Source organism: Myodes glareolus, chromosome 2 (genome assembly GCF_982192425.1).
Source record: "Myodes glareolus chromosome 2, mMyoGla1.1, whole genome shotgun sequence".
In the NCBI taxonomy this organism is placed as follows: domain Eukaryota; kingdom Metazoa; phylum Chordata; class Mammalia; order Rodentia; family Cricetidae; genus Myodes; species Myodes glareolus.
This window is the reverse complement of record NC_142027.1, coordinates 100562275-100634207: the sequence shown is the minus strand read 5'-3', so window position 1 is coordinate 100634207 and position 71933 is coordinate 100562275. Positions and strand designations below refer to the sequence as shown.

General features: G+C 47.7%; 1 protein-coding gene across 1 annotated transcript; it reads left to right on the top strand.

Annotated features, from left to right (window-relative positions):
• Positions 1-40810: 40810 nt before the first annotated feature.
• On the top strand, positions 40811-52457 carry Nptx2 (neuronal pentraxin 2). The gene is made up of 5 exons (XM_087903297.1): positions 40811-41406; positions 43004-43220; positions 48407-48651; positions 50249-50428; positions 51084-52457. Exons 1-5 carry the CDS (start codon positions 40978-40980, stop codon positions 51309-51311), a joined length of 1299 nt encoding a protein of 432 aa, XP_087759423.1. The 5' UTR covers positions 40811-40977; the 3' UTR covers positions 51312-52457.
• Positions 52458-71933: the final 19476 nt, after the last annotated feature.

Below are 71933 nucleotides of genomic sequence, written 5' to 3'. Positions count from 1 at the left end.
GACTGGAGAGGTGGCTCTGGGGTAAAAGGGCTTACAATGCAAGCTTGAAGACTTGAGTTCAGGTCCCTAGTGGTCATACTAGAAGGGGGTTGGGGCGAAGTTGGTAGTATACCTCCAGTGATCTCAGGATGGCGGGGCAGAGGCCAGAGGATCCCTGTGCCTTAGAAAGCTCCAGGTTCAGTGAGGGACCACGTCCACTGAGAGTCTCAACCTGAGCTCCAGATTCAGTGAGGGACCACGTCCACTGAGAGTCTCAACCTGAGCTCCAGGTTCAGTGAGGGACCACGTCCACTGAGAGTCTCAACCTGAGCTCCAGGTTCAGTGAGGGACCACGTCCACTGAGAGTCTCAACCCAAGCTCCAGGTTCAGAGAGAGTCTCCAAAACTAAGGTGGAGAGCAACTGAGAGAGTGCCGTGTGCATGCATGCACACACACACAGATACACACATGCATGTGCACACCCAAAGAAAGAAACTTGACTCTCCCTGACCATTTAAACACCTTTTCTGCAGTCTCAGGCTGTTCGGAAGCTAGTTTCAGAACTGCTTGCTCAAGTCAGAGAAAAGAGCGACTAATTAAAATTCAATATTTACTTGGAACGCTTTTTGGTTTGAGCCTGGGGGTATACAGGCCAAATACTGTTTTCAAAAGTTAATTGAGTTTGTTCTTTTTTCATACATTTCAGTGTGGTGATTGACTTTAATTGTGGTTCAGGTTAGTTTTGTTTGTATCCAGTTTTATTTTTCTCCAATCCGTTCTTCCTTCCTGGTTTTTCTTTTTTTAATTTATTTATTGCTAGATTATGTGTGTATGTGTGTGGTGTCTATGGTGTAGTGGGCATATATATATATATATATGTTTAGTGTAGTGTGTATGTATGTATGTGTGCATGGTGTAGTGTGTGTGTGTGTGTGTGTGTGTGTGTGTGTGTGTGTGTGTATGGTGCATGTATATGGGTGTATGTACCCCTGTGCAAGCATATGGTACCAGATCAAGTCATTGCGTGTCCTCTTTTGCTGCTCTCAGCGTGTTGCCTTGGGGCAGGCTCCCTCTGTACACTGAAGTTCATTGTCAGGCTAGACTGGCTAGCCAGCAGGATCACGGGATCTGCCTGGCTCTGACTACGTCTGACTTTTCATGTGTGTGCTGGGGATTTGCATTCAAATCCTCACATTCTCAGGGAAAGCCCCCTTATCCACCTCCTAACCACTCTTCTTTCCCTCTTTCCCCTCCCTCCTCCTCCACCCCCATGGCCTTCTTTTCTTCTTCTTTGTGACAAGGTCTCACATAGCCCAGACTGGCCTCAAAAGCACTCTGAAGCCACAGACGACTCTGAGTTGCAATCCTCCTGCCTCCACCTCCTGAGTGTTGGGATTGGGCTGTGATTACAGGCATGCACCATTACCTCCAGCTTACTTTCTTTTGCCCTAATAGAACATTCTAGGAATCGGTCCCAGCCAGTTTATAGGATGCACTAGCTTTGTTTTGCTGGATACTTCATTGAGCAGATGTCTCCTGGTTGCTTCAGTCTCTCTGCTGTGCATTTGCATTTAAAATGTTTCCAGGATTTCAGCTGTTATTTTAAGTCTTCAGGGAAATTCCTACAAGTGGAACGCTCGTCGAAAAACTAAAGCACGTGTCCACTTGTGAAATATGCAAGTTTCCTCTGTAAAAGTAATTGTTTCCATTCTTCCCAATAAACTGTATGGATACCCCTTTCCCTGCAACAGAGTGCGGGTGTCATAGATGAGAGGCAGCATCTAGGGGTAGTCTTAATTTGTATATATCTTATTATGAGTGAGGAGGGGCATGCTTTCACACAAGGACCATTGATGTCTTTTCTGTGAGTTATTTTCCCCATTTTTCTTTCGCATCGAAAATTCCTTCCCCCTTATTTTCTTGGTACTTGGGATGGAGCCTAAGGCCTACATGTACTAGGCAAGCACTACCCTGCTGAGCTATGCCTGAAGGTCCTCACTGGCCTGCCCAGAATCCCCCAGTGAGGGACTGGGGTGTGGCTCAGTGGTAGAGTCCCTGCCTAGAGTCCCTCAGTGAGGGGGTGGGGTGTGGCTCAGTGGTAGAGTCCCTGCCTAGAGTCCCCCAGTGAGAGGGTGGGGTGTGGCTTAGTGGTAGAGCCCCTGCCTAGAATCCCCAGTGAGAGACTGGGGTTTACCAACAGTAGAATGGTTGTTTTGTGTGTGTGAGGCTCTGCAACTGGAAGTATACGGGAGCAAATTGCCTGGGAGCATCCATGTCACTTGGAGCCACTAGCCTTGTTAGGAGTAGGAGACACACAGAAAGCAAGCAAACTCTACAGCTCTGCCGAACATGAGCCGTCTTCTAATATTCATAGAGGCCATTATTTACAACTCTTGGGTCACTGGAGAACTGACTGGCATCTTTGTCACTTGAGTGGGTGACCATAAAGCCAATGGGTGAAGAATGTGATTTTTCACTTAGCATGTTTTCCTCCCAGAAGGCAAGACCCAGGGAAGGGGGTATGAAGGAAAAGACGGAGTGATTTTTACCACCCATCCTTTTAAGCATAAACTATTTTTTGGGTCATTGAAATCTTCCTCAAGGCAGAAAAATATCTTGAGCAAAGAAAGGAATGATAGCATTTTCAGACAGAAAAAAACAAAAAACAAAAAACCCTCAAAGCAGAGTAGCTGGTTCCCTTCCCCGGACCATGGTGTAGCCTCCCAGAGAACAGAGTCCAGACTTCTTTCATCACCCAGCACTTAGCAGGTATCTGCTGCCAGCTCTGTGCTGAGCACGATGGTTCCCCCGACCCTCTGTCAGAATGGCAGATGGGTATTGCTATGTTCTGAACTTGTTGGTGCAGGCTGCTGTAACAAAGCAGACACTTAGAACTGAAGAGATGGCTCAGAGGCTAAGTGAGTTTGCCGCTCATCCAGAAGACCTGGGTTTGGATCCCAGCACCTACTTCAGATATCTCATAGCTGCTTGTAACTTCAGTTTCAGAGGATCTGGCACCCTCTTCTGGTCTCCAAAAGTAACTGCATGCACATGGTGCATATAAACTCATGCAGGAGCACACACACATAATTTAAAACGTAATTTAACAATACATTCATTCACATGGGATATGCTCAGAGTGCTTTCACTTATACCCAGAACATAGTAGTATTATATCCACCATGCGTGATTTACATACAAACATGGCTTACAGTCAGTCTGAGAACAAATATGGTTGTGGTTTGAATATGAAATGTCTCGCACAGCCTCATGTGTTGGGAGCTTCCTATCTAGGGTGGGAGGCTATGAAACCCTTAGAGAATCTAATTGGCTTGGAAGTGAGTCACTTAGGTGGTTCTTTGAAGGTTACGGATTGGTCATGGCTTCTGGCCATACTCTCTGCCTCATGGTCCATTGTGATGGGAAGAGTGTGCACTACACGCTCCTGCTGCCTCCCGTGATGAGCAAAGCCCCAGGAAACCTTGAGCCAAAGCAAGTCTTCCTGCCTTCTATCTTATATTTTGGTCATAGTGATAGAATAATAATATTCTCATTCTTTCTTTCCTTTTCCCCTCTTTCTCCCCCTCCCCTTCCCTTCTTCCCAAGGTGAATACGGTAAGCAATTCTGCCTCAGTATACTCTCTCAACCATGATGCTTTGAGTTTCCAGAAACAGCAGAGTCAGGCTGCCAGGGACTGGACTGGACCCTTTGATACCGTAGAAAATAAATCTTCCCTCCTTTTAAGTCGATTGTGTCAGGATTTTTGCCACAGTGATGAAAAGTTAACACTAGAGAGGTCCCTCAGTTGGTGCAGTGCCCCTGCCTCAACCACAAGGACCAGAGTTTGATCCCCTAAAGCAGTTGTTCAAGGACAGAGGACCAGGGAAGCAGGAGCCAGGTGGTAAATTTCAAGGACCATATCCATCCTTTAAAATTGTGAGTGCTTGTGTGTGTGTGTGTGTGTGTGTGTGTGTGTGTTTGCAGAGGAAGCTGGATGTCCTCTCTCACTCTTTTCCCTTTGAGACATGGTGTCTCACTGACTTTGGAGTGAGACTGGCAGCCTGCAACCCCCAGAGATAATGTTTCCACCCCCACCAGCACCCGTAACCTGCGGGAGTGTGTGGTCAAGCCTTTTTACATGGGTGCTGGAGATCTGAACTCGGGTCCTTATGCTTGAATAGCAAACACTTTACCTGCTGAGTCATCTCGAGCCCGAGAGCCGCAGGTGTCCCTGACGGGAGACTCACCCCGCCCTCCTGCTGTCTGTCATTTGGATGATGTTGGCTTTGAATGTCAGCATCTCATTTTTCAGTTCTGGGTTTCTTTGGCTTCCTGTCGTTTAGGAAGGGCAGCGCTTCCTCCGAGGCTGTGAGGCGAGCCTTAGATAAACCGTGGAGGTGTGAAAAGCACCTGTCTAACAAGATTTGCAGAAAGGCGGTTCCAGAAGGTCTTTAATCTGGTCCCTCCGGAGCGTGTGGCATTGCAGGTTCACACCAGTTCAATCAGGTGCAGACAAGTGGGAATGGGTTTCCGCTTCACACAGCTAGCTACTTGGTGACTTTTTCTTTCTTTTTTCTTTTTTTTGCTTTGCACACTGTTCACAAACTTATTTTGAGCTCTGTCTGAGACGTGCATCTGGGGCGGTGAAGGATCAGACAAATGCCGCTTGATAATTAAGGAGCTGGCTTTTTAAAAAAAATCTGTCTGAGGATTCTGCCGGTCTGATTTTTCCACGGCACGTGAGTGGCAGTGGGTAAGGGAAATGATCAGCCCAGGTCTGTTTCACTGTGGCATACGCTGACTGACAGTGTGTTTTATGTTTTTGAGCCATCTGAGAAAGGTTAAGTAAATTAAGTCTACCCTATAGGGGTCTAGGGAGAGGGCTTGGTAGGGAAAGTGCTTGCCTTGCAAACACGAGGACCTGTGTTTGAGTCCCAGCATCTACTTATAAAGATGAGTACTGGCTGGGCGTGGTAGCGCACATTTTAATCCCAGCACTCGGGAGGCAGAGGCAGGCGGATCTCTGTGAGTTGGAGGCCAGCCTGGTCTACAGAATGAGCTGTCCTAGAGAGGACCTGGAGAAGCCCTGTCTTGAAAAACAAACAAAAGAACAAAACAAAACAAAAACAACCCACAGCTGAGTGTAGGGCTAGAGCGCTGGCTCCCCGGGTTATGAGTAGCCACTGCTCTTGCAGAAGACTCAAGGTCAGTTCCCAGCACCCACGCAGGCTGCTCTCGACTTCCTGAAACTTCTGACACCCTTTATTGGTCTCTGTGGATACCCACACGCATGTATCTTTTTAAATATTTAAAAACAAAAGAAATATCACCTCCATGATTTTTTTAAAGCTGGGTATGGTGGCACACATATATAACCCCAGCACTGGTGGAAGAACACAGGAGGAACCCTGAGGTCTGTTGACTAACCAGCCTAGCCAAAACTGGCGAGCCCCAGATCTCATTGAAAGAGATCCTGTCTTAAAAATAAGCAAGGTAGATGTTTCCTGAGGAGTATGACAACTGATGTTGGCTTCTAGCCACATGTATATGCATGTGTGCGCACGCATGCACACACACACACACACACACACACACACACACACACACACACACACACAATCTACCCTGCAAGCTTGAATTGCTATAAAGTTATCCGTGTAACACTGCTGCTCTGCTAAGTTGTACAATCAAATGTAGAAGATTTAATAAGTACTTGATACACTCAAATCAGCTCACAGTTCCTGGGTGTCTTTTCTGTGTGTATGAGACACAAACCTCCATGCTACAAAGAAAGGAGCAGGCAGACCACCAAAGGAGTCTTGCCTTCTTAGATCTTTTAGGTTGCAATAATGTACAAACAGGGGCTGGGTAGATGACTCGGTCAGCCAAGGGCTTGCTGAGCAGACATGAGGACTTGCGATCCCCTGTGTCCTCTTAAGAAGCCAGGCAAACCTGAACACTCCAGCACAAGGATGATCCCTTGGACTTGCTGGCCAGCCAGTCTAGCCAATTACGTGAGCTTCAGGTTCAGTGAGAGACCCTGTCTCAAAAAAAAAGGTAGAGGGCAGGTGAGATGGCTCATTGGGTAAAGGGGCTTGCTGCCAAACCTGATGACCCGAGTTCAAGCCCTAGGAGCTACATGGCAGGAGAGAAATAACTCCAACAAGTTGTCCTCTGGGTTCTCCATGTACGTCATAGTGCTAATGAACACACACACACACACACACACACACAAATACATGCACGCACACACACTGCATAAAAATAAAATGTTTTTAAAAATAAGGTATAAATTGATACTGGAAGATACCTGATGTTGACCTCAACATGCATGCACAGACATGTGTGTGCACCTTGCCATACACAGGCACACATACATATAAACATGCTCACACACTGTATAAAAACATATGATGTCTCCTAAAATATTCCACGTATGTGTTGTGCATCTAAGGATTTACCCAGCCTCACTTAGAAAATTTATGAGAAGAGTTTGGTGGGAAAGATCAATTTAAGTGGTCAGGCCTTAAGGATAACTTGTACCGTGCTGGTAGGACTTAGCTAATGCTGTTAAAGGATTCGCTTAGACAAGGTGCTGCGCTGGCACCAAAACAAAGGACCAGAACTCATTCACAAGCTGTTTAGGCCAGGCGTATGCGTGTTCGCTGTCGTTTGCAGATCTAATTCTACCGTGTGCCTGAGATGTTGTCCCTGAGCTCACATGAAGAAACCCACGGGAGGAGAATGGGCACTGAGAGCCGACAGCTCACGCTGGCTCCTCTCAGAAGGCCCTTGATGCTGATGGATTCTCTTCACCGCCCTGGTTCCTGCACTTACTAAAGGCTCCATAGAGACTCTGTGATTTGTCCTTTTGTGTTTCCAGTCAGGGCCTGAGAGGAGCCCTATCGAGTTTCCTCGGATATTATCTCGCCCACCTGATGCCTGGGTGTTATAAGATGCCTTGTTGCTGGAGAGATAATACCCTGGCCTGATGATGTCTGTCACCTAGCTGGGCAAAGGGCGAGCCCGTGGAAAGGACTCTGGAAAAAGAAGCCCTCGCCTGCTCTGTGGAGTGGGTGGCTCGGGACAAGTGTCTGCTGTTCCAGAACACCGGGACTAGGCAGGGCCATCCCCAAAAAGCACTCCTGTCGGGCTGGAGAGAGAGCATAGTCAAAAAGTGCTTGCCACGCAGGCATGAGGGCCTGAGTCCAATCCCCTACACCCCGTAAACAGAAGCTAGGCTGGTGAGACATCTCTGGGTAAAGCGGGGCAATGTGAATCCGAATCCCAGGGTGCACACAGTGGAAGGAGGGAATTGATTCCTACAAGTTGTCCTCTGACCTCTGTGTCTGGGCAGTGGTCTGTGCACCTGTGCGTGTGCACAAGCTAAAATAAACACATAAATGTAACCAAGGGAAAAAAACTTAAAGCCAAACACGGTAGTGAACATGATAACCCCAGCACTGTGAAGGTAGGGACAGGAGGATCCCTTGGGCTTGCTGGCTAGCCTGGCCTCTTCAGTAAGCTTCAGGTTCCAGTGGGAGACCCTGCTCCAAAATACAAGGTGAATGGCTCCTGAGTAATAACCCCCAAGTTGACCTCTGATCAGTGCAAGTGTCTGTCATTCCAGGACACACATGCTCACAGCCCCTCTCCACCGTGTCCTTGCATAAATAGGAACATGTGAACACATCTGCATGCCATAGCAACTCTAGCAAACTGTCCTCTGACTTCTACATGGACGCCAACTGCACATGAACACACACACACACACACACACACACACACACTCATGCACGCCCACACAACCTCCTATATCCTCACCTACCTTGCCTTCATAGGTTCTGTACCCCGCTAGTCAGGGAGAAAGGGTAGGAGTCAGGTGGGGAATAAACATAACTGACCTTGGCCTCAGAGATAATTTAATCCCAAATCTGCAATTTTGGAAGGCTAGAGGGACCAGGCAAGTGTGTAAACATTGGTGCCTGACTTATCCAAGTCTGACTGCTTTTAGGAAAGAATTAAGATTCAAAACACGTGTCTTCTAATAAGTAGCCAGCTAAGCAAAACCCATCATGGGCATGAACTTGCCCTCAAATCACTAACACATAATTACTGATCTAGTCCATGCCCTCATTTACAGACCCAAGTCCCTCTGTGAGAAGTGGCTTCTTTCTGGGGCATAGCTGGAATCCAGGTTACCTAAATCCCCTTCCATGGCTGGCGACTCCTCAAAGTCTACCATGTTAGGTGGTGTTGGGAGGGCTCCATCCCTCAAGAGGAAACAAAAGACTCTCCCTCCTCCTTGTAAAGACCCAAGGACAAACCAAAGAGCCCATGGAGAAGTGTGGGGGCTCGCTGGTCTTACAGCGCTTGGGGGAGGGGCATTTACAGGACTATGGGAGACCCCAAGGCAGTCTCTCTAGACATTCTTCAGCCAGCTCGGGTGATGACTTCCCCACAGCACAGAGATAGAAGTCTCTCCCAGTTAACCTCCTCCAGCCCATGGACTCTAACCCCGCCCCAAGACCAATCGCCATGTGCCATCAGGACAGAGAATGGCACCCACTTGACTTAGAGGAGCAGCTGGAATCCAGGTGAGGGTTCAGTGACCTTTCCGCCCCGATTTGAGGGAACATCAACCATCGGCGAGTTCCATCATCACCAACTCTTGCAGACAGCAAACAGCTGGCCCGATGAAGGTGGACGAGGGCTATTTTGCTCTGAGGCACAACACCTTCTCTATAGAACACATTTCGGGGGCAGGAAATGAAATCGTTGGTCTTTGAGTGCCAGACTTCCAGATCTGCTGATGCTAAGCTCTCTTGACCATGGCTTCTTGGGAAGGTCTGAATTATCCTTCGAGGAAGGTCTTAGACATAGACCGGATGACCTCTGGCCTCATTTCTACATCTGCCACTGGGAAGTGAAGCTCCTAAGTTGTTGGACCTTAAGTCTATGAGTGACCCCTGGTGTGAACAAAGACTTGGGAAGTGTTGTCATTGTGTTGTCTTACTGGGATAGCTTACATCATTATTTGGCACGACGTCAAAACACCGTTGGTTGACTGAGGGTGTAGGCTTAGTTGGTACTGCCTTTTTCTAGCATGCTTAAGACTTTGAGATCAATCTCTAGCACCATACACACACACACACACACACACACACACACACACACACACACAAAGACAATACAATATTGGGGAGCTAAAGGGATAGTTTAGTCAGCAAAGCTTGCAAGCATGGGGACCTCAGTTCAAATCCCCAGAACCCATGTAAAATTAGCTTGATATGGCAGTGCATTCTTATGATTCCAGTGTAAACAGAGGCTGCTAATTCATTTCCCAGCCGCCCGGACTTGAATAATCACACAGAAATTTTATTAATTACAACATTGTTTGACCAATAGCTTAGGTGTATTTCTACCTAGCTTTTACATATTAAATTAACCCATTTATATTATTTTGTATTTTACCACAAGGTTCATGGTTTGTTATCTCTTGATTCTTGGGCAGCTATGTGGTGTCTCCCTGATCCTGCTCACTCTCTCTCTCTCTATCTCTTCCAGCCTGGCTCTATTCTGCCCTGCCATAGGCCCAAACAGCTTTATTCATTAACCAATAAAAGCAACACATATACAGAGGGACATCCTACATCATTCCAGGGCTGAGAAGGCGGCTGGGGCCCATGACAAGCTAGTCTAGTCTAACAGGCAAGTTTCAGGCCAGCCCTGCCTCAAAAACCAGGTTGGATGGTGCCTGAGGAATGGCACCCGAGGTTAACCTCTGAAATCTACTGATATGCTTGTACACACTCACACACTCACTCACACACACACACACACACACACACACACACACAGCATCAGTGAAATAAAATAAGTTATTCGGAAACCTAACTAAAAGACAATGACTAAAACTAGGCTTCGTGTGTGATTCACACCGAATACTAGGAAAACTTACAGGAAGGGAGACCTCACAGCCCAGCCGGGGAAACACTGAATCACAAACTCCAGGCAGTAAAGCCATCCGAGGTGAATCCCAGCAGCCAGGACAGTAAGAATTTGTTCCTGAGAAAGATACGGCACAGAGCTTTCTTCTGAAAATGAAAAATAAAAAAAAATATTGGACAATCTGCTTACTAAAAACCTCCAAGGAAAGAACATCTTCCCATCATAAATACTTTATATTCAAACTGTCGAGAGACTGAGAAGGAGGGAGGGCATTTTTCCCCTCAAGTGAACTGAGATCCTTTCTAATAAACTAAAATTTTCCAAAGGATGAGGTATAAAAAGTGGAGCGAGGGCTGGAGAGAGAGCCTGCCACCAAGTCTGACGGTCTCTGTCCACACCCACTGGATGGAAGGGTGGAGCTTACTCTTGAGTTGCCCTCTGACCTCCTTGTGTGTGCAGTGGCATGCGTGTGTGTGTGTGTGTGTGCGCGCACACACACACACCGAATAAAATTTAAAAAATAATTGTAAAAGCATTCTTAGGTGGAGTGAGTTATTCCTATGCTATTAAAGTGAATTACATCTTCTTAGCTATTTAAAAGTTGTTGGGACTGGACTGGAGAGGCAGCTCAGCAGTGAAGAGCACTGACTTCTCTTCCAGAGGGTGCAGGTTCATTTCCCAGCACCCACATGGCCGCTCACAACTGTCTGTAATTCCAGTTCCAGGGGAGCTGGTACTCTCACACAGACATACATGCAGACAAAATACAATGCAATAAAATAAATAAATCTTTAAAAAAGTTGCTGTTGTCCAGCTGATGGCTCAGCAGTTAAGAGCACTGGCTGCTTTTGCAGAGGACCTGGGGTTGGCTCCTAGCACCCACCTGGCAGCTCACAACACTGTGTAATTCCAATTCTAGGGAATCTAACACCTTCTGGCTGTAATGGGAATACACAGAGTGTATTTACAGGCAAAATTCATTCAAATAAAATGAATTTGTATATGTTGATGTTGTCAGTTGGGTTTCTCCATGCTGGAAGTTTGTCAGAGAGTTTCCACTTCTGAGCTTTTGATTCTTCTTTCTACAATTTATTTTTATTTTACTTGTGTGTCTGTGTGTGATATGTACATATATGTATGCAGTTGGCCGTGGAGGCCAAAAGGGGGTGTCAGATCCCTCGTGGCTGGAGTTCCAGGCATTTGTGGGCTGCCTGATGTGGGTGGGTACTGGGATCTGAACTCAGACCCTCTGATAGAGCAGTAAGTGCTCTTAACTGTTGAGCCATCTCCAGCCCTGGCTTTGGTTCTCCCACAGCTGGTACAGTGGTGCTGACATTTCTGTCTCACGTCATGGATGTGGCTGCTTTCTCCAAGCCTTTGATTCCCATCCCAGTGCTCACAATTCCTCCAGCGTTCAATGCAGCACGCGCTTACGGGAACGCATTTCGACAAGAACCTCTGGAATAAAGACTTACATACCGCCCCCAACACCCGCATCAGGCGCTCGTATCCAGCACCCCAGGATATAGCCTGTATTCGTTGCCTTTTCCCATTGCTAAGACCAAATCCTGGAAAGATTTAAGTACAGAAGGATTCATTCTGGCTTATAGTTAGAGGGGGACCCATGGCAGTCGGCAGGAAAGGCATGACAACGGGGGTCGGTCAGGCCGGACACATTAAAGCGGCGGCGAGAAAGTAGAGGATGAGCAGCAAAGGGACCAGACTACAAAATCCTAAGGACCAGACCGGGGAGATGCTTCAGAGGGTAAAAGCACTGAGCAGGCAAGCCCAGTGTCTGAGCCCCAGGACCTGTGCAAAAGCGGGATGTAGTGACCTATCTGTGATACCAGCACAAGATGGAGGGAGGATGGAGGCAGGAGAGAGGTCAGAAGTTCGCAGGATCGATAGCCTGGGGCTTCATGGAACACAGCAGAAAAAACAAGACAGACCCTTCCTTGAAGTTGTGGCAGGTGGGCTAGTGAGATGGCTCAGCAGGCATCTGTTGCTAAGCCTGATAATCTGAGTTCAATCCCCGGGACCTACATAATAGAAATAAAACAGCACTTCACACAGACTGCCCTCCGACCACCACATACATCCATACGTGTGTGCATGCACACAGGTTCTAAAACATATTAAAATGTAATTTTAAAAGAGATGGAAGGATTAAAGGGACCGACCTCTGACCTACACAGGTGTATTATGGGACACTTGCACTCACACACGTGCCCAGAATAAAACAATTGAAAAACAATTAAAAAAAAAAAACCCTAAACCTTACGGCCCATCCCCAGTGACCTACTTCTTCCAGAGAGGCTCTGCCTTTTACATTTCTCCAACCTTCCTAAACAACGCCATCAGCCTGAGAGAAAGTGCTCTCTCTCTCTCTCTCTCTCTCTCTCTCTCTCTCTCTCTCTCTCTCTCTCTCACACACACACACACACACACACACACACACACGAGCCTGTGGGGACACTTGGAATTCAGAGCCCAGCACTGCCCCCACCCTCACGGTCCTTCGGACAGCAATCACTTTGGACCTCTGCCTGCTTCGGGTGTGTCATGACTGAGCCCCTGATGCCAGGCAGGGACTAGGGAAGGAGGGGGAGACAGCTCTTGGTGCTATTCTATAATCTTCAGTTAGTCCCTTAGTGGGGCGGAAGGTTTGGTCTTCCAGAGGACATTGGCCCTGGTGACCCCATCTCCATCCTCAGGATTTCTTCCCTGCTTATGCCTGGAGGAACAGACTGGCGGGGCTGTGACAGAGAGTCAATTGACTGGGGAGGACCTGGCTTACTCTAACAATGAAGGCCAGGCCCTGACTTTTCCTCTCTTCTGCCTGCAGGAGATAAGAGTCTCTTTATTTGCTGCAGAGGGGGCTCTCTTGAGTTTCATGTGTTGACTTTTACGGTCTTTCCCCAGAGGCATTCGTGGCTGGCTCATTAAAGAGCATCTCACTCCATTGATATCTCTCATTTCATTCTAGTACACTTTAACCCCTCTAGAACCAGAGAGACTGGAAGAGAGGGCGGATAACGGGTTTCAAAAGACAACTAGATAAGAGAAATAAATCCCAGTGCTTTACAGCACGGTAGGGACGTTACAATTTACAACAATTTATTTTAAATCTAAGAATCATTAAAAGACAGGAGTTCAAAGTTCTCCAGCAGCTGGGGAGACAGAGCAGTTGGTAAAAGTATTTGCCACGTTAGCTTGAGGACCCGAGTTTGATCACCCCTGTAACAAGCTAGACGTGGTGGTAAGCACTTGTAATCCCAGTGCTGGGGAGGCAGAGGCGGGCAGAAGCCTGGCCTTGGAGATCATCAGCTTAGGCAGTGAGCTCCGGGTCCCAGTGAGAGATCCCACCTCTAAGAACAAAGTCGGTGGCTCCTGAGGAAAGATGCCCAAGGTTCACCTCTGGTTCCAACACACGTGTACACTTGAGCACACAGGAATAGGCGCTGTTTGGAGCAAGAGCATGCACACTCGTGAACTCGTGAACACACACACACACACACACACACACACACACACACAGGTTCCCACTATAGGACGGGGGGAGGAAAGAAAGAAGTTTCTACAGTTACGAGTCACAGAAGACATATAAATCTGCCATCAGCACTGCTTGGAGGAGCGCACGGGATAAGGCGAAAAGGAAGGCCCCCAAAACGCTGCATAAAGAAGATGGTGGAACGTTGGGTATGACAATAACACAAGCATCTAGGACTGCCCAGGATAGGAGCAACTGGAGAACCACCATAAACGGGCCACACATGCGTGCTTAGCATTGTCGGGGCATAAATGATGATGATGATGGTGAGGATGATGAGAAATATAAAACTTCCTTGGCTAGGCTTTTCCTCTCTTCTCTCTCTCTTTTTTTGTTTGTTTTGTTGTTTGTTTGTCTTTTGAGGACAGGGTTTCTCTAGCCCTGACTGTCCTAGAATCACTCTGTAGGCCAGGCTGACTTTGAACTCGGAGATCCACACGCCTCTGCTTCCCAAGTACTAGGATTAAAGGCATGTGCCCCACCACCGCCTGGTTTCTCTCCTTTCTTTTTAAAGTCAGGGTCCCATATAGCCCAGGCTGGCCTCAAACCTACTATATCCAATCAAATGCAGTGCTTCCTGCATGCTAGGTAAGCACTCTATCAACTGACCTTCTTCTCCAACCCCTGTTCTTTGTTTTGAGAGTCTCACGTATCTCAGACTGGTCTCGAACTCACTACATAGCTGAACATAATGTTGAACACCTGTTCTTTATAAACAGTTTTTACACTTTAGTGTGTGCTCACGCATGTTGTATGTGCAAGCACACATGCCACAGTGCACATGTGGAGGTCAGAGACAAACTTGCAGGAGTCAGTTCTCACCTATTTCACCTACCACAAGGCTTTAGGCTCTGACTCAGACCTGCCATTGGCTGTGGCTGTCCTAGGGAGGCGGGGCGATTTCAATGAATTCGGCAGAGGGCATGTTCTAGAGAGGGACTGAGGATGGCCACTTCCCCAGGCTTCTGGCACCTCCTCCTCCTCACATCCTTCCCCTGGGTGCCTCCCAGCTGAAGCTTGAGCAGGTGACCTTTCAAAATGTAGATCCGCTCACGTGGCCACCCTCTAGCTGGCAGATCCGCTCACGTGGCCACCCTCTGGCTGGCAGCCCTTTCACCTCCCCAGTACCCTCAGAGAGGAAGGGACTCCTGCAGTTTCTTTTCTTGTGTTTTTCCTTTATTATTTTCTTTTATTTCTTGTATTTTATTAAGATAGGGTTTCATGTAGCTCAGGTTGGCCCCAAGCTCACTATGTACTGAGGATAACCTTGAACTTCTGATTCTCTTGCTTCCATCTCCTGAGTGCTGGAATTGGGTGTGCTCCTCAACGTTCAGCTTATGCAGATCTGGGACTGAACAGAGGGCTTCATGCACCCTAGGAAAACATTTTGCCAACTGAACCACACCCTTAGCTTCACATGTGTGTGAGTGTGTTCGTACACACACACACACACACACACACACACACACACACACACTTAAAGACAGACTCTGGCCGGCTATGAGCTCTCAATCCTTCTGCTCGACCTCCCAGGCACTGAGATTACAGTTGTGCACCACCACGCCAGAGCACAAACAACCTCATTTTCTACAACCCTCTTCAAACATCAAAACATTATTTTTGCATTGCAACTCTGTGTGTGTGCGTGTGCATTGGTGACATCATCTTTTCTAATCACATACAAATCGCACATACTAATGGGTTTCATTATGACTGTCTTGTGCATATGCTCATATTCACCCTCGTCATCCTCTTGTCCCCTTCCTCTTCCCAACTAAGTCTTCCTTCTGGTTTTGAGGAGACTGGATCATTCGCAGAATCTGGAGCTCTTGGATTTGGCAAGGTTGTGGCTGGCAAACTACAAAATCCACCTGTCTCCATCATATCGTCTCCCCCAGCTCGAACATTACAGGCCTGAACAACCATGCCTGGCTTTTACATTGGTCCTTGGTCCCCATGCAGGTCCCCAGATACAGCAGGTACTTTGCCCACTGAGCCACCTCCCCAGCCTGGTGTAGTTCCCATACTTCATCAGTTTTACTTTCTTGTTGTTTGCACCTCAGTCTCCCTGACTAAACTGGCAGCTCTGGGAGGACAAGGACCCTGGCTGATTCATTGCTGTCTCTAACTCTGAGTTCTGTACTATGGAGCAGTTAGCAGAAAGGCAAGGCAGATACAGAAATCTCTAGGGGTAACGACACTTCCCCAAACGGACCTACTAAGCGAACGGGAAAACTAGTGTCCGGCAGAAATTCCCTCTAGGGGAAGTTTGGGGACATGGATCAAGCACAGAAGAAAGGTGAAGTCACCAGCAAAGACAGGAGTCCGCACTCACCTTTACAGACATGCTGCGTTTGGCCAGAGGAGCCTTAAATCCAGAGAGAATCTACAAAAGACCAATGGAATAAATGGAGGGCTGTGATGCCCGTGAAATGGAGAGGGTGAATAAGTGACCACCCTGGCTTTGAAGGTTTGGGATGGAGGATGCAGGGTGGAAGTCAAAACACGACACAGGAAGTGAGTGAGACTCCAACAGGGAAGGTGTCAAAACGGAGGGAATGGAGTCTGTTGCCAGGATGGCTTAGACGGAAGAGTTCTACACAGTGGGAAACAGATAGGTGCACTGTCTGTGTGAGAAGCAACAGAGGGGCTGGGGCTATGCTCAGCGGGGAAAGTAGTTGCCTAGCATGCTGGAATCCCTGGGTTCCATTCCCAGAACTGCAGAAGACAAGGCAAAGTGGTACACACTGTAACCCAACACTTGGGAGAGGAAAGCAGGTCGATCAGGAGTTCAGGGTCATCCTTAGCTATAGAGTTAGTTCAAGGTCAGCCTGAGCTGCGTGAGACTACAGGGGGTTGGGGGAACAAGAGGAGGCCAAGCTGGAGGCCCAGTAGGCTCACCCTCAGTTTGTGAAGTTATGGGTAGTCAGACTACAAGGCTAAGGGCTGCTAAACGCTACCTGATGAGTTCTAGGCAAGTGAGAGACGCTGCCTCAAAAAGTTGGTGGACAGTGTCTGAGGAATGTCACCAAAGGTGTCATCTGATCTCCATACACAGGTGCACACACATGCACCCCACAGGCATACACTCCAAAATACTAGTGATTAGCACACGGGGTCTCTACCCTCGTGAGTGGATTAATACCCTTCTCCAGAGACTTGGTACAGGTTCTTGAAACTGATGAAGTTTCCTTTGGAGTCACGTCTGGATTAGTTAGCGACAGAGGAGTTGTTTGGAAGCCAAGTTCCCTGGGGTTTTGGTACTCCACGTGCCACTGGCTCACCATCCACTTGTGCTCCTGTGATGTGATGTCATCAGCCACAACTGCTTCACCAGAAACTGAGCACATGCTCTTGGGAATTGTGAACTCAACAAATCTCTTTTCTTTATAAATTGCACAGTCTCCCGTGTTTTGTTATTGCAATACAAGACAGACTACGGTAGACACCTAATGATGGCTGTTATTTAAAATCATCTCCTTCATTCTTTCTTCTCTCTCTCTCTCTCTCTCTCTCTCTTTCTTTTTTCTTTTTCTTTTTTGGCGTGGCAGTGTAGTCAAGGACAGGCTCCAGAAGCATGAAGCTATTATGGAATCATCTTTTATGTCCGTCTTTTCCTCCTCCCAATGCATAGCGGTGTGGCGGACCAGACCAGTCTTTGCACTGCAATCTCTAATCTTTCCCTGGATCCCGTGAAGCATGATGTGAGTGATGGAAAGCAGATAAGAGGACCCTTTCAAACCCTGAAGCTGGGTTTCAGAAATAGTTACACATTGAGGTGTGAGCGCCTAGGCTTTCCCTGAGAGAGCGTGAGGAGGATGAAAACCCATTTCAATACAGATGAGAGGGAAAGAAAAGGTTTTATTTTAATTTCTCTGTATGGGTGTTTGGGATTGTGGACACAAATCCAGGACCTTGCAGAGGCCGGGAGAGGACTCCGAATCCCCTGCAGCTGGAGTTACAGAGGTTGTGAGTTGCCCAACATAGACGCCGGGAACTAAGCTTGTCCTCCGGAAGAACAGAGCGTGCTCTGAACCCCTGAGTCATCTCTCCAGTCATTTGTTAATTTACTTCGACAGAGCTTTGATATAATAAAGAGAAAACTGAGCTCTGAAAGTATCTGACTGTTTGACATTTATGGGTCATCAAAATTTTCATCCTTGCCCTCCCTTTATAAAGATTTCTTTTCTGCCATGTGAGTGTGTGAGTGTGTGTGAGTGTGTGTGAGTGTGTGTGAGTGTGTGTGTGTGTGTGTCCATGTGCCTGTGTGTCCATGGATCCTCTGCAGCTGGAGCTGCAGGCAGCGGTGGGCAGCTCTGCGTTGGTGCTGAAAACCCAAGCTTAGGTTCTCTGGGAGAGCAGCAAGGGCCCTTCGCTGCAGTCTCCAGCCCCGAGAAAGCAATGGCTGGGAGGCCGCTCTCCGGCGTCCGTCCCATTCCTTTCTTTTTTCTTTCTCCGGTCTCTGTTGCATTTGGGCCCCTCCATCTGCGTTTATTGTTCTGAGGTGTTATTGTTCTCATCTCTTTCGAAGTTCTCTTTATGCCTGCGGCTCGTGTCCCTGTCAGCCCCTTTGCTGTTGTTCAATATCCCATAGGAGGGCGTTTAATCTGCCAGGTTTTTCTGAAATCTCATGACGGAGATTAAGTGAATAAAGAATATTGCAGCACAAAGAAGAACGACAAAGCTATTTCCTGAATATGATAAAAGAAACGGAAAGAAGCAAAATGCGATGTCTGAGCCCAGGTGCGTACACAAGCTTGCTCACATGTGCGCATGTCCGTTCACACACGGATGGCACGCGCAGACTCTTGGCTGTATACACAATTCACCCCAGGTCTCAGAACTGTGCTGGAGTCGGGGTGAGGAGCAGAGAGAGCGAGAACTATACCATTTCTTAGCTCTCAATTGCTTGGTTTATGACAAAGAATTTATTGTGCAATTTAAAAATATTTCAAATATATGGGGTTTTTTTTTTGCACAAAATGACCCTTAAAAATGTGTGTGTGGGGGGGTTGCACACATGAGGGTGGTTGCCCACAGAGGCTAGAGCAGGTGTCAGATCCCCTTGTAGCTGAGCTATAGGTACAGGCAGTGTAAGCCACCTAATATGGGTTTTGTGAACCAAACTTGGGTCCTCTACAAAAGCAGTAAATACTCTTAACCACTGAGCCATCTCTCTCGCTCCAAAATGACACTTTAAAAAATTTACATCTGAACCTGAGTGACCTCTGTAGGCCTTGGCACTTCAGGGAAGAAATGCCACTAACCCCGGATATTGTCTCAGATGTCGACTGTGCCTATACAAGGTCAGCGAAACCCGAATATTTAAGTCTGGGACCTTTAGACTTCAGTCTGTTTTAAATCCTTGGATCTAATATAGAAGGAATGAAGGGTTCTCAGGTGTGGCTTTGTATATGAAGTGATTAGCAACAGCATCAGCAGCTACAGCAGAAGACTCCAGTGCTTTGACCTCAGATCAAATACCCAGGCAGGTCTAATATGGCGGTGGGGGGAGCTGAAGTTCATCTATGCAGTCGTGACAGTCTTTGGTTTTTGTTTGTTTTTTGGGAGCAGGGTCTCACTGTGTTATGTAGCCATGATTGGTGTGCAACACACTATGTAGATCAGACTGGCCTCAAACTAACAAAGATCCGTCTGCTTCTGCCTCCAGAGGGCTGGGACTAAAGGTGTGCACCACCACACTCAGCAAGAAATTATTTATGTGTATATATGCACCTGTGTTCATGTATGTGTGCACGTGTCTATGTGGGTGCCTAAGCAGGGACAGGGGAGGGTGGATACCCAGATCTGGTGTACAGGTGATGGTGAGCCATCTCACATGGGTGCTGGAACGTGGATTCCGAATCTTTGGAAGACCAGTTTCGGTTTTTCAAGGCAGGGTTTCTCTGTGTAATCCTGGCTGTCCTGGAACTCACTCTGTAGACCAGGCTGGCCTTGAGTGCAGAGATCCGCCGGCCTCTGCCTCCCGAGGGCAGGGATCAAAGGTGTGCGCCACCACCGCCTGGTGGTTCTTATACCTCTGAGCCACTTCTCCAGTCCCATACCTTCTCTCTCAAAAATACTCTTATTTTTTGTTGTTTTTGTTTTTGAGACAAGATCTGGTCTCAAACTTATGGACCTCCTGCCTCAATCTCCTGAGTGTGATCCCAGGGCTATGCATCATCCATGCTTGCCCGTGTGTGTGTGTGTGTATGTGTGTGTGTGTACACTCACACATCAGTGTGTTCCTTTGTGTTTGTGTGTTCGTGTGGGTATAGGCCAGTGATTAACCTTTAATGTCATTTCTCAGGTGACATCCACCTTGAGTTTTGAGACAATCACTCACAGTTTTGAGGTTCTCCAAGTAGGTTTGTCTGGGTGGCCAGGGATCCCTAGGAATTCCTCTCTACCTCTCCAGCCCTGGGATTACAAACACAGGCATTATGCCCAGCCTCTTTGAGATGGGGTTTGGGGATCAAATGCAAGTCCGCAGGCTTGCAAGGCAAGCACTTTCCCAGCACAGGCGGCTCCCCAGGTCCTGTGCCTGGCTTTTAATCAAGGTTTAGAAATCAGTTAAACTATCTGTGCGGCAGCACTGAGAACTTATAAACAGGTCGCTTTACTGGGCTTTAAAAAAATCCCTCAACTTTCTGACATCAAACAGCACAATAACTGGGAAGATTTCCGTCTGAGTCTGGAAACAGAGCCAGTTTCGGCCTGCACCCGGCGGAGCCAGCGATCAGCCGAGCAGTATATCTCCCAGCATTTCCAAGCTGGATGGTCCCCCGTGGGCCTTAGCGATCATGCCAGCTTTCATTTTACAGAGAAGGAAATGTCACCCACAGGAATTTGTTTCCAGATTTACTGTATTGGCGGGGGGTAGGGGGGAGAGACACAGGATATATATTTGTCTGTATGTGTATATGAGCAGGGGAGGGGGAGGGGAAAGGGGAAGAAGGAAGAAAGGAGGGAGGCGGGGAAAGGAAGAGGGAGGGAAAAAGGAAGCAAAAAGGACGGAGGGGATGGAAGAAAGAAAAGTATTGTAAAAGACCTGTGTGTGTGTGCGCGCACGCGTGTGCACGCGTGTGTGCATGTGTGTGTGGGGGGGTGAGTGTGCGTGCATGCCTACACAGGGAAGTCAGAAGACAACCTCAAGTGTTTGTGAGACAGGGTCAGTCTCTCATTGGCCTACAGTAGACTAGGTGGATGGCCAGTGAACCCCAGAAGTCTGCCTGCCTCCACCCCCTAGTTCTGAGATTAGGAGAATGCCCCTCGGGTCCAGGTGATTGACACGGATGTTAGGGTTTGGGCTCAGGTCCTCACACTTGAGCAGCAAGCGCTTCACCAGCACAGGCATCTCCCCAACCCCATCTGCATTATTTTATACATCTGAGAAACTGATTCATTTAGTTATATCAAAAAGGGTTTTCTTAGGATCATTTTTTGTTTTTATTTAACCTTGGGATTAAAAAAGAAAAGCAGTCAAGGTCCAAATGGATTGTTGAGAAGTGTTCATTTGCTCTTGCTTTTGAATTTTGTACCAACTCAGCTCAAGACCCGGCCTTGGCCTCTTGCAAAGAAGCAAAGAATATTCTTTTAAAGTCTGTATTGTCACTCAATGCGCTTCTCAAAGAAGCGCTGTTTTCATCTTTGCAGATTTAGTGCAAGCATTTTGTTTCAGAAAGAAATCCTCTAGGATTAACCTGAGCTTTCCCGGAACAAATGGTGTGCTCGGCGGAGGAGACCTTGGCCGAACAGCATCCAAGGCGCAGAGGTGGAAGGCTTGGCTATTGTGCTTTCCTTATTGATTCGGAAGTGGGAAATAAGACCTGGCCATTCAGAGCTGGCTGCAAGCTACTCGTCAGTGGCTGGGATTGCATGCTCCGGAAGAATGAAGTCAGCGCTGAGCGGGTGAAGAGTTCTCACTGGGGCTTTCTGTATTAAAAACCCATTGTAGGGCTGGGGAGATGACTCAGCCAGCAAAGTGCTTGTCGTCCAAGCCTTAAGAGTTGAGTTCAAGTTCCCAGAACCTAGGAAAAATGTCAGCTGGGTTGGCGTATGATTGCAATCCAGCTCTAGGGGGACGGAGACAGGTGGATCCTAGAGCTCACTGGCCCCCTCCATTTAGCCTAATTGGTGAGCCCCAGAGCAAGGAGAGACCCTGTCAAAACAAAACAAAACAAAACAAAACAAAACAAAACAAAAAAAACCCAGATGGATGGCTGGCCAGATGGCTCAGAGGGGTAAAGTTCCTTGTTGCCACGTCTGACGACCTGAGTTCTATGCACAATTCCCACAGGGTGGAAGGAGAAAACTCTAACTTGTTCTCTGACCTCACCAAATAAATGAAGAAAGAAAATAAAGATGGGTCATGCCTGAGGAATGGCATATGAGAGTGACTTCTGACCTCCACACGTGCCTGCACACACAAATGCACGTGTACACACACACATAGCCATATACACACACTTAAGACATCACATAAGAATCCTATGCTGAGCCCGGACCACTGTCATCTCCCATGTGTGCTATCTCGGATGCACACCTGTGTACAGTTGCATCAATGCCAGTATCACTTAGATGCACACAGCCACACACGTACAAAGAGTGTGGTATTGTATGTCCGATCTCATGCACAGCCACCTCTTCCTCTTACACTGCATGGACCTGGGCTAATGCTCTTGCTATCCCAGCCTACCAGCAGCCCTGGAGGCCTTGTAGTTCCAGATCCAGTGAACTCATTGGATATCAAAGCCTGTCATTTAGGGCCTGTCATTTAGTTAGCAAATCAGTTGTGAGTGTAACTTCCCAGAACCCAAGTGAGAGCCACCCATGGGTGCCCTTGTCTGTAACCGCAGCTCTCCTGTGGCAGAATGGTGGGGACAAGAGATCAGTTAGCTTGGTGCACACAGAGGCAAACAGCGAGAATAACTGTCTCAAGCAAAGGTGGAGTTCAAGGACCAACACCCAAGAGTGTCCTTGGGCCTCTACCTGAATGCTTTGCCTACAGTCATACACACAAACACACATATGCACATATACGCTATACATACAAACCCCTGAAATGTACTCAGTATACATTTCACCATTTTAAGTATATTATTTTAATTGTGCAATAAATTTACCGAATGGTTTACCCATATTCACAATCCAGTTTTGTTTTGATTTTGAAATCAGAACTCAAACATAGGCAAAGTACTGTGGGATATTTGTACACTGTGAGGAGGTGCGGCTGTGACTGGTGTATTAAAAAGCTGAATGGCAGATAGCTAGGCAGAGAGAGAGAGACGGGACTTCCGAGCAGAGAGAGGAAGAGGATAATCGTGGTGCGCAAGAGAGATGCCAAAGAGACATGGAGGGAGTCAGGCATACAGAATGAAAGAAAAGTGAAAAGCCAAGTGGTGGAACATAGATTAATAAAAATGTGGGTTAACTTAATTTATAAGAGCTAGTGGGACAAGCCTAAGCTAAAGTTGAGCTTTCATGATAATAATAAGTCTCCATGTCGTTATCTGGGAGCTGGCAGCCCAAAGGAAAGTCTGATTACAGTGGAAGCTTATCATTGACTTGAGTCCATAGGCCTTTCATGTTTCATATCTTGAGCCAGGGTCTCACTAAGCTGTCCAGGCTGCCCTTTAACTCACTCTATAACTCAGGCAGGTCTTGAAATTGTGATCCTCCTGCCTCAGCTTCCTGAGTGCCAGGGATGGTAGGCTTTCATAAGTCTAGGAAGATCCCCTTGCATATTTATATTCAACTCCTATGTTCATTCCCAACCTACACCTTTCCTTTCTGTTCCTAAACCTCTCCTTTTGCTGGGTCTTTCATGTAAATGTAAGCACCACATAGTCTTCCTTCACTTAACGTTGCTCGGTCCATCTGCTTTGTATCCACTACTGAGTGGAATGCCATTGCATGGTGTACCGCATCAGTTGGCAGACAGCGTGCTTGTTTTCACTTTCTGGCCACTGCGCATAAAGCTGTAATAAACACGCACATATGAGTCTATATAAAACAGTTTTCAAACCTTTTAAACAATGCCTTGGTGTGGAATGGCTAGATTATATGCTCGGTGGATGTTTAATGCCTTCACATTAATGGCCACAGTGGCTGAACCATTTCCCATGTTTGCAGCAGTCTCTGTGAGTTCCGGTTGCTCCCTACTCGTGAGAACATTTGGTGTCAGTCATTCTTAATTTTAGACAGTCCAGTGGGTGTGTGGTGATAACACCTTGCTTAAATTTGCATTTCCTCAATGACTAATGATGTTGAATGTCTTTTCTAGTGTTTATTAGCCATCTGTCCATTCTTATTTGCAAAGCAGCTGTTCCAATATCCTATTGCTTATTAACTGAGTTGTTGATTATTTATTCTTTAAATTAACTTGTTTATCTATCTATCTATCTATCTTTCTGTCTATCTATCTATCTATTTTTTGTGCATGTGCACGTGCACACATGTGCACATGCCGTGATACATGTGTAGAGGTCAAAGGACAGCTTGCTATAGTCCATTCTCTCCTTCTCCCAAGTGGGACCCAGAGATCACCCTCACGAGTGCCTTCACCCACTGAGCCATCTAGCTAGCCCTAATGTTGTTTATTTTCTTATAATTGAGTTTTGATAATTCTTTATGTATTTTGGATGTCCACACTTGATCAGACTTGTAATCTGAATACATTTTCTCCAAGATTGTGGCAGAATTTCTTCATAGTGTCTTTCAAATAGGAATAATTCCTAATTTTTATTAAATCTTATATATCATGCTTTAAAAATTATGTTTTAAAGTATCAAAGAAAAATCCATGTGAAGTCATAAGATACTCTTCCAAGCTTTTTCTAGACATTTTATGGTTTTATATTTGTAATGCATTTTGATTACTTATTTTATTACTTATTTATTTCTTTGATACAACAAAATGTTTGACAAAAACAGGGCCTGGAGAAATGTCTGAGCTCTGCCAGAGGACCCAAGTTCAGTTCCCAGCACCTATATGGGGTACCTCACAATGCCTAAAACTCCACCTCCAGGGTACACAATGTCTCTGGTCTCCAAGGGCACCTGCACTCACACGTGCATACACACATCCAGGCTTGTGTATGTGCACACACAAATTGAAAATATTGAAAGTAAATTATCTTTAAAATTATTTGACAAAAACAATTTAAGGGAGGAAGGGCTTGTTTTGGCTCATGGTAGGAGGGATACAGACCATCTCGGTGGGTCAGAATGGCAGCAGACGTGAGAGGCAGCCAGTCACACTGGGTCTGCAGTCAGGAAGCAGAGAGAGCTGAGTGCTGCTACTCAGATTGCCTTCTCCTTCTTATTCATTCCGGGTCCCAGGAGAGATGCCCAGAGGTTTGTCACCTGGGTAATTCTAAGTCCTGTCAGGTGACAATCAATATTGACCATTGCACTTATTAATGTGATGTGAGGAATAAATCAGTTTCATTTTTAAATTTTATTTTTGTGATTGTGTGCCTTTGCATGTAATGCCTGAAGAGACCAGAAGAGGGCGATGGATCCCTGTAGCTAGAGTTATAGGCAGTTGTGAACCCCATGACGAGGTGCTGGGAACAAAACCCACAGTATCAAGTACTTGTAACCGCCAAGCCATGTCTCTTGGCCTCTTTACGATCTTTTAAAGACTCCTTTTCTTCTCCAAATTTTGTGGATTTGTCAACAACAAATCGCTTATGCATATGGTTTCTATAACTGGGTGCACTCTTCTATTTGATTGATCTGTTTGTCCTGTCCTCATTCCACTTCAACGCCTTGATCTCTGTGTCTTTAATAACAGGGCTGAAGGCAAATGGTATAACCCATCCCTTGCCAAGAGGTGGACTCTTCCTGAACTTTGAATTTCTACATGAATGTTAGGAGTAGATAGTCTGATTTGGTAGGGCAAGCCTATAATCTCAGCACGTGGGAGGCAGAGGCAAGAGGATCATTGCCAGCTGGAAGCTAACTTGTCTTACACAGTGTGAGTTCCAGGCCAGGCAGGGCTACATAGTGAGACTTTGTTTCAAAACACCAAAAACAGGAACTGAGATAAGTAAAGGGCTTGCCTGACAAAGAGGAAGAAAACGTGGGTTCTATCAGAATCAATGCTTAAAAAAGAAAAGTCCAGGTCTGGCGGTGTGTGTTTGTAATCCCAGTCTGGGTAGGTGGGAACAGGTGGATCCCTGGGGTTGGCTGGCCAGCCTACCTACTAGGCAACCTCCGATGAGATTCTTTCATTCTCTCTCTCTCTCTCTCTCTCTCTCTCTCTCTCTCTCTCTCTCTCTCTCTCTCTCTCTCTTCTCTCTCTGTCTCTCTGTCTCTGTCTCTCTCAATAAAGTGAATGGCATCTAAGGAACAATACTCAAGGAAGACCTCTGGATAGACAGATAGACATACAGACCAAAAGACACACACATACACACCCCCTCCTAAGGGCAGACTCTAACACTGGAAAGTAGATTATTGATACATATAAACTACTTTGTTGAAGTTTTGATTGGGATTACATTGAATCCATCAGTCATTTTGACGGAGCTGGCATCCTAAACAACGCTTTCTTCCAACTCAAACATATTGGATTTGATAGTTATATTTCTAAATATATCATTTTTTTAGTTAAAGTAGGGGGCTGTAAAAAAATGGCTCAGGCTTTAAGAGGAGCATGTCTTGCAGAGGACACGAGTCTGGCTCCCAACACCTGTGTTGGATGGTTCATAACCACCTGCAGGTTTGCTACAGGGTATCTCACCCTGCCTTCGGGCTCCCTCGGGCACATAGTCTCCCATCTTCCCACATACACACAGCTAAAAATAAAATAAATCTATAGAGAGAAAACAATTCAGAAGTGGGGGGGGTCTCTCTGTGGATCGCAGGCTGGCCTTGAACTTCTAACCCTTCTGCTCAGCATGGCCAGCGTTGGGATAAAACACAACTCACATTTAAATGCTATCACTTGCTGCCACAAAAGCCACTGGCTAAAGGAAGCGAAATGCCTCCACAGGTATCATCCGTGGGTATTTGATCTTGAATCCAGACTGCATCTCAGACTCGCTTAGCAGTTTTAGTTGCTTCTTCTGTAGATCCTAGAGAACTTTCTCCATAGACGATTACACTGCAGCTTGGACAGTTCTTCTGGTGCTCACTGTCATTTGCATAGATCAATAAAGCCATCTGGTATTTTGTTCCTTTTCTTCATCTATCTATCTATCTATCTATCTATCTATCTATCTATCTATCTATCTATCTATCTATCATCTATCTATCTATCTATCTATCTATCTATCTATCTATCTATCTAGAAAGTCTCTCTACACAGCTCTGGCTGTCTGGAACTCACTATGTAGACTGGGCTAGCCTCAGACTCACAGAGATCTGCCTGCTTTTGCTTCCAAAGTGCTTGTCTTAAGGACCTGTCTGGCATATTTTTTCTTATGTCTGAAGATTTCCTTTAATAGTTCTTTGTTGTAGGTCTGCCAGTGATAAGTGTATTTTGGGGCTTTTGCAAGTCTTTATTTTGTTTTCATGGTTGAAAGATGTTTTCACTGAAATTGCATAATTCTAGACTTCTGTGCTTCCTTTCTGTAAGAATGAGCTATATATTCCTCTTCTTCTGACTTTCACTTTTTCCAGCCAGAAGTCGGCTATGATTCCTGCCTTTTTTCTCTGTATATAGTCTATCCCTTTCACTCTGCCCTCAGCTGCTTTTGAGAATTTTCTTTTTATCACCGGTTTTAAGGACTTTGCAGGCTGGAAAGATGGCTCAGTTGGTAAAGGACTTGCCATGCAGTCATGAAGACCTGTGTTTAGATCCCCAGAACCCACAGAAAGGCTGGGTGTGACAGTGCCCATCTGGAACCCCGTGTTAGAGGGTGACAGGAGGATCCCTGGAGCTTATTGGCTTGCCAGCCCTGCCAAAATTCGTGGACCCAACCTTTAATGAGACTGTCAAAAAGAGCATCTGAGTGAACAACACAACACAACACACCATCTGAAAAGGGTCTGAGGTTGTATCTCAGAGGAGAGTGTGTTTGTCTGACATGCACAAAGTCTAAGGTCCAATCCCCAGCATCACATTAACCAGGCATGCTGATGTACACTTGTAATCCCAGCAAGAATTAGGAGATGGAGCTAGGAGAAGCAGGAGATCAAGAACATCTTTGGTTACATTATGAATTCAAGGTCAGCTTCTCAATACAGACATGCATATATTATATGCGCATACAATAATATTCAAGGGACCAAGCAAGATAATAAGAAATTATTTGGAAATTATACAGAATTCTTAACCCACGTCAGCCTATCCAAAAGACTGGAATTGAATTTTATTTTATCCCTTGAAATACTTAAAGAAGGGATGTTCCCTTCAGCAGGAATTCTGTGACATCATTTTGCTTCAGCCAACAGGTGATTTTAAGAGCAGAATCCATGCCCCTGTGGAACTCCACATTTAATATGAGCTATATCCAAGCATTAGGATGTTCTGTTGGATTAAAAGCTGCCGTAACAAGGACTGTGCTGAGATTTTAGATCATTAAACCCCTTGACACGACTTCCAAGATCCTATTGCACGGCCGAAGGTCATGAGCCACATCCCTGGTCTTTTCTCCCGGTCCTGGGAAAGATGTCCATTTCACTGGGCAGACTTCCCCCTTGTTCTGCCACTTAGATTCCACGTGTCCTTTGATTCCTTCCAGCAGTAATACGCATCGTGAAATTGAGTTTCAGAATCATTTGTTTCCGATCCATCAGCTCAAGTACCGAGCACAGGGCGGGGGGAGTGTGCTAGCTTTTGCCCAAGTGTTTTCTGTTACAGGTTTATCTGAATAGGCTTCTAAAGACATGTGCTTATTATGGGGTGTGGGGACTCAACAAATCTCCAGTGGGGTCACTTCTAACTTGGGCCAAGAGGGCAAGCAAGTGTCTTGGTTGAGAGGATCAGAGGAGCAACTCTTGTTCAAGGCAAGGAGCCCCTATGTGCTGTCCATAGCTCTAGAATGCTGGCTCTGGAGACACAGGCAACACCAGAGACTCACCAATCTTTCCTCTTCTGCTTCACATTCCAACAGCCCATTCGAAGTGACAAGTGTGTGTGTGTGCATATATGTGTGCACACGTGTGTGTGTACAAGTGTGTGTGTGTGTGTGTGTGTGTGTGTGTGTGTGTGTGCTTGTCTGAGGCTCTGGTGGTGTTGGACATCCACAGGGAATGATGTAGAAAGAACAGCCGAGGTGGACTCCAGTGGAAGGCTTTATAGAGAGCCACTCTGCTTTTGACTCCTTTTCCTGGAAAGATGCCCTCTCAAGTTCTCCCCCTCCCTCCCCAGCTCTCCTACTTTCAAAAAATATGTACTTACATTGGGTTTTAGTTTTATGTGTGTGTGTGTGCACGCGCATGCGTGTGCACACGCATGTGGTGGTTTGCGCATGCATCTATGTGTATATACCTGTAGAGGCCTGAGGCTGAGGTTGGGAGTCTTCGTTGATTGCTCCCCACCTTCTTCATTGAGGCAGGGTCTGTGCATTGAACCCAGAGCTTGCTAAGGCAGGTTAGTCTAGTTCGACAACATCCTCCTCTCTGCTTTCTAAGAGCTGGGATTACAGGGGGGCAGCTACACCCACTCACGGGTTCTGAGGACCTGAACTCCAGTCCTTAACGCCTGGGAAACAAACACTATCCACTGAGCAATCGCTCCACAATCTTGTTGTTTTTGAGCCAGGGTCTCACTGTGAAGCTCAGGTTGGCTGCAAACTCACTAGCTAGTCCAGTCCGTCCTTGAACATGCAATCCTCCCACCTCAGCTTCCCAAGTGCTAGGATAGCAGGTATGAGCCACCAACACCCAGCTTAAAGGTTTTCATTCTTTAGGGCAAGGCTCAACTCTCTTATTCCTCCAAAAGCCATCAATATCGGAGGGATTTTGCTTCTGTTTTCTGTCTTGGATATACACATTTCCAACACAGAATTGCAATGCAGTAGCTTTGCTTGTTGTTCTTAGAAACAACGTTTCTCGCTGGATAGTGCTTTGTGAAGCAGGACTGGTGAGATGCTCAGCCAGTAAAAGGGCTAGGTGGCTAAGGCTGGTCACCTGGTTAGGTGGCCAAGGCTGGCGACCTGGTTAGGTGGCCAAGGCTGGCGACCTGGTTAGGTGGCCAAGGCTGGCGACCTGGTTAGGTGGCCAAGGCTGGCGACCTGAGTTTGATCCCTGGAACACATAATGGAAGGAGAGCTTCAATTCCTGAAAGTTGTCCTCTGACCTCCACATATGCACGAAGCATACACACTTTCGCAAGCCAGCTGTGGTGCGTGTGTGCATGCACACACACATACACACCATACACATATAAAATCATTTTAATGTCTCTCTCACTCTGTGTCTGTCTGTCTCTCTCTGTCTTTCTCTGTCTGTCTCTCTGTCTCTGTCTCTGTCTCTGTCTCTCTCTCTCTCTCTCTCTCTCTGTGTGTGTGTGTGTGTGTGTGTGTGTGTGTGTGTGTGTGTGTGGCCAGGGAGAAGCCTCAGCAGCTAAAAACACTTCCTGTTCTTGCAGAGAACCTGGGTTCGGTTTCCAGCACTCACTCAGGCAGCTCCCAGCAATCTTTAGCTCGAGCTCTTGGGGATCCAACACCCTCTTCTGGTCTCTTGGGAACCTGCATGTGTGCATATGTGCACACACAAAGAGAAATCATCTTTTGAAAAAATATTGTCCCTAGATCCAACAGCACATACTGTATCATTAGCATTCAAACACGCGATAACTAATTTTATGTTGTATGTAAGCCTGTTTGCCATTTTCTTAATTCATGATTGAGGAGGGATGGCCCAGTACTTTGTGGCTGGTGGTCTTGGGTTCTATAAGAAAGCAGGTTGAGCAAGTCACGAGGAGTAAACCGGTAAACAGCACCCCTCCGTGACTTCCTCATCAGTTCCTGCCTCCAGGTTCCTGCCTTGCTTGAGTTCCTGCCCTGACTGCCTTTGATGATAAACTCTGATATGGAAATGTTAAGCAAACAAAAAAAAACATAAAAAAACAAAAACAAAAACAAACAAACAAGCAAAAAACCAAAAACCATTCCCCAAGTTGCTTTTGCTCATAGTGTTTCATCAGAGGGATAGAAATCCTAACTATGACAGGCCCTATCCAGTAGAGACACAGAAGCAAACAAAAATAGTCTTTATCCCTCACAATTACCTGCTGAGATCGTATCTCTGACAGTTTATCAGTATAACCTTCAGCAGTGTGGCTTGTGTTTATGTAATAGATCAAGTGTTCAGATTGTTTTCAATTGCGAAGGGACCAGCAATCTCTACCTCACCGCTCACCCTGCCACAGCCCCCAGCAAACACACGTGTGTCTTTTACTTCCCGGCTTTGGCAGTTTTCAAACCAGGACTCCTGATATCTCTTATTGGTTTAAAAACGAAGATGAAGCATCAAAACATCAGTTTATAGCTCTGAGTAATGTACTTAATGCAAATTTATTTTGTTATTGGGGTTTCGAAATTGAGAGAGTTATTTTTAGAAGGAAGACGGCAAGGAAAAAATGGAGATACAATAAAAAGAATGGAGTCAAAGCTCTGACCTCAAACATCACACACTGACTCAGATTCTTTTGGCTTTCAGATGCCATGAGGATTTTTTATTTTTTGGCATTAAATTGACCTTATCTGTCAGACTCGGAAACTCAAGGCCACAGTACAGTATTGTGTCTTTGTTCCCTGAACCCTTTAACCACTTTATATAGTGTTCAGAAAGCTAAAAACAACCATAATACAGTATCAGTGTCCATAAAAAGGCAGGAATAGTTTGAGTTTAACAGAGATTGATTTTTGTTGGAAAGGAAAGAGAACCTTATGTGGAGGACGGATATATTTAGGGATGTTTAAATTGAAGGGAAATACCCTCCAACCCCCTTCAGCTCATAAAGTCTGTTCATTAGCTGGACAGAATCACAGAGCAGCAGAAGAAAGGAACTTGGGTGGGCTGAGCAGCCGCCTCTGCAACAAAAGCCGTGGTGCGCATGAAGGGTTTCTCTCACTTCATGTGGCCCAGGGATGAACTGGGACGGCCACGGGACATCTGAATCACAGATGAGCATGCTTTCCTGATGGAGGCTGGTAACGGTCCAGTTCCTCTCAGACGGGCAATCTGAACTATGCCCCCTCTTTGCGTTTTTCATTCAGCTGTTGCTCTGGATTCCTTTCTGCTGCTGTGATGAAACACCCAGACCAAAAGCAACTTAGAGGAGGAAGGGGCTTATTTCAGCTCCAGTCCTAGGCCTCTGTCCATCACTGAGGGAAAGCAAGGCAGGAACTTGAAAGGCGGGGCTGTTTGCTATCCCAGGCAACACTACCACTGACCAAGGAACTCACTTCACAGCCGAGGAAGTGTAGCCGAAACCATGGAGGATGCTGCTTGGTGGTTTACAGACCCAATTAACACACACACACACACACACACACACACACACACACACACCCCTACTGCCCACCATAGACTGAACCCTCCTACATCAGTTAATAGTCAAAACAATCGTCCACAGACATGTCTACAGGTCAGTTTGGTCTAGGCAATTCCCCGACTGAGACTGTTGTCATCTCAGATGACTCTTGGGCTGTGCCAAGTTGACAGTTACAGCTAACCAGGACAACCAGCAAGCGCTAAAGTGATCTTAAGTGTGAGTATCGGGATTCTAGGGGGAATAGATGATTCAGAGACGATGGAACAGTGTGAATTTTAGCTCCCGTCAACAGTCTATGGCTGCTAGTGGAGGAGGGGTAACTTCTCTTTAGGGGTGCCATCCCGGCTAAGTTTACCGTGCTCCACTGGCTAGTCCCACATCCCCGCATAGAGGGGCAGTTCTAAATGGACTTGGTGTGTTATTTTAAAAAGATTATGGAAGGTGCTGGAGAGGTGGCTTAGTAGTTAAGAGCACATACTGCTCTTCCATAGGACCCAGGTTCAATTCCCAGCTCCCACATGGTGGCGCACAACTGTCTGTAGTTCCAGATCCAGGGCATCTGACACCCTCACACAGACATGTAGGCAGACAAAAACACCAATGCATATAAAATAAAAATAAACTAAATCATTTAAAAAAGACTAAAAGAGAGTCCATGATGTTGAGAGCGGGACATGAGGACAGGCCTGGGAGTATTTGGAAGGGGGAGGAAGGAATCGGATATGATCAAAATACATTATATGTATGTATGAAATTCTCAAGAATAAATTTAAAAGGTACTATATTCAAAATAAAATAAAAAGATTTTTTTTTTAGTCAAAGTCCAAGACTATACTAGTCCTAATCTGTTGGTTTGATTTTTTTTTTTAATTTTTACTAGAGAACCTCCTTTGACTCAGACCCTCTCTTTTCAAAGATGCTTTGGTCTCAGAACCTCTGACAGTGCAGGGAAAGATGTATGCTCTTTTACAATCTCACCTTAATCTCCACTGGGGGATAAGGTAAAGAGCCTGCAGGTGTAACGATGCCAGTCCCTGCATCCCTGTTCGCAGGTGCTTCCATCCTGGTGCACAGATGGGGGAATTTCAGAAACTGTGAAGTCTGTGGACATTTAGGAGACAAATTCCCACCTTCCCTTGCTCAGCTAAAACCTGAGTCTTGTTACTATTCAGTTTGTTCATTCTTACAGTTGTTTGGTCAAAACCACGACCTTATCTTTGTTACAGACCATAGGTGAGTGGTACCTACTGGAAATGAGATAAATTTATCCTGAGGTATCCTTGGAAACAGCAAATGGATTTGGAAGAGAAGCCGGGAAGTCAGAGATTACTAACTACACATCTTGTTTCTCCCCAGTGGGTTTAACCGTGCCCTCTTTCGCCTTCTCCAAATACCCCTTATGTTAGATCTTTTCGTTGCTGTTACAAAACCACTTAAGAAATGTCTTGGGGGGGGTTACTTCTTTCGAGCCACGGTTTTAGTGGATTCAGTTCACGGGTGCTCTACGCCATGTGCTTGGACAGAACATGAAGGCAGAGGGAACATGAGGAGGAATGGAATCACTTTGTGGTGAACAGGAATCGGGATGCACAGAAGGGGCCAGGACAGATGAAGCATCAAAGGGACACCCCCAGTGTTCCACTTAAAGCTTGGCTCTACCTCCTCAAGCTTCTGGAACACCCCAAAATTGCTCTGCCAACTAGGGATGAAGAGCTTGACACATGAGCGGGGACAGCGGGGTGCATTTTATATTCAAACCACACCTGGCACTTCCTGTCTCCCTTCATTGTCTTTCTCAAGGACTGATTCCTAACTGCTCCATTAAAGGAGAAATTCCTTAGGAACAGCGAATTACTCTCCGTAGTCACAGAACAGATTCTACGTTACACCCTTCGTTTCCTCCTTACCACACTATTGCAGTTGAGAACAATACATCTGACAGATATGGATGAAAGAAAAAAGAACGGAATCTGTCTGTCCCAGATGTGACTATGAGGAGCTCATAGTCCGGTAGGAAATATAACGAGGCAGAGGCCTGAATGAGGAGATGTGTCCAGGAAACCATCACCCTTTCTTAAGATCAAGGGAAGGCAAGATGGACTTTAAAATGATTTTATTATTAATAATGTGTGTATGTATGTGTCTCTGTGTATACAAGTATACGCGGGTGCCGATGCAGACCAGAAAGAGGCAGTGGATCCTCTGGAGATAGAGTTACCTGTGGTTGTGAGGCCAACATGGGCACTGGAATCTGAACTGGGGTCCTGTGGAGGGCAGCACCACTCGTCACAGCTGAGCCATCTTCTCTAGTCCAAGGTGAACTACTTAGAAGAAGTAATGTGTATAACAGAGCCATGAAAGACCAATGGGTTTTGTGGTTCTAGAAAGGGAGGGAAGTATGTGGACTGGGTGTGAAAGACATCAGTTTGTTTAATTTGGATTAAAGGATAGCTCAAGAGATGTAATCGAAAACAGAGTTGAACAGGAAGCGTGGGAATGAATGAAGGAGGTCAAGAGGTTTACAGATGTATATGGAGAAATACCTGTGGTATCTGAGAATGAAAGTAAAACACTTCAGGAAATGCGGGCACTAGAGGGGGTGCTGAGTTAGGAAGCATGGTTGCGAGGCAACTGCATAGTTTAGAACAAAGCTAGTGCCGTTGAATGCGTGCCGACGGAGTGGGCGTGCAGAATTAGGACTCAGAAATGGAATGGGATTTGAAAGTATTGGGAAAAGTGAAGGTGATTCAGAACCAAGTCGAGAGCATTAGTAGCAGAAAGCATGTAGGTACCAGAAATGCAGAACACAGGAGAAACATGGAAGGTATGGATACCAGCACAATGAATACCAGAGATGTGGGTACCAGAGATGCAGCATGCAGGAAAGACATGAGAGGAATGAATAAGGTACAATGAATACCAGAGATGTGGGTACCAGAGATGTGGGTACCAGAGATGCAGCATGCAGGAGAGACATGAGAAGGAAGAATAAGGCCACAACTAATTCAGTTGAGGACACACCGGATTTAGAGATTCAGGTACTGGATTCCTGAAATGGCCAACATGCACCTGGTTAATTATATCCTGGGGCCTAGTAAAGATCCATACCAATAAAGAGAATTAAAAGCATAAATTTGTAAAGGTAGAGAGGAGAGAGAAAGAAATGAGAGAGCCATGGGCCACTACTAAGCCATGGGCATGCACACTGAAGAGGAGGGAAGGAAAGAAAGGAGAGGAGAGGGACAGAGAGAAAATGAGAGAACCATGGATCACTAAACCATGGGCATGCACACTGAAGAGGGAGGAAGGAAGGAGGAAGGGGAGCGAGAGAAAGGGCGGGCGGGAGGTTCAAAAAGCAGAGAAGAGAATTGAAGAATACAATAACAGAAACCAATAATGGAAAGTTCGTAAAAAAAAAAAATTGAGTGAGTGAGTGTGTGTGCATACACATGTCTGTGTACTGCATACATTTGAAGGTCAGAGGACAATTTTTAGGAGTTGGTTCTCTTCTTCTACCAGGTGGGTCCGAGGGAGCAAACTTAGGGGGTTCAAGCTTGGCAGTAAGTGCCTCTACCCACTCAGCTGTCTCCCCAGCTCCCACTGTGGAAATTTTTAACACAAAATAAACTTAATCAACAATATTGAAAGCTTGAGTGAGCTCTAGAAGAATTATAGTAAATGGGCCAATGCAACTGATGGCAATTTATTCATTTTTCATTAAGTTGTTCTTGAAGAAGAAAAGACAAGTATTTCCAGGGTTAATGAATAAGTTAAGGAGCAGTAAGAGACTTTCAGTCAAGATCAAAGGCCTGAATTTGACCAAGACACACCACTGTTAAATAGCTATATCACCTTTTAATCTTTCTTAAGCTGATAGCTATTTTTCAAATTTCTACAGAATCACTTATAGCTTGAACTTTGAAATGTTCATACAAGCAGGTGAGATGGTTCAGTAGTTAAGAGCACTTACTATTCTTGCAAAGGACCCAGGTTTGGTTCTCAGCACCCATGTGGCAGCTTAAAACTGCCTGTAACTACAGTTCAAGGGGCTCTGATACCCTTTTCTTCCCTGGGCTCCTGCGTACAAGTGGTGAACACGCATTTACTCAGGCACACTCATATATGCATAAAACAAAAAAATCTTTAAAACTCAAATGTCCATACAAGCTGTCTGTGTGTCTAAACAATAGGAGATATGGGGCTGCAATCCCTGTCACAATTAGGTCAATTTTGCCTCGTGTGTGTGTGTGTGTGTGTGTGTGTGTGTGTGTGTGTGTGTGTGTGCGCGCGCACACACACGCATGTGTGAGTGCAGCACATGTGTGAAGGTCAGAGGGCAACCTCAGGTGTTGGTCCTTACCTTCCACCTTGTCTGAGGCAGTTTCTTTGTTGTTTACTGTTTCGCATGCCAGGGTAGTTTCTAGAGATTCTCCCGTCTCCACCTTCCATCTCTTGTAGGCACACTACTTTGGGTTCTGGGGATTTGAACTCAGATCCTCACATTTGCATATTCAGCAGTTACCCTACTTCCGAGCCATCTCCCCAGTTTCAGTTTTGTAACTTTTAAACTGGCGTATAAAGGAAGTATTATCCTTAGTGTTTCCAAATATAGAGAAATCGAGAGACTATGTTCTTCAATTTCCTCAAAGCAAACCAACTTCAAGGGGTCTTTTTTTGTGCTAGGGGTGAAGCTCAGGGCTTTATATTAAGCGAGTGCTCTACCAACCGAGTTACATCATCCCCAGCAAGCTCACCGTCCAGAATCCATTCCCTTTGGAAACCAAGCTAAGCTGTTATTCTTGGTTTATCTAGTGATTTATTCTATTGCTAGAAATCAGAAGGTGTCAGGGAGCCTTCATTTGTTTGCTGAAATCAATGGAGTTACACTAACAAGCCGTTTTCCCAAACCATGGCTGTCTACCCACTTGTAACACACTCTTGGGCAGGAATGTTTTTTTGAAAGTCAATGTTTCCTATCACATGCTCCAAAATTAAACCCGAGATACATCATTCAGAAAGAAGCCAGATGCACTGAGGGAAGAATTTTTTGCTTTAACAGAGGGGCAGGTCTCTCTTAAATTCCATAGCAATCTAAATTCATTTGTTGCAATTTTAAATACAAGTCTTTCAGTTGGGTTCCTTTACATAGATGCCAAGTTAGCAAAGATGCAAAATACTTTACTTGATTAAATCTCATTAATACCAGGATTTATCTTAAACACACGCACATAGAGTTAGATATCTTTTTACTTGCTGAAATCTGTACATTTTTCTGGAATTCTCAGTCTTTGTCATCTCTCAGAGGAAGCTGGCTCATGCTGCCCCAGACTCTTACTGTATTTAGTTCTAAAGGAGTAAGTACAGAGTAAGGGGAAATTTCAATTTTGTTTTTAATAGGACTTATATAATTCAGGTCTGGCTTCGGTGAAGAAAAGTACATTAGCATTTACTGTGTGCTTGCTAAATGCTAAACGTGTCCGGAAACACCATCTCACCCAAGTCAAGAAACAATGCTTGCTCATAAATTTACTTTTAATTTCAGAAATGAGGAAGCTAAGGTCTGGGGAGGTGAAGCTATAGTAAGTTATAAACTGGGACTGAAACAAGAGCGGCCTGACCGAAGCTCTTCTCACTTTACCAGGCAGTGTGGTCTAGGGAAAAATACACTCATAAAAGGGTATTAGCGTTTTATCTATAAAGGGGGATTAATCAGGATCCTCTGGCATCTCCAGCACTGAATCCTATGCACATGTGTGCACACACGCGCAGGCACGTGCACACACACACACACACACACACACACACACACACACACCACTGTGAATTCCCCTCTGGCTGAAACTCAGCACTAAGGACAGCTCCTGAGTCATGTTTGCAGGAAGCTGTCCTTGAATTCCGTGCTGTGGAGCTCACACCCCCATTCTTGACTTCCCAAGTGGCTCTGGGAGAGAGGAGGAAATGCAGTAAAGAAAAAAAAAAAACTGTATAAGATGGGTTCCTCTGACACCATGGTGGAAATTAGCACATTTCCCAGAAGACCAAGATAAAAATGCATGTGAGAAGAAGCAGGAGCCAAACAGATGGGACACTAAGATGGAGGGAGAATGAGCTCATCAGGATTCCCAGCACATGGGTGAAGTCCAGCCTAGGCTCTCGGCTGACCCGGGACCAGCAGACAGAGTGAATGAGTGGGCGGTTACTATGCTGCGGCATCAGTTACACTAAGAGATGAGGTGGCAGTGATTCACTGCTGCAGAGCTGCACGACTTTCTCAAGGAGCGGAGAATCTGTGGGCCCCTGGGCTCTGCCGCTTGCACAGCCACTCTCCTGGGCAGCATGAGTCACGGATGCAGGGTCTTTCAGGTAGACAGTTTCTGTGCTATGAGGAGGAAGTCAAGGGAGAGCTGCCATGCTGTCAGGAAGAGGTTACAGTCACAGGCACAGTATCTCCCTACACCAGCCGCGCTTCCGTCCTCAGCCTTGGCTACAGGCAGTTCATTGCACACGCAGAAGAAAACCAGTATTTTGTAATGTTTATTACAGGGTAGCGTGATTCCTTCCTTCCCAAACTACGGAGCTCTTGAATAAAGCCAGGAGGGCCATTAAAGAGTTGACGCTAATTGCCTTATCTTATCTTCCCTACAAGGTCCAAAGAGGAGAAAACAGCTTGCCCCAAACCACTTAGCTAGTAACAGTTGGCATTGGGACTAGAACGCCTCATTCCTAAACCAGCACATTTTTCCATTGTGCCAGGAAAACAAAAATAAAGCCCCAAATAGCATAAGTCCTCTAATTTCACTGTCTCCAGAGAAAATAACATCCTCAATGCCTGGGTCTTTCCATCTGGGGTTTGGCTCCTCAGATTGGGAACTCTTGTAAGGAATTTAAGAGCAATTATTTTAGGGATATGTGCTATTTTTGTGCCTTCTTGTACATTGCCTTCTTTGGTCAGGAGGAAATTAGAATTCTGGAAATACACTTGATTTAATTATTAAAAGGACAAGCCTCGGCTTCAAGTAGTTGCAAATATGAGTTATTAGTCCGTGTCATGAAAGGACTGGAGAGCTAAAGAGGAACAATAATAATCTATTGTCATACCCAATTAAGATCTGCCCTGGCCTATGAGTAAAAGAACGTCAGATCTGTGAGTGGAAACTTCAAGCAGCATGTCTATATCTGGACAATTCTGAACATGCCTGGATATGGAGCTTTACGGTGTCATCTAAAACGTACTATTTCGGAAAGTGCTTTGAGATCTCATTGCCTTCACTATTGCAATCTGTGTATGTGTGGGTTGATCTGAACCTTTGAATTTCCAAGTAGCCAAAGAAAGAAGGTTTAGGAAGAAATCGTAGACCCAAGGCCAAATTTAGCAGGGAGTCACTTCTTAATGAGGGCATACCAACAAGGCTACTAGTCCTCCATTCTCCCTCCCCCAACTTACACACACCTTCCCCCTGATGAATATTCTTACTATTCTTACCTGGACCATCGTTGCTTCCCTTGTCCTCTGCTCTGGATCCTGTGTAAACTGGATTTCCTGTCTGTAGGTTTTAATCCTTGAAGAGATTTTTCATGAATACAACTTTTTTTATAATTTAGCAACACTGTCCTTGAAAACCCCATAACTATTTACATAACAGCTATTGTTTGAAGTGCAAAACAGGTCAGAATTTGGTTCCTAGAGATTAATCACTGCAGTCTATTTTGTATTATCATAATAATTTCATTTATTTTGATACAATTTGTTTTCAGAATCAACCTCAGCCTCTGCACACAACTGACAAATCCATTTGTTTCCAGTAGAATGGATAATGTGATTCATGACCTTGCAACAGGATTTCTTTAAAAAGAGGGGGAGAAAAGATTTTCATTTTTAATTCACAGTAAACCAATTCAGTCTGTAGTTGTGGATCAGAACTGCTCTGAACTTGTAAGCCATGGGTAAGATTTTGAAATACACGCCCCATTCTTTTTTTTTTTTTTGCGGGGTGGGGGAGTGTTTGAGTATTAATATCAGACTCTCTCCAAGAATCTGATGACACAGGTTCCAGGCATAAGGTGGATTTGTTGGGCTCCCCCATTTGTAAGAATGGGGCACAGTTTTACATCATGGCCCCACAATACTGACTCCGTGATTGGATGTTCTCATCAAACTGAGGTCAAACTAAATAAACATCACGCCTAGAGGGATGTCGTCCGTGCACATGTTGATCTGTGATAGCGTCCCCTCTTTTCCTTGCATCATCCAGGACCCATTCCTGACCCCATTGACCTGAGCTTTTTTCCTTTTTTTCCTCCTTGAGTTCTCTGGAGTTGGGCCTGAGTTTTGGAGACGCCTCCAGACTCTCCAGACTCTCCGCCTCTGCCAGCGACCGGCGTGCAGCTCCTTCCCGCGCCCAGACTGAAGAAACCCACGCGGGTCGCGGGGGTGGGTCGCGTGGAAGACCTGGGTTCGAGTCCCGCCGGGGAAATTCTTCCTTGGCAAGAGGAGTAACATTTTGGTCAGGGGTTCTCAGGCGGCACCGGAAGCCGAGCCATCAACACTCATCGTGGGCGTCAGGGTGTCCCCGGGGCTTCTCTGGTCGCGAGCCCCGCGAGGGGCTCCTGGGAGAGGCCCGCCAACGCTTTCTATGACCATTTTAAACTCCAGTTTTCCTTTACACAGGAGCCTTGGGGACCCCGCATTCGCGCCTTAGGAACACAGCCCACGCTAGCCTGGCCCGCTTAGCGATGCGCCCCCGCCCCGCCCTCCGAGTGACGCGCACGCAGGCGGACCAATCAGAAAACGCCGCTCGAGCCCCACGCACAGGTGGCCCCGCCCTCCAAGCTTAAGAAAGGGCGCGCGGGCAGAGCCCGGGCCAGAACGGCGCTCGAAGCGGAGAGCGGTTTTCTGCGACGGCAGGCGGCGCTTGTGCTGCCAGTTCCGCGCTACACGCGGTTCCCTCGAGCGCCGCGCTCGGACAGACGTAGCCGGCCGCGAAGGCGCCCAGACGGCACCCCGGAAACCCATGCTGAAGTGAGCGTGCGGGTCAGCGAGATGCTGGCGCTGCTGACGGCCGGCGTGGCGCTCGCCGTGGCCGCAGGAGGAGCCCAGGACAGTCCGATACCTGGCAGTCGCTTCGTGTGCACCGCGTTGCCCCCCGAAGCGACGGGCGCCGGCTGCCCGCTGCCCGCGATGCCCATGCAGGGCGGCACGCTGAGCCCCGAGGAGGAGCTGCGAGCCGCTGTGCTCCAGCTGCGCGAGACCGTCGTGCAGCAGAAGGAGACTCTGGGTGCCCAGCGCGAGGCCATCCGTGAGCTCACCGGCAAGCTGGCCCGCTGTGAGGGGCTGGCAGGCGGCAAGGCGCGCGGCTCGGGGGCCACTGGCAAGGACACCATGGGCGACTTGCCTCGGGACCCGGGCCACGTCGTGGAACAGCTCAGCCGCTCGCTGCAGACCCTCAAGGACCGCTTGGAGAGCCTCGAGGTAGCTGCGCGCGAAGGGCATCTAGCGGGTGGTGGCTCCAGGATCGTGGAACAGAGGGTGCGGGAGAAATGGGTACCCGCGCGCCCATCCCTGCAAGAGCTGAGTTTTGGGGGTGCAAGCCTCGCTCCTGCTCTGGACCTTACGGGGATGGTTTCCCTTCTCCCTGTCCTCCTCTGTCCCCTTGTCTGATGGGAAAGGTGAAATCCCCACTCCCATCTCTATCCCGTCGCGCGCGGGGTCTTACCCACTAGACTTACGGAGAACTTACTGAGGTTTTTGACTATTGAACCCAGACTGCCTAGCCTGGAGGGCAATACCGGTGACCCCGGCAGCCTGTTTCCTCCTCTCCTTGCAAATCTCCGCGATCAGAAGCGGGACACGCTCCTGCTGGCTGTGCCCAGTGCTGAGCCTGTCGCCAGAGGTCAGCTGCCCCTGGGCATATGGTGTTTTCTTTGACAAATTGGGTCGGAGTGTGGGAGGACTGGGTTTGAGAGATCTGCGAGAGAGTGGAGGGGAAAGCCAGCGACCCCAGAATGCAAAGAAACCCCGTATTAACCTCAAAGACGCTTCTATTCATTGAGTCAGATCGTTTTTCTAAGGTGCCCTTCGCCATGACTTTAGCAGAACCGACTTTATCCCCACTGCCTTCTCCCGTGTGCAGTTTGGAACTTTGGGGGAGAAATCTTCACTTAATTTTCATCTTACTTCCCACCTTGTTGAAGACGTGTGGAAATTTCTGTTAACAACGTTTATGAAAATACCTATTAGCAAAAAATGATGTTTAAATTACAGGTGTTAATTATTGCTAGATTATTGCAGGGTTTCTCTTGGCATAATGGCTATATACAGTACTTTCAGCATCTGTAGATCCCATGAGTCATTAAGATTACTAAGAGCTAACACTTCTTGAGTTCTAAATGTGACTCAGGCATATTATTTAATTTTAACCCTTGTAACAGAATAGCACGAGGCGGGTCCTGCTTTCTACACTGGAACACAGAGGTACAGGAGCTTGCCAAGGGCTCATGGCTGAGGGTGGCAGGCTGCCACTGAGCCGGCATGATAGCAGAGGAGTCAGAGAAATAGGAAGTAAGGATTTGGATGCAGCCCTAAAAACAAAGCTCTCTGGGGATTAGAATAGTAATGTCCTGTGCGTGTCGTTTTTCCAGGAATGGCTCTGAGCACTTTTACCCTTGTACCGTTTTGGAATTTGGGGAGCTTATTCATTTCTAAACGAAAGCTCACTGTTTCATTGATTAATTACTTGAAAAAAAAACTTGCCTGTGTTTTGGGCTTTCGATGGCATAGAATTATAGATGTTAGCTAAAGCAGCTTCTCAAGAGGAAAAAGTGGGATTTGCAAGTTTCAAATATTGCGGCAAAGTAATTTTTGTCTGACTTTGAAAGCCTTTCCCTACCAAAACCAAAACAAAACAAAAAAACAAAAAAGAGGTATCAGTAAAATGTTCTCGTTTGAACCCCTGACACCATTTGATGCTGCGTTGGAAGCTTCTCGCTGTGTGGTTGGGTCACTGGAGCCGCGTGCCACAGTTTCTGTTCAGCTGGCCTGAATATGTCCCCCTCTCACCTTTCTAAAGCTCCAACTCCGCACGAACGTATCTAATGCCGGGCTGCCCAGCGACTTTCGGGAGGTGCTCCAGCGGAGGCTCGGGGAGCTGGAGAGGCAGCTGCTGCGCAAGGTGGCCGAGCTGGAGGATGAGAAGTCCCTGCTCCACAACGAGACATCGGCTCACCGGCAGAAGACAGAGAGTACATTGAACGCGCTGCTGCAGAGGGTGACTGAGCTGGAGCGAGGTACGTGCTGTGTGCCTGATGCTCTGTCTGAGAGTGGCCTCCTTTTCCCCACACTGGGCAGACCTAGGATTTCCATTTATGGGCAGCAAGGAAGCGGTGATAACAGAGGTATGACAAGGAGATGGTTCTCAGATGTTTGCGTAAATTACAAAGGTGACTGACAGTGGTCATAGGAATTAACCCTGAGCCCTACCAGCATTATCCAGGGAAAACAAAGGAACTCAGGACCAGCTTGGCTCAGCAGCCTGACCGCTGACCTCCTGCCAGATGGGTAGTTCAACCTCTTTTTAACCAGTCATTATCGCAGATTCTACTTATCTTTCCCATTCATACGGTGGTGAGTAAGATTCTCCCACTGGAGACAGGAGGGGAGAAGAAATTAAGAGTCCTAGATGCTTCGGTTTGTGGTCTCAGCCCCCAACTCTCTGGGTGCCCTGTGGAGTTTTCGTTTAGGCGGCAGAGGGTATAGAATTATAATCTCAGATGCACTAAACTGACCAAGGCACTTTCAGTTCATGATTGACAGGAGACTGTGCAATAGCAAAATGTCCAGTGACTCTTGTAATGAGAAGCAGGGTCAGATGGAGCAGGGAGTGGGCTAATGGGATATTGTTTCATTAGGAGTCCCATGTCACCTTTTCTGTTATTATTCTATTATTATTTCCCTTGCCTTTCTTATAAAAGGATGAGAAGTGTGGCTTACCTATTTGACTTGGATTCTGGTTTTTGTTTTTTTGTTTGTTTGTTTTGATCTCTTGAAAGAGCATCTTGCTACATAGCCTAAACTGTCCTTCAGCTTGTCATCCTCCTGCATCAGCCTCCCAAATGCTGGGATTGCAGGCATGTGCTGCCATCTCTGGCTTCACATTGATCCTCGAGTTTTTAAAACAGTTTCTTCTGCCTTACTCTGCTGCTCGGTGACTTTGGGAGGGCCACCAGTCTCAGAGCTCTGATGCCTTTCTTGCCTGACTAGGAGGGCAGCGTCTACCCCACCACAATCATAGTGGAGCCTTGGGATGCACAGGGCCACGGACCGAACCCAGTCATAAGCAACTGAAGCAGGGAACTAGAACCAGAGGGGCCTTGCTTGGCATAGTGGTCAGCTGGAAATCTGTAGAAATCTGAGGTGGAGAGTGGAATTAGTGCCCGGCAGTCTGCTGAGCATCATACCCATTTCACAGATGAGGAAATGCTCACTTCCCAGGCAGACACTGTCACAGTGACATAAACCTGAGCCCCGCCATCCTCTGTTGCTGGGCTCCAGGCCAGTGGAAGCTTTTCCACATGTTCCCAGGCTATCTGTTCACAGCCAGAAGGAAAGAGTCAGGGCTCAGGCCCAGCCATGCTGGTTCTGGCAGCCACATATGTGCCTCTTTGTTCTCACTGAAGGCTCACAGCTGAATGGGCCACAGGATGCTGGGTTCCACAAGAGTCAAGCCTCTCATACAGCAGTGGTTCAGAGAAGTCACTAAGCTTCTTCACAGTTTGTGTGTGTGTGTGTGTATGTTTTTCTTGCCTGACAAGAAGGAGGACAGTGTGTTGTTTTGCCTACATGCATATGTATGCCGCATTTATACCTGGTGCCCATGGAACTTAGAAAAGGGTGTTGAATCTGCTGGAACTGGAGTTACAGATGATTGTGACCCACCCTGTGGGTGCTGAGAGATGAGCCTGTGCCCTCTACAAGGTCAACAAGTGTTCTTTTTATTTATTTACTTATTTATTTTTAATTTATTAGATTTTTAAAAAATACCAATCCAAGTTCCCACTCCCTCCCCTCCTCCCACTCCCATTCCACCCCCATCCAATCCTCGGAGAGGGTAAGACACATTGCTTTGTGGAAGGTCCAAGGCCCTCGCTACTATATATATCTAGGCTGAGCAAGGTATACATCCAAAGAGAATGGGATCCCAAAAAGCCAGTACCTGCAGTAGGGGTAAATCCTGGTGCCACTGCCAGTGGCCCCTCAGTCTGCCCCAGCCATGCAACTGTCACTCACATTCAAAGGAACTAGTTTGGTCCTATGCTTGTTCCTTCCCAGTCCGGCTGGAGTTGGTGAGCTCCCATTAGCTCAGGTAGACTGTTTCAGTGGGTGAACCCATCATGGTCTTGACCTCTTTGCTCATATTCCCATTCCTCCCACTCTTCGACTTCAACAAGTGTTCTTAATTGCTAAGTCATCTCCAGTCCCAGACTTTCCTTTGACTCCCCCACGACAGGAACGCTAGACTTTTTCCTTGTGTTCCACCTACTCAGTTCTGGAATGAGTCTTAAGGAAAATGACCATCTGGTAAGCCATTTGTTTCTGGGCACTTCTGAACGCATGCTCATTCTGCTGTGTGTCCACTGTACAGGGGTGTGTAAATGCTCAGCCCCCAAAGTTCACTATCAGTGGAAACTTCACCAGGTTCCTTAGATGCACCCAGCCGAGCCCAATAGAGGTAGGCCTCAACCACGTGGCCAGTTAGGAAGGCTTTGGAGAATGTCTGTCCTGTGGTCCTTCATTCGGCATCAGTTATAAACCAATGCCTACTTGTGGGGTCTGCATCTTCTATTAGCCCTGCAACAGGTATCCATGGCAGGTACAAATGAGGCGATAATGATGCTTTCTACCTCCGCAGAGCCGAGAAGATTGGTAGTGATCCCAGAGAAGAAATGGGCTTTTATCCCTGCTGGGCATGGAACTCTCTAGAGCCCAGCAGGTAGCCGCTGACTCTGCACAGCACCCGTGTTCCCAGGGTGCCCATTTCGCTCGGTTGCAAGGCCCGTTCATTTGCAAAGGCTCCAGAGCCCAGGCCAGCAGGCCAGGTGCAGCTGGCTGGGTGTTGAAATCAACACTGGCACTGAGAATACCAGAGTCTCCTCCCCTCGAGCCCCAGGCTGCCTGCCCCCCTGCTTAGGCTTGTCCACCACCTACAGTTTCTGATTTATTGGTCAAGCCTTTTAATTCCTTAATTGGTTCTAACTAAGTTTCATCTGAACCTCCAAGCTGTTTTTATTCAAATAAAGGGTCCCAGTTTTCAGGCTAGAGCCCACTTCTCTGCTTCTCGGCTCTCCTAGCTCTAATTAAACCTATCTGTTGTCACCGACCTAATGATATTACAGACCCCGAGTCTTATTAAATTGGCAAGCCTGCCCACCTGCAAGCATAGGAGCCACTTCTCCTTATTAGATAATGATGCCTTCATTAAGAACACGGCCATTTGCCGCCTGAAGACTAAGCGTCCGTGGCTGTATGCAGTGGAAAGAGGGAGGGACTTCCAGTCCTGTTGGTTCAGTAGCTGTGTGACCTTGGACAAGTCATTTCTGAGCCTCAGCACAATCATCTAGCCTGAAAAATGGTTAAGGGTGTCATCTGGTTCTCTCCTTTTCCTCAGCATAACTGGGTACAAGCCTTGCTTTTACTATGGACTGCTTTCTCAGGTGCTTGAGAGGGCCAGGTCTTTCCAGCTCTGGACAGGGGCTCAGCAGGTCTGCAGCTTGTTCTGAGGATCCCATGAGAGGGATCCCTTTCATGGGAGGTCAGGATGAATCAAGGAGACTACACAGCAGCCGAGGCATGAACAAATACTAGCCGGAAATCCCGGAGACCAGAAAGGTGACCCTGGACTCTGCTATTGGGTTGTGCAGGAGAGCCTGATGGTGTAAGGTTGTCTGGCTGTCTGGCTCTTTAGGGGTGTTTAATATGTAGCTGTTGGTGAGTGAAGAATAGTGAGTCCCCCTTGCTGCTGGCAGGATCTGAGCTTGTGGACACGGGAAACTTTCTCTGCAGCCACTCACAGAGTCAGTTAGTTCCCTGCAAACTTTGGGTAACGTAGCTGTTATATCAGCGTGAGCTTAAGTCAAGACCATGCTATAAGTCATGTGCCATGTAAGAATCTGTTTGCAAAGACCTCGGAAGTGCCATGTACACGAGGACAGTCTGAGGTGGAAGGGAGGGCGGTTTCACCGCTGACCAGGGATTAGCCTGGGGATGGGGGTACCTTTGCAGGTATCTCTCTGGCCCTGGTTCCACATTACAGGAAATAGTCAGCAGCGCAGTCCTGTCGAGAGAAGAAAAGGTCATGTTGGGGGCAAAGCGTTTACCAGCACGGCCCCAGACAAACTGTCACTTCTGAGCAAAGCTGCCGTGGAGACCTCAAGTCTGCCGCCTTCACCTGAGCAGCGCTAATCATTTGCTGTGACAAGCGAGGCAGGCGGACTTGCTCACAAGTGTTTATCTATTGAGGGTTCAGGTCCCCAGGAGACATTTCCTCCTCCAAGTCCTGGTCTCACCTGGACTTGAATTCAAAGCCTGCCCTTATGGAAGAAGCCAGCAAAGCCTGCCCTTATGGAAGAAGCCAGAGGGGCTGAGAGCTCCGGGAAAAATGGGAGGAAACAAGATTCCTGAGGATGACTTCCTTGGCTTTACAGAACGAGAGCATTAAATCCAGTTTCTCTCTAGACCCTCCCTCCAGTTTCTAGTCCACGAGACTGTGAGACTAGAAAATGGCAACCAGAAAGGACCAGGGTTGAGTGCTTTGTGTATGTGTCCTTTACTTGTGGACTTAAAGAAACTTCTTGCAGGCTGTGTGGTACACATCTGTAAACCCATTACTTGCTAGGCTGAGGCAGAGACATTGTGAGTTCAAAGCCAGCCTGAGCAACAATCTGCGCAGTAAGGCCTTTACACAAAGATAGATGGAAATGAAGAGGCCTCTTTAAAAGAAACCTTCTTGTTATGTGTTTGTGCCTGGATATGTGTATGTATGTCATGTATGTACAATGCCCATGGGGGCCAGAGAGAGGGTTCGAGCCTGGAACTGGAGCTCCAGATGCTTGTGAGCTGCTCTGTGACAACTGGGAGTCGCCCCCAACTCCTGGAAGAGCAGCCAGTGCGCTTAGCAGCTAGGTTACCTCTCTAGCTCCGAGGTCGCTTCTCCACTCTTAACAGGCTGGGTGTGGGGCCACAGACCCACAGGTCTTCTCATGTCATAGGCTTTTCATGGTTCCTGAGCCTACCCTTGAGTCTTCCTCGAATCCCTGCCTCCCTATCCCTTTCCCCTGCCACTGGCTTTGGTCTGTCTTCTCCACCAGAATGTAAGCTTCCAGGAGGCGAGGGCTGTCCCTCGGACTGCTGGGTTTGGGTACTGGTGAGGCGCACTGGGCCAGGCTGGCCGGCTATAGTCTCTTTTCCTTCCACCCAGGCAACAGCGCATTCAAGTCACCAGATGCATTCAAAGTGTCCCTTCCTCTCCGCACGAACTACCTGTACGGCAAGATCAAGAAGACACTGCCCGAGCTGTACGCCTTCACCATCTGCCTGTGGCTGCGCTCCAGCGCCTCGCCAGGCATCGGCACGCCGTTCTCCTACGCTGTGCCTGGGCAAGCCAATGAGATTGTGCTGATAGAGTGGGGTAACAACCCCATCGAGCTGCTCATCAACGACAAGGTGAGGCCCACTTGAACTTCACCCTGGCGTCAGAGGGCACAGACCCTGCAGGAAGTCAGCCCTTTGCTGACATATGGTAGCACACAGCATAATCTGGTCAGCCATAGTCTCTTTCACCCACTGACCAGGGGTGTGGTGTTGCCCTCCTCAGCGTGGAGGAGGTGCTCACCCTCCGGAGGGTCGACAGTGCTTGGGGGGAGGCATAGCAAATCTGAAGCCCATGGAGACCTGAGCTCTGAGTCTGGCCAAGAGACAGTAGAGGATCCGGGTGTTGAAGGGAAGCAAGACTCCACAAGAAGGGGCAGCCCATGTGGTCCCTCCCAAGATGCTCTGGTTGAGGGTACCCAGGTGACAGTGTAGACACACACTTTAAAGGGGCCATATTTATTGAGATAAATTTTAAGCATGGCAAAACTGACCTTTTACATGTCCGTTTTAGCTGGCCTTGACAAGCGCATGGGGTTGCGTCATCAGACCATGAGAATAACAAGGGACCATCCCACAACCGCACTCCCTCCCTCACCATTCTAGTCTGCTCCTGCCCCACCCTCTTCCGCCCCTGGCTACCGCTCTTCTGCTCTGCAGTCTTGCCTTTCCCAGCTCAGACGCCCCATCTCCGTAGGTTTTCCGGAGTATGGTCTCCTCAAGACTAGTTTGGAGCCTCTGGTCACTCAGCCCCCTAGTGGGGCTCGGGGGCACAGCCTTTCCCTACTTGGAAAGATAATGCAGAATGACGGTGGATTTAAAGCCAGCCTGTGGCACTCAGCGAAACCCTGCCTCTAACCAAAACAAACGAATCAAACTTTTCTCCTACAGTCAGATCCAACACCATAAAAGAGTGTCCTTAGTCTGGCATTTGAAGGGCTGCCACTGCTGTGGACGCCCAAGCCCAGCCTCCACCCCACCCCTTACCACTCCCCTCCCCTGCCTGTGATCTTTATCAAACTAGGGTGTTTGTTTGCGTAGGGAGACTGTAGAGAAGTTGAAAGTTTTGTGGAGTGGAGTGATCCTGTGTGGCTTCTAGCAGAGACAGCTTTCCTGCGCTAAGGATTTATTGTTCTAAATAACACCGTAGTGCCTGAGAGCCTTGTTTTCCTTTCCCTTTAGACCTCCTGTAAACATTCAATTCCTGGGAGGGAGACTTCAGGTTGCTAAGAGACCAACAGTAACAACAGGGCTATGGCAGCCTTGTGCTCACAGGCTGCTGGGGCGATCCTGTAGTTGAGTGTGGGGTCTGTATGTGCATACCCCTGTATGACGCTGACATACACATACATGGAGCCTCCTGCCCTTCCCTTGCACAGGTGAGGCTTGGCACACACACACACAGTAACACAGTGTTAGATAGTTTCTACACAGAGAGCTCAGGCTAGCATGGGAGGGTAAGTCTGTGGCCAGGCCCAGAACCAAGAATGCCCAGTGCCCTGATTGTCACACACAAGGCAGATGGGGGTTAGGCGTATCCCTCACAAGACAGGGAGGGGGGGGAGCAGCAGGAATCTTGGGTAGTGGAAAGAAGGGAGTGGCAGTCCACTCCCTGGAGCCATCTGTGGGATTGGGACCTGGCAAGTCCTCACCTGCCTGTTCACACCCCCAGGTCGCACAGCTGCCCTTGTTCGTCAGTGACGGCAAGTGGCACCACATCTGCATCACCTGGACCACTCGAGACGGCATGTGGGAAGCATTCCAGGATGGGGAGAAGCTCGGCACTGGGGAGAACCTGGCACCCTGGCACCCCATCAAGCCTGGGGGTGTGCTCATCCTGGGGCAGGAGCAGGTGGGTACCCTCTCAGGCATGCTGTGAAGGAGGCTGTGCAACCCAGCCACCAACCAACCAACCACCCAGGATCCTTTTGTTCTTGCTCAAGGTATCTGCCTCCCAGCCGGCCCTGTGAGCACAGCCCAAGACACATGAATGTAGTATCTGACAAAGAGGTGTGGGGTGTCCTTGTAGTCACAGGGTCATCTAGTGGCTCAGGTCCCACTGCCTGTAGGTTAAACACTATAGGAAGGCATCTCCAGTGTCCCTGCATATGCACCTAGGGTGCCTGCGGCAGGGGTGGGGAGGGCAGGGGGGGGGGGGAGAAAGATGATCCAGAAAACCTGATGAGGGGCAGGGAAGAGCTGGCTTAGCGATCTCTAAGCACGTCAAGGGCTGGCAGTCCCATTCATGGCCTCCCTCCTCAGCTCCTCCACTACCTCTCCCCTGACAGGGGCTGAGAGTCAGGCTTTAGGCAGCTGCTTTTCCCTTCTGCCTCAGTTTCTCCTGTGAAAAATGGGTGGTTTGAATAAAGCCATTTCCCACACCTCAAATGCCACGAGGCTGCAGGACCTATAGAATCCAAGGTTCTCTCTGTCTTGCTTTCCTGGAGAGTCAGGAGGCCACTTCTGCTTGTGAGCCCACCCCAAAGTATCTGTTTTCCATTTTCCAGGACACTGTGGGAGGCAGATTTGATGCCACACAGGCCTTTGTTGGAGAGCTTAGCCAGTTCAACATATGGGACCGTGTCCTCCGGGCACAAGAAATCATCAACATGGCCAACTGCTCCACGAACATGCCTGGAAACATCATCCCGTGGGTGGACAACAATGTCGACGTGTTTGGAGGGGCTTCCAAGTGGCCTGTGGAGACGTGTGAGGAGCGGCTCCTGGATTTGTAGCTACCTTCTCCCTGTTCAGGAGGCCAAGATGGGACTGTCCTGGGAGTTCAAGGCCTTCTAGCCCCGCCCCGGTTCAGTTAAAACCTCTGGCCTGAATGAAAAAGAGCCAGAACCACTCCCTGGAGGCCTCTAAGGCTGGCTGTGTGGCCACCCTTGTCTTAGGCTCTTTTGTTCCTTCTCAAGTTCCTCGTTTTTTGGGGGGGAGGGGTAGTGCCAGAATCCCTTGGGGAGAATCCTGAGCCACTTCCTGCTGGGGTTTCTATTGAAATCTGTGAGCCCTTCCTCCAACCCCTGTAAATGCTAGTGAAGCCCAGCCCTACCTGTCCTTTTGGATCCCTGGTGTCCTATGTGTGCTTCCTGTTTGTCTGTTTTGATGGCCACGTGGCCATCCTACTGGGGTGCCCTGTGTCCCTTGTGTGTGTAGCACATCCCTGCTTTTGACTGATGTGACCCCCATCTGCAAAAGGGTCTCTCCCTAGTGTCACGTGCGTTCCAGTCGTGGGAGGCAAGCTGCCCAGACCATGCCCACCGTCCCCCAAAGCAGAAACCACCCATGGAGAAGGTCCCCCCCACAGCCTTCCCCTCCCCTCGGCCACCTCTCAGAGACCACGCTTCTAAGGATCATCGCCGGGTTGGCTTTGAAAAGCTGCTCTTCTCATCTGGTGCCAAAAGTTCATTTGCAGCTTCTACAACATTCGGCGTGGTTTGGGGATTTGCTTTCTTCCCCACAAGAGAACGAACAGCTATTAGAAGCCTCCCATATTCTTTTGATGCTCAGCCCACTGTGAAGAGTGAGCTTGTTTTGTAAGCCACATTGGTTCCTGTGAGCATCTGACTGTCCCCCATCGAGTATTTCCCTTGCTCACCCCCCCCCCCGAACTTTGGAGAAAATGGGTGTCATTTGGCTGCTACTTGCTTAGTGACTCCAGGCTGCATCATATATCATAATTTATTTTAAAGAGAAAGTGATTCAGTGGGGAAATTTATAAAGCTATAAATATTATATATTTTATTTTTCATACATGTTTGAAGTGCAGATCCATGGATGTTCCATTTGTAGGATCAAGTTGATGTGCCCATCCTGACATTGTATGCCACAAGAGCTCTTGTGATGATGGAATTTTGATTAAAGTGCACCGAAAGATGCTTTGAGCCTCTCTCTCTCTCTCTCTCTCTCTCTCTCTCTCTCTCTCTCTCTTTACACACACACACACACACACACACACACACCCAGCTAGTCTAGGAGGTGTGGGCTTTGTGCTTCCCAGCTAATGCATGGCTGAGGCATTCTTTTCTACATCTCGTTTGATTTAACGCAGCTCCCTGAAAGCCAATCTCAAGTCACAGGGGAAGAGTGGCATTTGGCACTTTGTGTGTATGTGTGCAGGGGTGTGTGTGTGTGTGTGTGTGTGTGCGCGCGCGCACAAGTGGAGGCCTCATTCTTCAAGCACTATCCAGAAAAATCTTTCCTCATGAGTATGTGTATGTGTGCACACAGACATGTGTTCGTCCCATTGGGCTTGTGTGTGGAAGTCAATGGAAACCCTCAGGAGTTGATCCTCACCTTCTACCTTGTTTGAAGCAAGGTCCTTTCTGTACTTGCCAGGCCAGCTTCTGGGAACTTTCTCATGGCCTTCAGCTCACCATAGGAAAGCTGAAGTTATAGACACACTACTGTGTACTCTGCCCTTAAGCTTAACGCGGCAAGAGCTTTACCTACTGGGTCGTTTCTCCAGCCTCCCCTGCCCACTTTAAAAAATGTCCAGACAGTCTCTCGCTGACCTGGCACTCCCAATGTAAGCTAGGTTGCCTCTCTGCTCAGCCCTGGGGATCGAACCCATGTCTTTGTGCTATCAAGCCAGTGCTCTTCAGCCCAACGTTTGCACTTCTATAGCCAGTGAAAGGCAGGTGGTCCAGGGGCAGAGCCAGCGTTTGGGCCTGGAGACCTTGTACCTTGCCCCTGCCCCCCTGCCTTCTGGTCTTTGGTTCTGCAGAGCCAGATGCCACTGCATCCTCCCAGTGCCCCTTCCGTGTGCCCACCTGGTTCTGACTGGCACAGCGATAGCCTCTTACGCCCAGCACTTTCCGCTTCTGTGTCTGCTCTCTTGGAAGCAGCACAGCAACGTTTTCAGTTCTATGGAAAGTGGCCTCTAACTGTGGGGCCACCTGACTTCATAAACCAGATCTGCTTGATTCCGAGGCTCCGTGGGACTCAGCCTCCAGAACCCGAACCAAGGTCACAGAGGTCCCCAGAGTCTGTTTTCAATGTGAATTATCCCTTGGCAGAGCGAACATCATTAGTGTTGGGTAGAACATGAAATTAGGCCAGATGCCCTGCTTGGGGGCCTTTGGAGTTCTCCGTGATGAAGCTGGTGGAGAGCCGTTTATTTTTAATCCCTTTCATGGTGAGACTCAGCCAGGCAGCTCTCCGTGGAACGGTACCTAGCGCGGCTGGGGAGACGGAGCAGTCCATAAAAGGATGTAAAGCGATGGGCAAACAGGTGACGAGCAGATCCCTAGCACCCATGTTAAAGATCAAATAAATAGATAAATAAATTTAAAAAAAACCATAAAATAGCTGAGCACAGGGTCTCAGCAAAGGACTACAACAATGGCATTAGCAGGGGGTCAGATCCCTGGAGCTCATTGGCTGGCCAGCCTACCCGAGTAGTCAGGTTCAGGTTCAGTGACAGGCCCTACCAAAACGTGAAGTGGAGAGAGAGAGGAAGAATCTCTAAATTCCCTCTGGTGCGCACGCACACTCTTGGGCACACACCCACCCCACTCCCCACACACATGGAAGGTGCTTTGGGAGTTTCTCGTTGGCGGGTAATGAGCTGATTTTCCTGTCTCCTGGAGCTGCCCCAGAAGATGCCCTGCTCAGTCAGCTTCCTCTCTGTGACTGAGGCAGCTTGGGAACTGAGTACAGGATCAAAGAACTCCCTGCTGACCTGCCCCAAGGACAAGAGGCACCACTTGTCCTTAGCATATGGCTCCTCTTGTCAGATATTGGACCTGTCTGACCTGAGAGCAGAGGAGAATCATCCACGCAGGCTGAAGACATGGCTCAGTGGGTAGCGTGCGTCCCTGGTGAGTTCTGAGTTTCACTCTCAGAAGCCACACTGGGCATGGGGCCAGTCTTGGTGACACACACCTTTAATCCCAGTATTTGGGAGGCAGAGACAGAAAGATCTCTCTGAGTCTGAGGCCAGCCAGGCTACACACTGAGACCCTGTCTCAGTTAAAAAAGCAAGGAAGGACACGTGTATAATCTTGGCTACCTGCCACCCAGTTTAACCTAAGCACATGGCCTCTTTTTAAAAAGCAGATGGAGGTCAGGGCTCAGGGAACCTTGCAGAAGAAGGGCCGGAAGGGCAGAAAGAGCCAGAGGATGGGGAGAGATGCTGTCTTCAGGGCATGGCGCGGTCAGTGCAATAGTGAACTCACTGCCGCTGAGGTCACTGTCTTAGAGTTCCTATGGCTGTGAGGAGATAGCATGGCCAAGGAAACTTATAAAAATAAAGCATTTAATTGTGTGCCTGCTTACACTTTCAGAGGGTTAGCCCATGACAGTCATGGCAAGAAGCATGGTGGCAGGCAGGCAGGCATGGTGTTGGCACAGTCGCTGAGAGCTCACATCTGAGCCTCAAGATGGAAACAGAGAGAGTGAGCAAGACTGAGCCTGCTGTGGGCTTTTGAATCCTCAAAGCCGCCTTCCAATGACACACATGCTAATTCTTTTCATTTGGCCCACACCTGGGGACCAAGAAGCCAAATATGAGCTTCTGGGGCCCTTCCTCATTCAGGCCACCACAGTCACCTGCACAAGACCCGCCCAGAATCAACCCAAGTAGGTAAGTCAACACAGGCAGCAATCACTGGATTCAGAGAGGACATGAAGGGGGCAGGGGAATGTGTTGAGGGTCATTAGTGGCACTGGGGGAGGGGTTGGAAGTGGACATGACCAAGATACATTGTTTACATGTATGAAGTGGAAGAATAAATAAAAGATGTTCTATTAAAAATAAAGGTAGATGCTCTTGAGAAATAATGCCCAAAGTTGACCTCTGACCCCCTTTCACATTCTCACACACAATTGGCTATAGAATCCAGTGAGTTCCTCGTGTCTTGAGTGTCCCATCTGAGGAAAGACCCACGGACTCAGTTTCCCAACTCTTAAGTCCTTCCCTTTGCTCGAGGCTGGAGCACACCCCCACAGAGTTGCTCCTCTAATAAGGGTGAAGTAGGACACCTCTTGAATTGTCTCGTTGGTTGAGGATCACCATGGAAACTGTAGCCAGATGATCAATGATTCATGAATCGGAAAATGATAAAAACCACAGCTGAAACAAAGGGAGGCTGGCACCAGGTGCTGATGAGAAGGCAGGCTTCTGTCCTTCCGGACTCCGGCAGCCCAGCGCCAGGTCTCACTGCATGGAAGGGTCTCACGGTAAGCACATACCACGGCATACATGTGGAAATCAGAGGACAACTTGTGGGAGTGGGTATGGGTCCCAGGGGTAGAACTCAGAGCATCAGGCTTCACCGGCCATGTTTGGATGACTCTTTCTCTCTCTCTCTCTCTCTCTCTCTCTCTCTCTCTCTCTCTCTCTCTCTCTCTCTCTCTCGTGTCCTGGCTACCACGAAGAGAGATGCTTTGCTGTCACACACTATCCTTGCCATGATGATGTCCTTCCTTGCCACAGTGCACAGCACTGAGGCCAAGTGACCACAGACTCAGCCCTATGAAACCAAGATCTCAAAGAAGTCTTCCTCTTTGGCATGGTTTTCCTTGGGTGTTTTGTCACGGGTGGTGAAAGCAGGCTGGCACAGCCAGGGAAGTGACCACGGAGACCAGAGGTCAGAGAAGGGGATAAGCAGGGATGGACTGTAAGGGAAACAGAATCAAAGAATAATTGCTAAATGTAGCTGTGTGGGAAATTATAAAAGACAGTTTGAATACAACTTGTGTGTGTGGCTCTTTTCTTCTATGTGATTTAAAAGACAATTCCACAAAACAATAATTATAAATTTGCTTTGACACACATAGCCTACAAAGTTGTCATTTGTGTGGCAATAACAGACCTCTGGGAAGAGAATGGAGCTACGTGAAAGCAAAATTTGGGCCAGTGTTGTAATTAAATTAATACTAATCTGAACTAGATTGCTATAAATTAAGATGCTAATTATAGTGCTCGGGAAGCCACAAAGAGAGTGACTCAAAAGAATGCATTGCAAAGAAATAGGACTGGAATGGAAGTGGTGGCGCACGCCTTTCATCCCAGCACTTGGGAGGCAGAGGCAGGCAGATCTCTGTGAGTTCAGGGCCAGCCTGGTCTACAGGGTGAGTTCTAGGATAATCAGGACTACATAGTAAGACCCTGCCTCAGAGAGAGAAAGGGAGGGAGGGAGGGAGGGAGGGAGGGAGGGAGGGAGAGAGACACACACACACACACACACGGGGGGGGGGAGAGAGAGAGAGAGAGAGAGAGAGAGAGAGAGAGAGAGAAAGAGAGGAAAAAGAAATAGGACTGTAAGGATGGTTCAGCAGTTAAAAGTACTGACTGCTCCTTCAGGGTGGACCAGTTCCCAGCCCCCATCATCAGTGATGGCAGTGGCTACAGAGGTTCTGAGCCCACATACTGAACATGGTACAGCACACATGTCTCTCTCCCAGAGCATCCTCAGCACAGTGCCATGATGTCGTGAGATGGATAAGCCATAACCAATAGCATGAGGAAGAGTCGTTCCCCCAATTCCGCCATCAGCCATACTTACACTGAAGTTGAAATCAAGCCCCAGATCTTGAGATACAGGGAAAGATCCAGGCTAAGAGGCACAGAGAGACTTTAAGGAGAGCCCAACCTCATATGCCTATTCTAAATGCCTACTGGAGAGATGACTCAGCAGCCAAGAGCACTTGCTGCTCTTGCAGAGGACCTGGATTTGGTTTCCAGCACCCATATGGTAACTCACAACCATCTGTAGCTCCAGTTCTGTAGGATCTAATGTCTTTTGACATCCAGGGGCTCCTGGCATGCGTATGGCCTGCTTACACACATGCAGTCAAAACACTTGTATCTATAAAGTTAAAATAAATAAATCTGAAGCAGAATTAAACCATGAACTGTTTATACCTCCCATAGCCTCTGGTGGTGCTGGTGGGGCACAGGTTGACTTCAGATGTTCTTCAATGTGGACCGCCTTGTGTCTTGTTTTAAGGTACATACATAAACCAAAAACAGCCAACTAAACAAAGATACCCAAGCCAAGTCAAAAAAAATCCTTCCTGTCCCTTGACACGTCCAAATTTCTAAAAACAAACATAAGGAACTAGAGTCAAGGGGCTGGAGAGATGGCTCAGTGGTTAAGAGCACTGGCAGTTCTTCCAGAGGACCCTGGGTTCAATTCCCAGCACCCATATGGCAGCTCACAGCTGTCTGCAACTTCGGTTCTAGGGGATCCGACATCCTCACACCAATACATAAAAATGAAGTTTAATAAATTAAAAAATAAATAACAACAATAATAAAGAACTAGAGTCGAGTTTGTCCACATAGAGTCAGTTGTTCTAACTAGTACGAACCAGATTCATGCCTGACCCAGTTTAATTCCGTATGCATTTCCAGATTCTATTTGTGTGGAGTGATCCCAGGATTACTGTACAGCCTAGCATGAGAGAGATGGCTAAGCCAAGTATTATGCAAATTATCATCTCAGAAAGTATTCATCTGAGTAGACCTGGAGGGAGTGGGATTTCCCATAGCCTCCTCTATGTCTGTCTGTGTGTGTGTGTGTGTGTGTGTGTGTGTGTGTGTGTGTGTTCACAGGCCTTTGAGTAGAGACCGGAGTGACTTCTGGTGTCTCCTTCAATCACTACCTTATTTCTTGAGACAAGGTCTCTCACTGAACCTGGAGCTGGTCATTGGACCAGACTGACTCTCCAGCAAGCCCCAGGGACCCTCCTGTCTCTGCCTCATCAGTCCTGACGTTATAAGCATAAATCACTGTACCTGCCTTTTCAGTGTGCTGGGGGATTTGAACTCAGGTCTTTAGCAAGACCTCACTTACGGAGTCAGTTCTGCAGCGCTCACAATGATTCTTTTTTATTTTTATTTTTTTTAAAACATGGTTTTTCTCTGTAGTCCAGGCTGACTTTGAAGTCACCATATAGCCCAGGCTGACCTTCAACCTGCAATCTTCCTTCCTCTGTTCCAGAGGGCTGGGATGACAGCATTCAGCATTCACACCACAAGCACAGAGACTTTTTTTTTTTTTTAACAACGCTCCCACAGTCCACATCATCCAACCAAGAGCTGCTGCAGATGTTGGCTCTGGGAGGTGGGGGCATTTGCACAGAGAGGATTTGACAGTAGCTGGAGAGCTCAATGTCTAAGGAAACTTATCAAGGCCAGGGCTGCGCACGGTCCCTGCTCTCACTTTGGCCTTGACGGCTGCTGGTTTCCCTTTGTTTTCTCAAAGAAGCATAAAGCAAATTTGCCCGCTTTGCAAAGCACTCCCGTTCACGTCCATTGTCAGTGCAAATATTCTCAAGCACATTTAAAAACCCTGTTCAAGCAGAAGTAAAGCACAGAAGCTTGCAGCTTGGGGGTACACTGACATTCCCGTGTCTTATCACTTGTTGTCAAACACAAGTGACAGTGTCCTAAGGGAGCAACGCTGTCAACCACTGACAGCATAGTTCACAAAGGGGCCACAGCTCAGCTCAAAACTTGGATCTTACAAGTGTGTGTGTGTGTGTGTGTGTGTGTGTGTGTGTGTGTGTGTGTGTGTGTTAGTCAGGGGTTTTATTACTATAATGAAACACCATGACCAAAAAAGCAAGTTGGGAGGAAAGGGTTTGTTTGACTTTCACCTCCACACTGAAGGAAGTCAGGACAGGAACTCAAACAGAGCAGGAACCTAAAGGTAGGAGCTGACAGAGAGGCCATGGAGGGGTCCTGCTTACTGGCTTGCTCCTTATAGCTTGCTTGGCCTGCTTTCTTATACAATCCAGGACCACCAGCCCAGTGATGGCACCACCCACAGTAGGCTGGGTCCTTTCTTATTGATCTTTAATTAAGAAAACGCTCTACAGATGGATCTTATGGGGGCATTTTCTCCATTGAGGTTGCCTCCTTTCAGATAACTTGAGTCTGTGTCAAGTTGACATAAAACTAACCACCACTGTGTATGTATGTGGTATGTGTGTATGGTGTGTGCATGTGATATGTGTGTGGTGTGTGTGTGTGTGTGGTGTTTGTGGTGTTTGTGGTATATATATATGGTGTACCTGTGTGTTTGGTATATGTGTGTGTGGTGTGTCTGTATGTGTGAGTGTGTGGTTTGTATATGGTGTGTATGTGTGTGTGTGTGTGGTATGTGTGTGGTGTGTTTGGGGTATGTCTGTATGTGTGAGTGTGTGTGTGGTGTGTGTATATGTGCTGGGGATATATGTATGTGTGTGTGTGTATGGTGTGTGTGTATGGTGTGTGTATGTAGGTCAGAGGTGGATACCAGATGTCTTCCTCAATCATTCTCCACTTTATTATTTTTTAAAGATTTATTTTACACCACACACAAATACCACACACCATTCACACACCACACACACATACACACCACACATCATATACCACATACACATTTTATACCACACACACCACACCCTCACATACACACCATACACACCATACACACACCACACTCTCTCACACACACATACCACACACATCACACACTCACACATACCACACACATCACACACACACACCACACACTCACACACACCACATACCCACACACACCACACACTCACACACACATATACCATACACACACACTCACACACACCACACACTCTCACACACCACACACTAACCACACAGTCGCACACTGACTCACACACATAACATAAACACTCACACACACCACACACTCACCACATACTCACACACATACCACACACTCACACACACCACATCCTCATATTTTCACAGCAAGCATTTTACCCATGTCATCTGCCCAACCTTTCTTTTTGTCAGGGTTTGCCTGTGAACCTGGCCTCACCAACTGGGCTAGACTGGCTTGCTGCTCCTGTCTCAGTTTCCCCAGGGCCTGGGCCACAGGCACCTCTTTAACACGCACTCCAGGGGAGCCTCCTGCTTGGTAAGCAGCAGAACTTTCCAGTGAACTAACTCCCCTTGCTGAATGCTGTGGCTGGAAGGGTCACTTTATCGCGTACGAAGTTCAGGTCTGCACAGCCCGGGTGGAATGGAAGCACACACTACATCCCGCTGCTCCTCCCGCCCAGGTCCTCCCACTGGGACCCCACCTCACAGCTTCCTCTCCTGTTCTATTTTAGGGGTTCCCAGTGCAACCAACATAGAATAAACAAATGCAGAAGCTGTAAGAGGCATCAAACAAACAGACCAAAAAATTACATGAGTATCTACCCTGAGTATGGCTCCCAGGAGAGTTTCTAGAAACATCCCATGGGGAATATTCATATTCACTTTGAAGGCTGGAAGCCAGCGACCACCCATTTACAGGTTGGAAAACTGAGGCTCAGATTCTGGGGGAAAAAAAGCCAAGCCCCCAGCACATTTGCCTTGACAATAAATTCTGCACGCTCACACTGCCTATCTCATTCTCTTGCTAATAAGATGCATGCAATCCTTTGCACCTCTTGAGATGTAATTTAAAAATAAATGCACCATTTGGCCTATTTACAAAGCAAGGTGTGTTTGGGGATCAGTTAACCTGGAAACCCGTGATGATGGGGACTGCCTCCTTGGGAAAGCCCAGGGTCAAGCTTCCTCTTTGACACTAGGGATGCTAGGATTCTGATTCTGATTCCCTGCCTTCTCTCTGCTGGGACTCGCTCTACACACACTGTCCCCATGCCTGATGCACTCAGGGCCCTGACCTAGATTGTAGTTAGGCCTGAGTATACTGCAGAAGGCACACCATTCCATCTGCATGACTGCACAGCTGGTACCATCTGGGCAAGGGTGTGCCCCCAAGGCCTGAGATGATGGCAATACTACACAGCTGGAGTCTGACTCAGTTGTGCTGTGCGGGTTTTAAGGGCCAAGAGGAAAGTAGTGTAGTGTGTGTGTGTGTGTGTGTGTGTGTGTGTGTGTGTGTGTGTGTGTGTGTGTATGTTAGAGGTGGGGTCTGTCATCAACCTGGAGTGTGCGGATTTGGCCAGGGATCTACCTGCCTCTGCCTCTCCAGTACTGGGATCACAAGCATTTGCCTCCACGTCCAGCTTTTTAAGGGGATTCTAGGGGCTTGAACTTGGGTTCTCGTGCTTGCATAGCAAGCAGTTTACCGACTAAGCTATGGTACCAGGCTCAACCTGAAGCTCTTGATAACCTTTTGTTCTAGAACTCTGGGAGAACTGGAGGTGGGGTTCTTTAGAGTTCTGCTTCAGAAGGATGCTCTAGAGGGCTGGAATTTCTTTAGCCACACAATATCTCCACCAAGGCAATCAGTTTTTAATTCCCATTGCAAAGATGAGATGACTGAGGCTTAAGAATGAACTGGGGTGGGCAATGAGGTGGCTCTGTGGGCAAATACACTTGCTGCCAAGCACATCAACACGAGTTCCATTCCTGGCATCCACACAGGGGAAGGAGAGAGCAGACTCCAGAAAGTCGTTCTCTGACCTCCACATGCACGTGCTTGTGCACACACTAATTAAATAAAAATTTATAAAAAGAACAGAAGGGATGTGTCTGGGCATGCATACACAGTCAGAGAAGAGGAGGCCCTGAACTCAAATCCTGAGAACACCTGTCCTAGAGACCCGGAAGGATGGGACTGAGATAGGCAGGTGTCCATCCAGCCCGGCCCCTAGCAGTTATTACTTTGAGTTTCTGAGTGACCCATGGGAGCCCAGGAACAGCCTCCAGTCATCTGCAAATGCCCAGGGCAAAGTCCTGTTCCCCAAGCTCTGGCTCTCCTCCTCCTTCTCCTCTTGTTTCTCTCTTGCAAATATTTACTGTTGCTTGGAGAGCGGTTGCCATGGTTACAGCATCCTCAGAAGCTGAGGGTCCAAGTTGGACTTTCAACTTCAAAATTCAAGAGCAGAGTAAGTGGGTTGCTTCTTAAAACTCTAAATCCACAGCTAATAGTGTCCCGTCACTGGGCTACAACTCTTCTGTGGACTGAGTACTTGAGGAAAAGAAAAGTGGGGTTGTGGGGTTCTGAGGAAGCCCTAGCCCACATCCCCAGGAGCTGTAGAGAGAATAACAATCACATAGACCTCCCCTGAGAAGGGCACTCTTCTTCTGGGAGGTCCCAGCCTCCAGGGACACTGAGTTAAGATTGACACTATAGGGACTCTATGGTGGACTGGTCAGCCTCTATGGCAGTGGGAAAGGATTGGTGGTTGGTGAACGAATTCACATCATCTTGGTTTTTTTTTCAATTGCTTTGATAAAACAACAATAACTGTCTCTCTCTGTCTCTGTCTCTCTGTCTCTGTCTCTCTGTCTCTGTCTCTCTCTCTCTCTCACACACACACACAGAGAGAGAGAGAAAGAGAGAGAGGGAGACAGACAGAGAGAGAGAGAGAGAGAGAGAGAGAGAGAGAGAGAGAGAGAGAGAACGTCTAATAAAAGCAATGCAAGGGTCATTCTGGCTCACAGTCCATCATGGCGAAGAAGCCAAGAGAGGAGCAGGAGCTTGAAGCAGCTGCACATCCCATCCGCCATCAGGAAACCATGATGAATGCATGTTATTGCTCAGCTCCCTTCCTCCGCTTACAGAGTTCAGATCTCAGCCAGAGAATAATGTTTTCTCACGTAGTTAACATAATCTTTGGACTGTTTGAGGGCATAAAGACATTCCAAGATAAATTGTAATTAGGCTCTAGACCTGCAACATTCCAACCTCTTCACACACTTTCTTCCAAGCATTCTGGTTCACAATACATAGTATAGGGTAGCCTTGAACTCATGACAGTTCTGGTTCACAATACATAATAAAGGGTACACACACACACACACACACACCATTCTCCAAGGGTACATTGCTTACTTGACACAGCATTCGCAGACAGCCCCGTTCCTTCCCACCTGTATGCAGGAGACAATATTACACAGAAGGGGGGGTTTCTCATTTCTGTGACCGAACACCCGATAAAAGCAACTCCAGGAAGAAAGGGTTTCTTTAGACTCACAGTTTGAGGGTGCACAGTTCATCATGGCAGGGAAGGCGCAATAGCAGAAGGGCGAGGTGGCTGGTCACGTGGCACTCCCAGTCAGGAAGCAGAGAGATGCACGCTGGTGCTTAGCTCTCCTTCTCCTACTTATTCAGTTTAGTGGGACTTCAGGCCATGGGATGGTGCTGCCCACACTGAGAGTAGCTCTTCCCACCTCAATTAACATAAACTCCCTCAAAGGCATGTCCGTTCTAGGTGGCACTATTCCCTGGGTAGGGGTCTTGGATTTCCAAGTGAGGAGAAAGGGAGCTAAGTGCTAGCATGCATTGCTCTCTGCTCTTGATGAGGGACATGACGACAGTTGCTTCAGATTCCTGCTGCCTCGACTCCCCCACAGCAGTGGACTGTGCCCCGAAATCGTGAGCCACAATACACCCTTTTTCCCGTATACACCCTTTCTCTCGTACGTTGCTTCTGTCGTGGGATTTTTATCACGGCAACGAGCAAAGAAAGCAAGAAAATATAGAATGCCTTTTTCTGTTGTTTAGAATCCTCATCTATGTATGAGTCAGCTCGGGTCCTCTGGGAAGAACATACACCAACGTGAGATCGCACAGGATTCAATGTGCACGCACATTTGGCGCAGGAAAAAAATGTAAAGCCGAACGCAAAAGGAACTGCATACAGCCAAACCCCGTCCTGCTGATGGGACTTTATTTGGAAATAAGTTCTTTACAGATGTAAACTAGCAAGCTCTCAAGATGAGGTCATTTTCAACTTAGAGTAGCAGCCCCCCCCCCCCGCAAAAAAAGGAAGGGATGTTCAAGGCACATAGATATGAGGGGAAAAGGTGGTGTGAAGATGGAGTCAGCCACGAGAGAGGAGAGAGTGAGGAAACTGGGACTGGCAACCGCTGGAACAGGAGGGAAGCAGGAAGGCTTCTCGTCTCCCCCTTCTCCCTCCCCAGTCTCTGTTGCCCCTCCCCCAACACAGCACCCAGGGGAAACAACCCTGGCAACTCCTTGATTTCAGCTTCCGAGCTTCCTGCCTGTCTAGAATGGATGTTGTGGTAAGCCACTCCATTGGCAATCATACATGAGGACAGTCTGGGGAAGTTCACAGTATGAAATGTGGACCCTGAAGCTCTCACCAAGTCAGGAGGCAAACTTGTTCACCAGAAGATTCCAGCATCCCACAGGGACAGGCTGCCTCAGTATCCCCAAGATGCTTGTCTACGGACTGACAGTAGCTTTTTAGAAGTGTGCCCTTTGGGGAGGTAGGGAGGTGGCACCTGTGAAATACTTGTCCTGCAAGCCCGAGGGCCTGAGTTGGACTCCCAGAACCCATGCAAAAAGCCAGCTGTTGTAGTCCATACTTGGAATACCCCTTGCTGGCAGGTGAAAACAGGTGGAGCCCTAGGTCTCGATGGCCAGCCATCCTAGCCCAAGCAGAGACCTCCAGGTCTCAAAACCAAGGTGGGAAACAGTATATGACAACACGCACAAACACACATTGACACACACACACCGGAACATGTATCCACACCCCCCCACACACAGAGCTGTGCTATTGAGCCAGCCACAATGACACCTGTTATCTCAGCTCTCTGAAGGGCTGAGACAAGAGACAAGAGGATTGCCCACAAGTTTGAGGCTAGCCTGGGCTACATGTGAGTTCCCTGCCGGCCAGTGCTACACAGCAAGACCTTGTCTCAATCCACAGCCTCCCCTACTGAAATAAAAAGCTAAATAATGAATGGATGTGTAAATGAATGAATGAGACGTGGCCCTTGCGTAGACACAGTGACAGATTTCAGAGGGAGCAACTGCTCCACTGTAGGGATGTTTTCATGGGCGCTGTGGTGTGGCTGGACATAGAATGCTGACCCTGGGGCAAGAAATTAAGATGTTTTGCAGAAATAGTCATATAAAAAGCTTTGTGGCCAAAGGAATAATACTAGTCTCAAAATCCGGGTTGTGCCTGCACAAGGCTTATCTCCACAGAGCCTGTCTTGGTTGGGGCTGCTATCACTGTGATCAAACACCATGACCAAAAGCAACTTGGGGGGAAAAGGGTTTGTTTGACTTACACTTGCACAGCACAGCCCATTGTGAAGAGAGTCAGGGCAGAGAGACGGAGGCAGGAACTTATGCAGAAGCCACAGAGGAATGTTGCTCGCTGGGTTACTCCTCCTTACTTGCTCAGTGTGCTTCCTCATGCACCCAGGACCACCTGTTCAGGGCTGACACCACCCACAGTGGGCTGGGCCCTCCCATATCAATCATTAAGCAAGGGAACGCCGTATAGACTTCCCTACAGGCCAATTTGGTGGAGGCATTTTCTCATTTGGGGTTCCCTCCTCCCGGATAACCCAAGCTTGTGCCCAGCTGACAAAATCCTAAGCAGAACACTCACTACCTAGCCAATGATAACCTTGACCTTCTGTCTCCACCTCCCGAGCGCTGGGATTACAAACCCCTGCCACCGACCAGTTTACACAGTGCCCACCCAAGGTTGAACTTCAAGCCTCCGTGCGTGCTAGGTGAGCACTCCACCAACCGAGTTCCATCTCCAACCCTCGTCACAGATGCTCTGGGGGCCTGTGGTGAGACGCCTGTGTGAGGGAAAATCTGTTCACCTCATGACAGTCAGAAAGGAGACTCTCTGACAGGAGCCACCGAAGCCAAGCGCTGAACGTGAGACCTCTTGGACTTGCAGCTCCTGATCCCGCAGGTTCCTCTCAAGACTTCGTATTTGATGCTTGCCTCCTGGGAACAGCTAGAAGCGCGGCAGTGGCAATGACATCATCTGACTTGGGTGCCAATAGAGAACTGGCTGCTCTGGGAACAGACTGTGGCAGGGTGGGTGGGGGGGGGTCTAGAGAATAAGCAGGGGACCAAGGAGCCTATTTATAGTAATTCAAGAGGCACATGGTGGGGGCAGAGCTAAGGTGCTGGTGATGGAGGTGGTGAGAAGGGGTTGGAAGCTAGATTCCTTCTGAAAACAGATCTGACAGGGGTACCCGGCAGATTGGCTGTGGGTGCAGGTGGGGGAGAGGCCAGGGATGACTCAGGGCTTGGGCCACAGCCTGGGGTGGTGTGCGTGCTAAGATGGGATGCTGAGGTGGAGGGCAGGGATGGGTCTCCGTAGGGTTTAGATGTAGGTGCTGGAGGGTGTGCATAGATCCAGTGTCAGTGTGTCTGAGGTTAGGGAGAGCCACCAGGGCTGGGAAAAGGGAAAGAGCAGGTCAGGAGATTGGTTGAATTTAAGCTGGGAGAGAATAGGGAATTAGTCCCTGAGAGCCCTAGGCTAGAGGTCAAGGGAGGAGCAAGAACTAAGCAGTAAAGGCAAGTAGCAGGAGGCCAAGGTCAAGAGGCCTTCCCGGAATCCACCCAGGGAAGGGCTGGGAGTATGTAGCTCAGTGGTGGAGAGCATTTGCCTAGTATTAATGGGACCTGGCTACCATTTCTAGCACTGGGGAGAAAAAGATGAAGTAAAGAGAGACCCGGCAAATAAGTTCAAAAAGCATCTTAAGGAAGGGAGATTTGGTGTTCCTCGTCAATGCAATCAGATGATACAGTGGATAGACTAGGGTTCACCCCATCCTTTCCCCCACCCCTAACACCCCTACTGACATCCACTTGACCCTCAGGATGAGATCCTCAGAAACGGGCCATTTGCAGATATTATTAGGTGAGCTGAGACTAGGCCAGGTTAGGGTGAGTCTTAAAGCTCACCGGGCACAATGGTTAGTCTTCCTTATCAACCTGGCTGGACCGAGAACCACCGGAGGGATTAGTGATGTTCACCTCCGAGTGCATGTTGTAGATTGGGGTCCTCCAAGCAAAACAGCCCCCATATTCATCAGCTCGGCTGTGCCCACTGTTTGCAGTAGTTCACATGATTGGGCCCTGGGGACTGTTAACATTCCCTCAGAGAAGGGAGGGATGGGAGGGCCCTCGAACTCTCACCTGAGCTTCTAGCTGTTTCTCCCAGCCATGCATATGCCGTTTGGTCCTTAATTGTATGGGGGGTAAAGGGATACTCAAGAGTATATGGGCTGGGAGGGTTTAATTAAATGGGAGCTCCATTTTTGTAGCTATGGGGAAGCCATTGTCCACACTGGGTGAAGACTTCACAGGGTGGCTGCTTTGGGGGTCCCCCCGACTCCTATCAATAACCCCCTACCTATGTTCTGTAAAAAAGCCCAATAAACTCATCGATTCCCCAGGGGGGAATGTTGACGGATTGTACTTTGGTTTGTTATTGGGACCTTATGAGGAGTGGGTAGACATTGCTTATATCTCCCCAGAGAATAAAGTCTAGAAACAATACAGTCATGAGATGTTTCTAGAGATGATTAGAGCCCAAGGCCCCTGACCTAAACAATGGGCCAGTCCCTTTAGGGCTTCATAGTATGATGGAATTACCAAAGGTAAGAGGTGGAGCCCAGATGAAGAAAGTATATCACTGGGGGAGGGACCTGTCCTTGGGAGTAGGTCTTGACTTCCTCCTTTGTACACACCCCCTTCTCTGCTTCCTGGTCATCGTGATGGAGGCTGGCCCACCATGCTTTCCCTGCCACGATGGGCTGATTCCTCTGAAGCAATGAGCAGAAATGAATCTTTCTTGCCATAAGCTTGCTTCTCCAGTACGTTGATCATGGTGATGCAACAGTAGCAGATCCAGAGGCTGCATTCATTGACCAGCAGTTAAGAGCACTTGCTGCTCTTCAGAGGACTGAACCCAAAGCCTGGCATCCAGGTTGGGCAGCCTACACCCCAGCTCCAGGGCATCTAACACCCTCTTCTAGCCTCTGTGGGCACTTGCACATACATGGCATACATAAACACACGTACATTAAAATAAAAATGAATCCTTTTTAAAGTAACTGATACATCTACTTAAATAACAGCAATGGTCACATCACTGAAGTCATAGCTCAAAGATGAGATCCAGTGAGGACCAGTGAGATTGTTGCAAAAAAGAGCAGCAGGCTGCATCCCGCCACCCGGCTAGCTTAACCCAAAATAATTACACGGAAACTGTATTCTTTTAAACACTGCCTGGCCCATTATATCTAGCCTCTTACTGGCTAACTCTCACATCTTGATTAACCCATATCTAATAATCTGTGTGCCACCATGAGGTTGTGGCTTACAGGGAGGATTCTAACCCACGTCCATCTTGGGCAGGAGAAGCATGGTGTCTGCCTGCCTCTGCTTTCTTTCTCCCACAATTCTGTTCTGTCTTCCCCGCCTACCTATATACTGACCTATCAGGCCAAGCAGTTTTCTTTATTAATTAACCAATGAAAGCAATTCATAGAAAAACGACCCACCTACATCATGAGATGGCTCAGAAGAGAAAGGCACTGTCCCTGTTAGGTCCTTGTTGCTGTAATGAACACCACATCCAAGAGCAACCAAGGGGAGGGAAGGGTTTATTTGAATCGCACTTTATAGCCTGTCATCCAGGAAAGCCAAGGCAGGAATCAGAGGGACCAAAGAAGTCATGTGATGGCAGAAACAGATATTGGCATGACACTTTCATGAGACAAGGGATGCTCGGGACTTCCAGAGGCAATAAGAGGTTGGGAAGGGTCTTTCTCTGAAGACTTCAAAGGAAATGTGGCCCCACCAATATGGCAAGTTCCCATCTCCGGTACTACTGTTCTACAAAGCTGCCCAGTTTTGCTACACTGGATGGAAATGGAGATCATGGAGGAACACTGCCTGCTGCCTTGTTTTTCTCTCACTCATGTTCAGCTGCCTTCCTTATACAGCCCAAGATGGCTTGTCCCAGGGTGGCACTGTCCACAACAAGCTGGACCTTCTTACACCAACTAGCAATTAAGAAAATGACCTCACAATCATACCCACAGGCCAAACTAATGAATGTAATTCCTCAATTGAGATTCTCTCTTTCTGGGTGTATGAAACTAACAAGAAAGATTAGCTGTCGTAGGCACCCAGTGCCAAGCCTGGAGAACTGAGTTCAATTCCCAGGACCCACATGACCTGTGCAAGATGTCTTCTGACCTCCGTCTGTGTATACCATGCCACCCATGCAGACACACACACACAATGCAAAATAAATAAATAAATACAGTGCAATGAAAAGTACTGAAAGATGAGTCCCCAAGTAGGGATTGGATCTGTGGAACTTGCCAGAGAGGAAGCGCTCCGAACCTTACCTGGAAGGGCAAGTGGATGAAGCAGCCATTGCAAGACGCATTGTGGTATCTTGCTGCACACTAGTGCTCTCTGCTTGAGATTGCTGTTGGGGTCAGTGTGGACATGGGCATGGGGATATGGCACCCCACACAGCCTTAGAACTGACTGATAAGACAAGATACTAAAAAAAAAAAACAACCCTGCTTTTCAGGATCAATACCAAATAATTTTTAGCATAAGTATGCCCCCAAATGTGGCATGGGATATACTTACATTACAAAGTATTAATTGCTGATCTGATTGCATTTTTTTAATATTTATTTATTATGCATACAATAGTCTGTCTGTGTGTATACCCACAGGCCAGAAGAGGGCACCAGACCCCATTATGAGATGGTTGTGAGCCACCATGTGGTTGCTGGGAATTGAACTCAGGACCTTTGGAAGAACAGGCAATGCTCTTAACCTCTGAGCCATCTCTCCAGCCCCTGATTGCATTTTTTAAGCAGGCACTTTGTGGTTTCATTTGCTTAATATGGACACCTTACCCACCCCTCAACTTGCTTCTCCACCAAGAGTCGATGCCTGGATCAAGGAAAGTCCTCTGAAGAACACCTTGTCTGAGTAAATTCCTCAGAGTACCTGAGTGGTGAGCTGCAGGGGGACACAGGTGCCTGCTTTCTGGTCCCGGCATCAGATGCCCCAGAGAACAAGTGCCTCTGGCATCCAAACAAGGCAAGGTATGCATTTTCCCAGCACTGGTATTCACCAAGATCTCATCAGCCCTGTAGATGAGGGGTTGTCTATCTAGAGATAAAAATCAAGTCATCTTGGGGCTGGAGAGATTGCTAAGTATTTAAGAGAACTCATTGCTCTTCCAGAAGATACAGGTTTGGTTCCCAGCATCCACAGGGGAGCTCACAACCATCTGTAACTTCAATTTCAGGCGCAGTCAGGGCCCTCTTCTGGCCTCCACCTGTACTAGGCAAGCACATGGTGCATAGACAAACATGGAGTCAACACACCCATTCATGTAAAATAAAACAAATAAAATGAGTTGCTTTAACAAGTCAAGGCACCTCTTTATCTGGTCCTTTCTCTGTCAGCCTCCACAGGTGGCTCTCTGGTTCTCTATATACAAAATAGACTTTTCTGTTTCACTTACATCTCCCTACCTGTAGCCTGAGCCATGCCTTTGTTTCAGGAGGTCGTTATGACCACCTTGTTCTGCTTATGTCTGTAACCCTGCCTACTTGCCTGCCAAATTCTCCCTTTGGAAACCTCCTACCCCTAGCTATAAAAATCCCTCTCTTCCTCATGTCCAATGCTGACCTCTTGAACCCTGCCTTAGGGGGAGGCAGCCCATGACCACGACTTAAAAAACTTGCTTTAACTAATTGTTCATTTTAACTAATTTGGCCATGATGGTTTGGGTTGCTGGTCTTTCTCCTCACATCTTTGAGAGTAACACCAGAAAGCAGGCTCCTGTGTCCGCCTGGGGCTCACCACACTGGTACTCCAGAGAGGCCTCAGGCTTCAGTGCTGAGTCAGGCAGAGGTGAGCATTCCTCTGTGGGCTCCCTGTTTTCTCTCATCTGGACGTGCACATAGTTTCCCTGGACAGAGGGACACAGTACAGGCCTCCCAAGGAAAACCATAAGGAACCAATGCAGAAGGAAGGGACAACCAGGGAGGCATGTGCTGGTAAGCAGGGTCCTGTTGCGGAGTAGCAGCTGAACTAGACAAAGATATGTGACATTTGTTTATGCCGCGGAATATTATTGTAACCGTGTAAAGGCGTGTTGCTTTTGTTTGTGCTGTGCTTGTTTAACCACGTAAGGATGTGTGCTTCACTACCTGTAAAGATGTGTTGCATCTGTTTCACCTTGTCTGACTAAGGCACCTGATTGGTCTAATAAAGAGTCGAATGGCCAATAGCTAGGCAAGGAAAGGGATGGGCGGGACCGGCAGGGAGAGAGAATAAATAGGAGGAGAAATCTAGGCTAGCGATCTAGAAAAAAAGGTGAAGAGAAGAAAGAGAGAAGGAGGAGGAGAGACTAAGGGAGACACCAACCAGACATGGAGAAGCAGTGAAAGTAAATACACAGAAGAAAGGCAACAAGCCCCGAGGCAAAAGGTAGATAAACAGAGACAGGTTGATTTAAGTTAAAAGTGCTAGACAGAAATGAGCCTAAACTAGACCAAGCATTCAAAACTAATTATAAATCTCTGTATCATGATTTGGGAAATGGTTCATGAATTTCAAGAAAAGGCC

Coding starts and splice junctions, on each gene's coding strand:
- Nptx2 (XM_087903297.1), top strand. CDS start 40,978: ATGCTGGCGCTGCTGACGGCCGGCGTGGCGCTCGCCGTGGCCGCAGGA. Junction 41,407..43,003: donor ACCGCTTGGAGAGCCTCGAG/GTAGCTGCGCGC, acceptor ACCTTTCTAAAG/CTCCAACTCCGCACGAACGT. Junction 48,652..50,248: donor AGCTGCTCATCAACGACAAG/GTGAGGCCCACT, acceptor TCACACCCCCAG/GTCGCACAGCTGCCCTTGTT.